The 72089-nt window shown below is 45.3% G+C and overlaps 1 protein-coding gene across 1 annotated transcript; it reads right to left on the bottom strand.

Moving 5' to 3' along the window:
* Positions 1 to 60291: 60291 nt before the first annotated feature.
* Positions 60292 to 61800, bottom strand: LOC118012329 (40S ribosomal protein SA-like). Its single transcript, XM_035007767.1, has one exon. It carries the CDS (start codon positions 61144 to 61146, stop codon positions 60292 to 60294), a length of 855 nt encoding a protein of 284 aa, XP_034863658.1. The 5' UTR covers positions 61147 to 61800.
* Positions 61801 to 72089: the final 10289 nt, after the last annotated feature.

Here is a 72089-nt window from a genome sequence, read left to right as displayed (position 1 = left end):
GAAATACAATTCACAGTGATCTGGGAAGTCCATTTGTGAGTCAGTTAAAAGGCATGTATATTTCTTCCTATGGCATCAGTTCAAATTTGCTGCAATTCTGGGGTTGCCTACATGTTTCATGTAAGACTGTATGATAAAGCTGCTGATAAATACAGCAACCTCATTGGCTCCGTACCCTGGGTCAAGCTCTATTTCAGAGTAGGTATAATTATGATGGTGTTATTTCATTAACAACTATAGGGATCGTGAATATTAAGATTCATTCTAGAATGAGCAAGGAATTTACCAGAATAAAGGGATATAATAAAAAAGCAAGACTTCTTTCAATTTTCAACAAGGAGTTTGGTGTGTCTGTAATCTGATTTTGTAACAGTTGTTTTCCTTAAAGTAATTTGGATGCTATGTTGGTTCTAATTATTATGATTTCCTGTTTAGAACCCAGATACCTTCTTGGTATGTCCCCAGTACTGTATTTCTGGAAATGACTTCAACCAATTACATTAGCTCTTATTCCCTTGGTTTCAGTGTGGTTCACTAGACAGGAACCAGGCTGTCCAAGTGTGAGACACAGATAATACGAGGCAGTGGGTAGAAAGAGTTTAAAATTATGCCAAGGTGCTGTGTGGTCTGAAGGCAAGTCTAAGTGGAGGGTTGTGATGAAGCTGAGGGGTGGGGAGGGGGCCATGTGTTGGATGTCTGAAATGTCTTGCCCAGCTGGCCTTTCAGGGCTGATGTTGGGACGGACTCTATTCATCTGAAGCCAAGTCTACTTCTGGTGTTTGACTAGTGAGGGTGACTGTTATCACATCGATGATGAAATTTATCTTCAAAAAATTTCCCTTAAATGCAGTAGATGTAGCAGCACTAGGACAAATCTGAGAAGAGTCCTTACAGTCTCCTTAATGTCATACTGTTGTGAATTGTTATGCCTTATTTACAAAGCCCTTTCCATATTGTCTGGCAGGTATCATCATTGCCATTTTACAGATGTTTAAACTGAGGCACGGAGAGGTTTGCACATGTATTAAACGTGGCTTACAGAGTAAGCAGCAGAGAGCGGACTTGGATCCCAGTTCCCAGGCTCCATTTCATCCTGTTCCTGCTGTCTCCCCTGTGATAGCACATTCCATGGAGCGGTGATGGCAGAGGTTCACGGGAAAATGACATGGGTCTTCAGCGCCCGCAGGGTCCCCTCTGCACTCTGTGAATCTGGCCGAGAAGCAACACACTCCAAGGCTCTCGCTAAGGGGTGTGAGCCCTCTCCCCATACGCATACTGGCTGTCAGGGGACTGAGGTAATTCACAGGAGAGGGGTGCATTGACCTGCTCAAAGATCCAGGAACATCTTCCAGCTACACAGGGTGAGCTGGGAGTTAAGGCATTTAGCATGGAGAAAACACATTCTTCTCCAGAGTCAGTTTCAACCATTATCCGTATGTCTTAAGTTTTGAAAAAGGAGCGAAAAAGAGGCAAACCTACTTTGGGCCAAATGAGGGTGTTTGTGTGTGCATGTGTCTCTCCTTCTTCCTCCTCTGAAACTGAAGACAGGAGACACTCTTCCATGGTGTCTTGGCCTCCGGATACACAGAAGAAAGGCACTGTGGGGATCTTGCAAAAAACATTCAGCCGAGGAACGTGCCAAGCAATGGAAAACAAGGTACTCAGAAAGCAGAGACATTCTAAACCCCGTTTGGTAAAAGCAACACGGTAGCTACTCCCCCAGCCCCACTCAGTTGCAGGACGCAAGAGGCGGGAGACAGCTCACTGAGAAAGAAGTGGTTATTTACGGCACAGATAATAGCCCTGCAGGTTTAATTTCCCCCAGTCCTATAAGAGTGTGTAACTTGAAACCAGTTTAATGAAATAATTCCCGGATTTCAATGGCTGAGGACTCGGGGCCAGAAAGCCCGGAACCACCACGGTTACTAAGGATGTGGTGCACAGGGGGCTGGGAACCCACCAGCTTTGGTAACCATGGGCCAAAGCAGGCCTTCTTCAAGGATCCCTCCAATAGTTTTCTTCCAGGCCTGGGAGCGGGGAGGCCTTTGAGAAGGCCAGGGAGCGCTGCCAGGGGTCCCAGCTTCGGATTGTGTGACTGTGTCCGCACCGGAACCCCATCTCCTGTGCCGTGGACTGCTCAGTGTAACTGTTTGGCAGGGTCTCCCTGGGCCGGGGCTGCTGGGGAGGCAGGGAATCCTTTGGGCTCTGAAGGCCAACAGTTTTGGATTAGGCAAAGCTAAGACAGGTCTCCGGATATAGTCAAGTGCACGACGCTTATTTGCGGGCAAGGAATTCTCACCTTGATGTGAACAGAGCTGTGCCTCTCTCCTGCTCTCCAGAGGGTCACGAAGGGTCATTGACACAACACGCTGTTCGTGGTGGGGGAGGCCCAGGAGTTTGGAGTCAGAGCAAGCGAATTTCAAATCCTGCCGCCCCTCCCCACCCCCTGGCTCCATGTATTCTGTGACCTCAGCAAATTACTTAACTTTTTTTGACCTAGCATTTCTTCAGCAAGAAAATGAAGGTAATAATAACTGACTTTGTGGAATTGCTGAGGAGATTAAATGAAAGAAGATACGCCATGTGCCCATTTGCTGTGTGGCCAAAAGTAGGCCCCTGATCATTTTGGCCATGGGGAAAGATCCCCTGCTCGGGTGGCTGATGTCTGCTGAGAGACACCATGATATGTTAATCTTTGTTAAAGGAAATTGGGAGCAGAGGGTCGATCTCAAATTTTTCATCAATTCAGTCTATCTGACACATATTTACAGTGTCTTATAGGCCAGGCATGGAGGGCCCAGAAATCAGTAAGGCAGAGCTCTGCCCACAGTAGAAGTATAGAAGTACTTTCTGGTATGGTGGGTTTTATTATGTCCCATGGTAGGAAATATCACAGTGCAGTACACACTCACACCCACAGTATTTATATGAAAACTGAAACAAAAGTTTCTTGAAACTATACTTGCCCTTGCATGCAAAGCACTCTAATATTTTTATGCTATTTTATCTCATTAAAAATGCTGATGGTGACTCACTACATTGATTTTATGCCTGCTTATGGATCACAACCTCCCGTCTGAAAAATACTGACTCTGACCCTCTGTATGACCAGGGCTGGCAGGAGCCCTCGTGAAAACTGTATGGGAGTGTAGGAAGGCGGGCCACTCAGAGGGGGCAGGAGTGGGTCTGGATCTTGATTATTCTAAGCCAGTCCTGAATTCCATCCCCTTTGATTATTGGTTTGGGGATGGACATGTGACACAATTCTAGCCATGAGATAAGAAGGGACATCTTCAGAGGAGCTCCTGGGGATGGTTTTCCCTGATCCAAAAAGGGGGCATGAGGAAGAGGCATTCCTTTTTCTGCCCCTGGGCACTGTTGTCCACATGTGTTGCCTGGGGACCTGGGGTGGGACCATAATTAAATACAGTAACAGAATATGCAGGCCCCAGACCTGGTCATTATAGAGTGTGATGGAAAGGGAGAGCTGGAGTTCCTGATGAATTCCGAGCCACTGAATTAACGAACTTTGGAATTGTCCTGCTTTGGACCGGTTATATGAAGCAAGGTATTTTTTCTTATTGTTTAAACTTCTTTTAGTTGGGGTCTCGGTTATTTATATCTCGAACGATAGATTGGTTTACCTGTCTCTTGCTTCTGAAGCATGTGCTATGAATTTTTAACTTTGACTCACCTGGGAACCAGTAAAATTAAACGAAGGTCACTAAACCATTCCTTCGATATTGTGGCTAGTCAGGTTCATGCCATATAAATAGACACTTTCAAATTATTTTTTGTAAACTGTGAAATGACTGAATTGATCTTAAAATTTTGGTTGACCAATGCAACACATAATTCATTGTGGTGTGGTGTGATTTTGGGCAAGTTACTTAACCTCTCTGTGTCTCACTTTCTTCATCTCCTTAAAAGCCAGATTATTAGAGTAGAGTTGATTCTCGGGTCTAAGATTTTATGCTGCTATGTAGAGTAGCGCCCGAGTCAAACTGTACAGAGAAAGGAATTTGCCTTTAAGTGGCTGTCATGACTATCAGTGGGGCCTTCATATTTGAATAGGAAGTCGCATTTTAGAAGTTGGGGGATGGTAGTGGTCATGTCTTGAGATTTGATAGGATGGAGCTAGTAATTAGAGGACCTACATTCGGTGGCCATAAAAATCTCAGAGGCTACATCATTCCTGTGTTTAAAGTTGTCTTGGCTTCTTTACTCTCTACGAGCATCTGTTTCCCCTGCCGTTTAATGGAGATAATAATACCTTATCTGTTGACTTCTCGAGGTGATACAAGAATCGGAATGTAAGTATGAGCACTTGGTCAGCCATTAGTGTGCTATGCGTAAGATCTTGCTGTTTTGGTGATATTAAACCATAAGTGTACATCTAGCTTGTGAGATTCTGTGCTGTGTGTGTAACAGACTCGCAGACGCTATTTGGATCTGATTCTGTGCTGGGGAAATAACAGTGCTCCTCAGCTGTGCCCTCTGGCTCTCTATGCTCTGTGCCCTCCTAGAACTAACTGTTTATGGCTGAATAGCAGGCACAGTCCACTGATTTTATTCCACAACTGACCTCACTTGCTAATAAATGACTTGCATTATTTCTATAGCAAGGGAACTGAGCAAATGGCTTGAGAGGTGGAGAGGTGAGCTTGGGGTTGAGTATAGACCTGCCCAAGGTTGACTTTCTCTTAGAAAAACCCGATCTTTCATTCCAATACAGTTGTGGCTGAGAAATCAGAACACCTGGGGATCCTCAGTAGGCAAATCAATGAATTGGGCCTAAATAAACAAACATGTTGATTTGGTGTCCCCTGCCAATGCGGTCTGGTTCTACAATAAAAGGGGACTAATTTCATTATTTCAAACTAAATGTGTGGAGTCAGGCTCTTCCTGCCTTTTCTCCCCCAATATGAAATTCTACAGGTCTTACTCATTCTTGTTGGTGATCTAATCTAAAGGACCAAGAGATTAGATGATTTCCCTCACCGGTGAGTGTCTCTTATAAAACCCGTCATCCGACCTGAGGCTCAATGCCTGGGCTCTGCTCCTAATGACCATCCCATATGGCTCTATAAATAGAGCATTATTGAATGCTTTTGACCAGGCTTGAATTGGACAACAACCATGACTCTCAACTTCCCTCCCTTCCCTCTCATCTGATTTTAAATTCTCTCCAACAGTCAGGATATGATAAGTCTACTGTGTTCAGAGTTCAGAGTTCTGAACAGAATTTTCCAACATAAGGCAGGCTGGAAATACATATTTTAGACAAAACATGGAAATCCTACCAATTGGTGGTGAATTCCCTCTGAGTTTCTCTCTTCCCTTTCAGGAAACGTGGCTCAGGTCTCCTGTCCTTGTTAACACCAGCTTCTCTGGTCTGGCTCTAAATCATCGCCTTGGCAACGCCACTTCCCACAGTCCACAAAGCCTTGGACAGCCGGTCTCTATTTTGCCTTTGTCTCCTATTCATTGGCCGGTAGGGTACTAAAGCCTGTGACCTGGCTCATCCCAGCTTTGTTTTGTCCAAACTCTTTTGTGCAAAGAGGAAAGCCAGGATTTTGAAGCATGCTCTGGGCTGGGCTGGCACAGTGCACTGCAAAATAAGTCACAGCTCCTGGATTTTAGAGCAGGTGAACATGAGCACTTCGAATGGATAGGAGAGTCTGGCCAAAACAGGCCTGGGGTGGGACAGGGTCATCCTTTTAGAATGCCTCTTTTCTGTTCCTTCCCTTCCAGGCAGCTGCTGAGACGAAGGTGTCCCGCAGCATATGTCCTGCTCACAGGCCCATGCTGACTATGCAGATCAGGCAAAGCCTATCTCTTTCCAACTGGTATGCACAGAAGGATGATTTATCATGAACTCTGCAAAAGTCAGGAGAGGAGGCTTAATTTAATAAAATGAATTATATTGTAAACACAACACAAGTTTATAATCAGCAGTTTTGTCCTCATTGAGCGAGGCTTTACAGCTGGTTGCAGAGGGGAAAAGAACTAACATTTCCTGAGAGCGCCCTAGGCACCAGACTCGTTAATTCTCACAACAACCCTATGAAACAGGTACTCTTCTTGTTTTACCCTCACCCTTTTGGGAGTTGTGCCAGGAGGTGGTGGTGGGGATTTCAAAAGCAATGTCTGAACTGCAAGACTCTTGACTGACCTGAGAGTCATCCATGGTGGGTGGTTACCAATAGGACTTCGATGGCCAATGGTACCAGCAGGACTTTCCATAAGCACTTGGAAAACACACTGTATCACCCCATCAAATTATGTTGAACTCAACTGCATGCTTGGGTTGTGGGACACGGTTGGTTCAATCACCCATGTCTTATAATAACACCATGATTTTTAAGACGTGTATCTAGTTTCAGCTGCTAAATAGCCCTTACTTCTCACAGTTCTGGAGTCTGGGAAGTCTAAGAGTAAGGTGCTGACAGATCTAATATCTGGTGAGGGCCCCTCATTGGTTTGCAGACATTTTCTTGTTGTAGCCTCACACAACCAACAGAAAAATAATCTCTCTTGTGTTTCCTTTTTTAACAGGATAAGCCCATGCATGAGGGCTTCATTCTCATGACTTAATTACCTCTCAATGCCCCACCTCCTAAAACCATCACACGGGGGCGGCGGTGGTTAGGATTTCAACATATGAATTGTGGTGGGGACACAAACATTAAAACCATGACAATTTGGTTTCAATGTCTCTGAACATATCAGATTAGACACTTGAGTACTTGAGTATGGGTACACCCATATGACCTTCCATTTTGTCTGGCTGGTAACAGCTTAGGAGTTGGAGTTCCTCTGTAGAAAAGTTCTACACCCAAGAGGCAATAGGGTATGGTGCTTACAAGCACAGATTTGGGGTCCATATTTTTGGATTCAGATGGAGGCTTATCATCCAAATTCTCCTACTTGTTTCTTGCGTGATATTAGGCAAGTTACTTAACCTCTTAATGCCTCAGTCTCCTCATCTATGAAATGGGGATAATAAATATGATAAATAATATGATAAATATGATCCTTCCCTCCCACAGAAGTTGTGAAGATTAAATGAGTTAATACACATAGCATTCAAAGCAGCACCTGCCGTTTAGCAAACCCTTTACGTGTATTTGCTGTTACTGTTGTTAAGGTGCTGTAATGGTTTTCCAGGGCTGCCATAACAAAATACCCCAGACTGGTTGGCTTAAAAATAGAAATTTATTTTCTCTCAGTTCTGGAGGCTGGAAGTTGGAGATCAAGGCTGGGTTTCTTCTGAGGGCCATGAAGGGCCAAGAAACTGTTCCAGGCCTTTCTCCTTGGCTTGTAGAAGACCATCTTCTCTGTGTTTGCACATGGTCTCCCTTCTGTGCTTGTGTCTGTGTCCACATTTCCTCTTCTTATAAGGACATCATCCATATTGGATTTGGACCCACTCTAATGGCCTTATTTTAACTTACCTCTTTAAAGACTCTATCTCTAAATAAGGTTATTTTCTGAGGAACTAGGGGTTTGCAATTCAACGTAAACATTTTTGAGAGACAGAATTCAGCCCATAACAGTGCCTAAACAAGATTCTTGGTCAAAGTCATGTTCAGAGTACATTTTTTTCTTGCAAAGTTGCCTTTCCCCCTGGTTTTGAGTAATCAGTGTAAATGTTCTGCTTTCTCATGTTATCTCCTACTTAATAGAATGCATTTTTTTTTAACCCACATAGATATCTTGGTCAAAGCTCTCTGGATGCTGGACGGGATGGATTCGATGGTATCTTCCCCCAAGGAAAAGTCCATGGAATTGTAGGTCAAGCAGTAACTCAATACCTAAATTGAGGGCAGGACCATTATAATATACCTAAGCCATTTTTGGTGGACTCAACTTTTTTATTTTATGATTGGTAATTAACCATGAGCAACCACTTTTTCAATGAGCTGTTATTAGTTAGGAAATACCATGTCAGTCGAGTCCCCAAATACTGATGGCTGGCAGGAAGAGATACATCTGGGTGTGAGCTGGGACTGTTCAGGCATGGCTGAATACTGGTGGAATTTATCTGGGGTTTGACAGTCTGTAGGCCAGTCATTTTCACACAGGCTGGGTGTGTTAGGTAAGATTCTTTGGGTGGCAAATATCAGAAACCAACTTCAGCTAACTTAAGCAAAAAAAAAAAGAAAAAAAGTGCTATTTGGGGAGGATACTAGGAAAACTCACAGAGTCCCAGAAATCACTGAATTCCCAGGTTTCAGGGAGGCTGGGGACCAAGGCAGGAGTTCTAGGCCCATGCTTTGCCATTTGCCCTTCCAGTCCATTTTCTAGCCTAACCCTGCTTTGTGCTTCCATGGACTGTATCATTGGGCTCTATGGATTACATTGATGGCCTCCTACTCCCCTGACTTTCGGTTGGGTTTGGCCAATAGTGTATCCTGGCAGGAGCTTGGAGAAAGAAAGGAGAGTGAGGTCAGGGTGTTCCTCCCCCTAAATCCTACCTTGGGGAATGCCTTGGGATGGCCAAGTCTCTTGGCCAGCAGTCACAGATCATTCCAGCACGACTCTCCTTTTATGTTCTGGTAACCCTTCTTTCCTTCCATTCCTTTGGTCTTGCTGTGGTAACAGCTCTGTTTTTACCACCCCCCATGGAGCTTGTGGTCTCCCTACACTTTGATTGGTACTGTGCTGGGCTGCATTGGAACTTGAGGCAAAAGGAATTCTCAGTAATACTGAGTCTGTCTTTACTTAAAATGTTGACATTCTGTTTATCATAGATTTTGTTTTGGTGTTAATTTTGATTTTTTAAACTACTGCATTAAAATATCATTTGTCTTACTGAGATTTTTGGTATCCCCTTAAATTTTGCCTCTGAGGCCAGTGCCTCGCTCACTTTAGCCTAGTCCCAACACTGCATTGCATTTTTGTGAATTGTCCCATTATAAAAATCCTCCTCTCTGAGCAAGCAATTTGTGTCCTGATAGGACCCTGACTCATTTAGAAACCTTCTCAAAAGCATAGATTGTAAATCATTGGCCCCCAGGCAATATTTTACCAAAGGCGTGATTTATATGACCAATACAGTTTTTATTTTTATTTTTTTTATTTTTTATTTTTTAAAGATTTTATTTATTTATTTGAGACAGAGAGAATGAGAGAGACAGAGAGCATATGAGAGGGGGGAGGGTCGGAGGGAGGAGCAGACTCCCTGCCGAGCAGGGAGCCCGATGCGGGACTCGATCCCTGGACTCCAGGATCATGACCTGAGCCGAAGGCAGTCGCCCAACCAACCGAGCCACCCAGGCGCCCCAGTTTTTATTTTTTTTATTTTTTAAAAGATTTTATTTATTTATTTGACAGAGAGAGAGACAGCGAGAGAGGGAACACAAGCAGGGGGAGTAGGAGAGGGAGAAGCAGGCTTCCCGCCGAGCAGGGAGCCCGATGCGGGGCCCGATCCCAGGACCCTGGGATCATGACCTGAGCCAAAGGCAGACGCTTAACGACTGAACCACCCAGGCGCCCCCAATACAGTTTTTAAATTTAGTTGACAAGTTAAAAAAACTAGAAGGCCTTCATATAAAAATCTAGATTTCTAGTTTCTCTTGGAAAAAAAAAATCAAGTGATATGGCAACATTAGGCCCCTCTCCTTCAGGGCAGCAATTGGCTGGAGCTGAGTGGAAGATGCTCCTTTAGATTGGGCATATCTCTCCTGTTGGACATAATCCCCACCACTCCCTAGTAACCCCCAAACACAGACCGAGTGTTAGTTGCCATTATCACAGTGGACTGTTGTTTTTATTATGCATGGCCTGCTTGCCCAACTAACCCCTGGAGGGTACTGATTTTGAGATACCTGCTGTAGCTCCGTGCTAGACTCTATCTCCAAATCCCAACCTCTGTGACTTCTGGTTCAAACATGACATTCCTGGGAGAGTGCATCAGATTGTCTCAACCTGAGGCAAGTAGCCGCCCGGCACTAAGCAACTATGATCAGAGGACCTGATCCTGTGGTTGAGCCTCTGCTGGGGGCCCATCCTGGAAATGGAGAGTGGAGATTTCCAGAGAAGAGGAATTGCTCCCAGAAAGGAAGGACCTACTACACTGCAGTGCTAGCTCTTGGATCAAAATAATCTTGTACACGTTTTGTACTTTACTTAAGCTTTAGTTATTCAGAGTGAACAACCAACACTGTGCCTTCCAGTGAATTCTGTGGATTAAATGCTTCCAAGTACAAAAATGGCAAAGATGGATGCAATCTGAATTTTATTCTTTATGTGAGCCATGTCTGTGAGAAGGAGTGGAGGGGGGGTGTGTTTAGGAGCCACAGACTGGTTCTCCAAAGTTCCATGTAGGACACAGATCTGCAGCAATCTAGTTTGAGGCTGATGGTCTCATGCATCTGAAGTCCCAGGCTAAGGATGGCAAGCGTGTGAGCCTATGGTTCTGCCTCTTGCCTGGCCCATGGCAGGCATTGCTGATACGCTGCAGGAGTCCTTGGGGCAAAGGGCCAGAATCCTTCTTCAACATGGCTGTCCAGGAAGGTAGCACTAAGCGGGTAGCATGTGAAAAAAAAAATCCCATTTGCCATTCCTGCCCAAAAAGCTCTCTGGGGGACGTATCATGGAGCCTCCTTAAGCTGCTGGGGCCAGCATTTTATTGGTACGTGTCAGAGTTTGGATGAAGACCACTGTTCTGAGCAGATTAGAGCAGGATGCTCTCAAGTCATCAAGGCAGCTCCGCCATCTGGGGTTGCACACTGCCTCACCTTCCCAACTGTGACCCGGCAGAACCACGTACTTGCCTTCAACTAAACAAGAGGCAACCCATGTCTATTTGAGGCGTCTTGGAGGAGAAGGCATTGACTGGTTTCCCTGGGTTTGTAGCAAGGTCAGAGGCCCCTGGAGTCAGGCTGGAAGGGGACTCCTCAGAGGGTCCAGAAAGCATGACTTCCTGGGGCCTGGGCTGGCCCAGCTGAGGAAGGGCCATCAGAGAAGGCTGCTTCTTTCCTCCCAGTGCCATGGCTCTCCATCCACAGCAGCACAGACACAACCATGGCACAGATGGGTACAGAGCCAAACCTGACCGCCTTATTCCCCCCGCCGCCTCTTCTTTGTTTCCTGATAGTAAGTCAGTAATCAAACGTGGATCGATTTTGTTTGAATGAAAGCCTTGGAATTAAATGCTTTGTCCCCCTAGGACATTTGTGTGTCCTGTGATCTGGGGGTCATCTCTTGATTTGATTTCACGGATCCTCTCCTGTGCCCGCCTTCCCCCCTCCCTCTGCTTTGAGAAAGGCTTTGGAGCAGGCGGATGTGAGGAGACCTGGGCTGTTTCTATCAGATTGGGTGCCCCATTCGAGTGCCCTTGCGTCTCTGGGACTCAGTCATCTCGTCTTTAAAATATGGGGCTCGGGATTGGCGACTAAGTTCCCCTCAATTCTCATAGCTGTTAGTTTAGCTCTGAGCTGTCATTCGATGCTCCGACCCTCTCAGTCACTTAACAGTAATCATACTGAACAATGATTGAGACTTCCTGTGTGCTTGGAGTAGCACTAAGAGTTTTATATACATCTTCTCATTGAGCTCTCACAAAACCATGTTGGGGTAGTTAATACTGTGATCTCATGAGTCAGTTACTATTCAGTTCAGCTGCTTATACAGAAATGTCCTAAGCAATAATGGCTTAATTAAGATAGAAGCTCATTTTCCTTCCATGTAAAAAAATAAAACATCTGGAAGTAGGCCAGGCCATTATCGATATGGTGGCTCTGTGGCATCATCAAGACGTCATTTTTTTCCTCCACCATCCTCAGCCCATGGCTTCGAGGTCACTTCAAGGTCCAAGATGGCTGCAATAGCTCCAGTCATCACATGTCTGTTTCAGGCAGCTGGAAGTAGGAAGAGAAGATAAAAGGGCCACTTTTTTTTTACGTGAAATTAAAAATTTTTTAAGGCCCACCTTTTTTTATTCCTAGAAATCCCAACAGTATTTCTGCTTACATTTCATTGGTCAGAGCTTAGCTACATGTTGACACCTAGCTGCAAAGGAGGCTAGGATATATAGTCTTACTGTTTCCCAGCCAGCAGTGTAAATATTTGAGTTCTGTTATGAGGAAGAAGATGAGCGAGGATACTGGAGTAAATTCTAAGTTTCTTCCCATCATGTGTGGCCAGGGAGCAAGCAGGGCCCAGGGTGGTTAAGGCCCTAACACATAGAGCTGTTGGTGGTTGAGGCAGGATTTGGAGCCAGTCCACCTGTATGCAGAGCTTGTGGTCTTCTGTGCTGTGCGTGCTGTGCCTTTAGGTCCCCCCTGGAATTTCCTTGCTGCTTCTTTGACCTAATCAGGGGCTTCACGCAGCCTTCAGCTCTAAGCTTTCATTCTCTGTCTGTGTTGGAAAAGCCTCTTATTGAGGCTTGATGTTCAACCACCTCCAAAATGCAGGGAAGTGCGGCAGGGCTGCGAGCTGGGGCCAGACTGCCCTTCCTCAGAGGTCTCCTGTTGCCAGGAAGGCACGGAACACCTGTGGGGTCTCTGCAGCCCTCACCCCAGTAGTCCTTGGTCCCTCCCCATTTCTGCATTCCTGATCTCCCGCTGTGCTGTTCCCAAGTACCCCACAGTGCCCTCCATTGCTGTCCTCCCCTGCTGACTCCTGAAATAAGTCAGTATCTCTCAGAGTGTTCATATTTAAGAAAATGAAGGAGAAACTTTCTTACTCTAACATTTCAGATGAGTTTTTTTTTTCTTTTCCTTTTTGGAAGTGGGAGGTCCTTCCTTAGCCAAAGCCCTTAAAACCACTGTTGACTCCTATTCAGGTTGTCTTGTCACCAAAGCCACTGCTGGGAGCTGCCATCCCTTCCTCTCTCTTCTTGTCCATTTGGTGTTGTCTAAGAGCTAGATACTCAAGCTTGGTAGGGGACCAGCAGCATCGGATCATCTAGGACTTGCTGGAAATGCAGGACCTGAGACCCCACCTTAGACTTCCTGAATCAGAATCAGATTTAACAAGGCACATCACAGGCCACCAAAGCACTAGCCTAGGTCAAAGGAGATGTAGAGTTCTTAGTGAGTCATTATGAATTGAAGAAATTCACCTAAGTAAGAGTTTACTTATTAAATACATTGCTTGCTTTAGAAGAAACTAGACTGAGAAAAAGAGAGCAAGTAAAAATCAGGTACTGACATAAATAACGGCCATTTTGGCATGGCCATGGACCTCCGTCTGCCCAGTGCATCATGCAAATGTCAACAGCTCCTTAACTGATTGATATATTAGAAGGGAGAGCCAGACAAGAGTAGATAAAAATTCTCATGCTTAGATTTTTTCTTAAGATTCCTTTGAAAAATTACCCAAATCTGTGCACTTAGATCTCCAAATGGCTTTTGCAAACCAAATAAGCTTGGCGTTTTGGGTTCCCATAATTGGCCAGTTTTGCTAAGAGACTGCCGAAAGCACCGTTGTCTAAACAACTATTTTAGTTTAAGGATAAAATCTAGGTTTAAAAGCCACTTTTAAGATTTTTTTTTTTTTTAAAGATTTTATTTATTTTTTTGACAGAGACATAGCGAGAGCAGGAACACAAGCAGGGGGAGTGGGAGAGGGAGGAGCAGGCTTCCCGCAGAGCAGGGAGCCCGATGTGGGACTCGATCCCAGGACCCTGGGATCATGACCTGAGCCGAAGGCAGACACTTAACGACTGAGCCACCCAGGCGCCCCACTTTTAAGATTGTTAAAAGCTCAAAGGAGAGAGCTGTTGTACTCTCAATCTCTTTGTTTTTTTATCCTATAGCTGTCCAGCCACCTGGAAGAATAACAGAGCTATTTATTTCTGTGAACCCAAGCTTAAATTGTGGAGAGCCTCCAAGAATTTCACATTTGGTACTTTGGAAATGCTCGCCTCCAGGTTCTTCATGAACAGAGAGGTTCATGAAGAGATTTTTACTGAAGTAGGCAGTGGTTAAAAGTGTGGGTGGTCAGGATGGGTTCCCACCAAACTTTACCAGCTCTGTAAGGTGGGTAACACAACCTACTAGCCGCCATGAGTACTGAGTTAATACAAGTGAAGGCTCAGGACAGTGGCTAACAGGTGGTGAGTACTATGTAAGCATTTCTCTGTTACGGTGTCTTCCTGCAGTACCTAGACATTTGGCTCACGCTTTTTATCTTACAAAGGCGGACATGGAGACTAGAGAGATCCAGGGTCTATCTGCTGTGGGGCCTGGGTTGGGAGCCTTCCTTGCTCTCTCTGCTCTCCTGGCGGCAGCTCTATGCTGGGTTTGCCCCCCACCCCAGCAGCTCCGTGGGGATTCTTTTCCTCCTACTCCATTTCACACATGTTTTTCGGGGCCCTGGGTGAGAGTCAATGGCAAGAACAGAATCTGAGACTGATTCAGGTCCCAAGTTTTCTTTGCACGTTGATATCTCTCCTCACCCCTACTCAAAGTTGTTTTCACTTTTTCACCCCTGATCAGGCAGGTATGGTCTAGGATGTTGCTGGAAACCAAGCCGGTCTGTGACATCTGAGACACTAGACCGGCTATGTCAGCGGAACTGTTTTAAGTGACTGCACTCAAAGCTACTCCTTCCCCAGGGTTTTGATCATTCCTCCTGCCAATTATACCACTTTGCTGAGATTAACTAATTAATCCTCACCATACACCCAAGAGACGAAATTAAAGATAATTCTTTCACACGTGTAAAGCGCTTTTATCTAAGGATTACTAACACGGATGCATCTGTCTCCCGTGACAATTGTTGCAAGTCTCGGAGATGACAAAGAAAATCGTTACCATCTCAAGAACTGGGAACAAAGAAAACTCCCCTCCAGGACCCTGAGGAGGAGATGGGGGTCTCAGAACAGGTAACCGTCGGCAAGATTGGCACTGGAAAACTACACCTATGTTCCTGGGGCCGGAATGGGAACCTCCAGGTGGGGCTGTGACTGCCGTCTGGCCACTTGCTTCCCGAGGTTCACAATTCTTCAGGGAGCTACAGAACAAGAGACCATTCCCCGGGGGGTATTCAAGCCTGTGTTTGGCTTCCTCCTCCCCCCTGGTCTCCAGAACGCTGGTTCCTCATCACCTCTATTTGCCAAATTCTATTTGTGACTGAGATGCAATGGAGCCAGGAGCCGAAGGCTGTGGGACAGAGAGAACCTGAAAAAGACATTGCAAACCGGGGACTTCAAAGGGGAGGAGGTGGGTGGGGTGGGAGAGAGAGAAGTCAGTCTGCCAAAGCTCTGGAAACAGCATTTGGGGGAAAAGAGGGGAAAAGAGCAGGCTGTCCTTCATGACCCGATGATAGGTTTGCCATGATTTCTTTGTGATTCTTCGGCAGCACAGACAGCTGGTACGGAGCTGCCGCTGAGGCTGGGGACTGCGTCGTCCTGCCTTACAGAAGGGGGCTCCATTCGGGGGGCGGGGTGTCCCACAGATACCGACCGATGCGCAAACGCTCCCTTTGGAGACACTTCTCCCATCAGGGCCAAGCAATTACATTTCTTCTAAGCCTCAGATTATGGGCACAGACAACCCTCCTGGGAATGATCGGTGGTTCCTCTTCCTCTGCACCTCCGGAGCTCAGAGCCCTGGGCCTGCGGGGTCTGCCCCCCGCCCCAAGTGTGCAGCAGCTGGCCCCAGGCCTCAGAGCCGCACAGGGGTCAGAAGGGGAGGCTCTTGCTTATCTCAAAATTCAAGAGAGAGAAAATAAGACTGTACCTTTACAGGGATTTAAAAGAAACTTGCATAGGAGCCTGACCTTATTTAAGCCTTTTGACAAGCATGTAAGGCTAGGACACCTCTTCTTTTGCCAGCCCAGCATCGCTTTCTCTGGGAAACTGACTTTTCTCCAATCATTGCATCCCGGTGGGGCTGCCAATCACAGGACTGTCCCTCTTTCCAACCCCTGCCACCCCCCACCTTCAAGGTCAGGCATATGGCTCTGGCTAGGCCACTGGACTTTCTATGTCGGAGATTTGCAACTTTGGGGAGATCCCCTGGGGGAGAAAGATGTTGAGTTGTGCGAAGAGAGAATGCCTGCAGGCTCTTATTACCAAGATCCCCAGGATGGCCCAAAGCCAGGCTGTTCTGCTCTTCCTTCCATCCTGTGAGTTGTTTTCGTCTCCTTCCAACTGAGTTGTCTTTAGTGTATGAGAGCTAGAGTCAACCAAAGAAGCCCACGTTGTAAACATCCCCTAGTTACATGCAGTAACTTGCAGTCAAGCCCAGGTCTTCTCATTCCAAGTCAGCTTCCTTTCATCACACTAAGTAAATGCAAAGATGCACAGCATCTTTAAGGAGGGAGAACTCCGCAGCAGAGCAATGCTGCCTCTGAAGCTTTTCTGGAAGCCCATGAGGCTGGACCTCTTTCCCAGTTGCATTGCATCAGGATCCATCCCCAGGAACGCACCCCAAGTTTAATCGTGCTAGTCGAGCTGGTGCATACCTGCATTCACCCACAACTGACACGGTTAGGCCAAGCCTCATTTAAATTTTGTTCTGGTTATATTGTTGTGGGATGTGGGATGTAGGCTGATTCTTTTTTTAAAAAAATCAATTAATTAACATACAGTGTATTATTAGTTTCAGAGGTAGAGTTCAGTGATTCATCAGTTGGATATAATACCCAGTGCTCATCCCATCATGTGTGGTAGGCTGATTCTTAAGTGTATTTGCCTGTGGGTCTATCTTTGCATGTTCTAGACCCTGCTGATCTGGAAAAAATCAGAAGTAGCTGATATAGTGCAGAGGGAGAGGGAGTGAGGTTGGTGGGTGTGGTTAGTCAAAATTCAGTAGCTGGTAAAATTCTGCAGGTAGGAGAAATATTTTCAGTGTGGTACATATGCTAAAACATATGATCCAGCTTTTTACTACTTCTTTTTTTTTTTTTTACATTTTTTAAATTTTATTATGTTATGTTAATCACCATACATTACATCATCAGTTTTTGATGTAGTGTTCCATGATTCATTGTTTGCGTATAATACCCAGTGCTCCATTCAGTATGTGCCCTCCTCAATACCCATCACCAGGCTAACCCATCCCTCCCACCCCGCTCCTACTTCTTACCATATAAAACTCCTGAGTCTTTACCTATGGAAACACCTAATCCCGTATTAAAGCATAAGGCCCTCTCTTCCTCTTGAGACTCTTCCTGTACTTTCTGCAATGGCATTAAGTTAAGATTGGAGGATCTCTTTTGTGAGCTGGATCTTTTCTAGATTAAAGCAAGAAATACTGAACTCCTGAATGATTAACCTACTTAGAGTATTTCTAGCCCAGGGCTGGATCCCAAAGGGAGTCAGGAGTGATCCTAAGACTTTTGAAGTTTCTTCTACATAGTAGTTGGATAACTGAGTGAATGGATGAATGGAGTGCAGAGAGAGCAATGCTAGGAGCCCAGAGTGCTAGATCTGACAGGGAACCCGGGGATCACTCAGGACAACCTTGCACTAGTTGTCCATGATGCGTAACAGATCACTCCAGTTCTTAGAGGCTTACCACAATAATCTACCCCCCCCCCCCACATAGTGTCTGTGGGTCAGGAGTTCAGAACCAACCTGGCCAGGTGCTCCTGGCTTGAGGGCTCTCAGATGGTTGCCGTCACATGTCACCTGGGCTTCGGTCATCTGGAGACTTGACTGGGACTGGATGATCTGAATTCGCAGGTGGCTTGCTCACCTGGCTGGCAAGCTGGTGCAGGCTGCTGGTGGGAAGTTTCAGGTCTTCTCCACGTATGCCTCTTCACAGAGCTGGACGAGTGTCTTCTAGCATGGCAGATGGCTTCCCCTAGAGCAAATGGCTCAAGAGAACAAGGCGGAAACCATGGTGCCTTCTATGACCTAGCATCAGAAGTCATACACCATCACTGAAGGGAGGAACTGCACAAGGGCATGAATACCAGGAGGCCAGGATCACTGGGACTATCTTGCATCCTGACTACCACAAACACCTTCTCTTAAAATATGACTGAAATTTATCATGAAATATTTTCAGGTGTATATAAAGGATAAAAACAATTAAATGGATACTTACGTACCTACCACCGAGTTCAAGAAATAAAATATTACCAATTCAGTTGACACCCCCCAGCCCGTGCAGTCATCCTGAGTGCATATCCCCCTCCCCTGTCCGACTGCCCTTAAAAAACTAGTATTCTGAATTTCATGTTTATCCTTCCATGCATTCTTTTATATTTCCACAGCAAATATATGTGTCCTTAAACAATATGTTGAGTTGTTTGGCATATTTTCAAACTTTATGTATGGCATCATCCTGTATGATTCTTTTGCAACCTGCTCTTTTGTTTTCAGAGTTGTATTATACATTAATCTGTATAGCTCTAATTCATCCATTTTAGTCACTATATAGCATTCCATCATGTTAACACATCACAATTTTTTAATCCATTCTCCAGTTGATGGACATTCAGGTTGCTTACATATAGATATTTTTTGGCTATTACACAATGTTGTTATGAGGGTTCTTACCAGCTCTTCTTGTGCCCAGGTGCAAAGGTTTTCCCAGGGTATAAATCTAAAGGTAGAATGGGTTAGCCCATATGGTATGTGCATTTCAACTTTATTCACTGGTGTCAAATTCTCTAAAACAGTTGCATTAATTTATACTACTACTAGCAATGATTGAGGTTCCTTGGCTCTTTATTCTGTACTGTCAGATTAAAAAATCTCATGCCAAACTGATGGATGTGAAATCATGTCCATTTATGGTTTTAATGTGCCTTTCCTTAACTACCCATGAGGCTTATTATTATTATTTAAAAATATATTTGATTTTCTTCTTCTCAGCACTGCTTGTTTACATCTTTTGCCAATTTTTCTATTAAGTTACTACTCTTTTTCTTATTGATTTGAAAGAGTTCCTCATAGATTCTGGATACTAACTTTTGTCAATCATACATGTTCCTAACATTTTTTTTTTCCTGTCCAGTATTTGTCTTTTTTATCTTTCTGTTGTCTTTGTTGAACAGAATTTTTAAATTGATCTAATTAAATGTATCAGTCTTCTGTTTAATATGGCAGAGACCACCAGCTGTCCATACATCTGCATCTCCTTTCTTTTCTAGTACTAGAGTTGTGGCTGGTGGTGCTATGGAGCGCTTCTAGAAGTGATATGTTCAGCATCTGCTTCACTTGCTTCTGAGAAAGCTTTTGTTTCTAGATGTCCACCCTTTCCCCTTGGAGCAGGCCAGTATGGTGACAACCAGAGAGCCGGGGAAGCCTCCCCCTGACGTCAGTGGACCCGATGTCAGGCTGGCTCTGCCACCCCCTGCATCTCTTAGTTCAGCAGCCTGGCCTAGCGAGGTTATGCAGATGTTCTGTATGTGTGCTTCCAGAAGTTTTTACGTTTTCCATTTCACATTTAGATCTTTCATCTGCTTGGCATTGACTGTTATGATGGTCACAGATAATAGAGTCTTTTTTTCAAATGGATAAACAACTGTTCTGATACCCAACATTTTTCTTTTTTTTATTCCCTACATGAATGAATCCCAGGGAAATGAAGAGACTAGATCAAGTTCACACAGCTAGTCAGTGAATTATAGGTTGTGTGAAGAGCTAACATTTACAATATTCTTCCCTAAAGCCCTATAGAGTAGGAAGTAGCATTATTATTCCCAGTTGCACGCGTGAGAAAGTCAATGCTACACCGCTGAGGTGAGCACATCATCTCCATGCCCTAGCTTCTCCTGCTGTGCCCTTTTCCTCGGTCACCATGCCTTAAGAGAGAAAAATCAGCTCCATCAAATCCAACAAATATTTATTAAGCACCTCCCACATGCAAAGCTCTATCTATGCTAAGTGCATGCCAAGATGAGTAAGACAGGGCGGCACAGCCCCTGATCTGAGGAGCTTATGGTCTGATGACAAGGCAGAACCACAGGTGTTGGTGTGTGCGTCCACTTAGGCTATCAGGAAAATCCTTATAGTATTTGAGATTCTATCAGGCAGCCTGGGGGGAAGGGCTTACCAGGAATAAGGAGCAGGCTGAACAGGAGCACATAGCTGGAAAGCACAGACGTGTTTAGGACACATCCAGACAGACCCTGAGTTTGACTGGCGCCAGTTCAGGTGTGAGGTTGTGGCAGATGACCCTGCACCAGTCCAGGCTGGATCCCCCACCCAGCTGTTTCTGTGAAGGAGCAGTAATGGCAGCCAGAGGTATGGGGGCTGTGGATTGCAGGGACTGGGCAGGGTGGGGAGCACTCTGGGGCGGGGGAGTCTTGCTTTAACTGTCTTTGAAAACGTTAATGTCAAGTCTATATCCCTATATTCTGGCAGGGTTTCTGAACGTTGTAGAACCTCATATTAAAGGCAATTTAAGGAGGTTGCAAAAAATTATATGAGCTTAGGACTTCTCTTCCAGAACCACTTTCCCCTCTTATGGGACGGGCAGAGTGTGTACCTGTAGATAGAGCCTGAGAGACATGGCTATTGGTCTCTAGCTTGATATCAACTCCTTTCAGCAGGATCTCAGCCCTCTGAATTTCTCCACCAGCTCATGCTTATATACTTCTAAATGTGACCGGTCTTCTCCAAAAAACTTAAGGGATGGAGACCCTGCCTTATGCATTGTTATGTTCTCAGAGCCTGGCCCCATGCCTGGCACAAGGCAGGTGCTCCACACACACTGGGGGACGAACGAGTGGATGGTGGAAGGGAATGGAAGACGGAATTCCCCAAAGCTGCACACGGCGGCTGTTGGAGCACAACTGTGCACAGGGCAGCCAAGACCAGGCGCCCAGAGAGCTGCCTTCTGCTGAGTTGGAGGGCGACCAGAAAGAGTTCCCGAAACGCCGCATTCAGATACGGTCTCAGCTGTTGTCGCAGAGACGGAGCTTCTACAAAATAGAGGTTTATTTTCTCTTGCGTGTAAAAGTCCAAGCCAGTATGTGCTCGGTTCTATGGAATTGTCAGACACCCAGGCTCCTTCTGCTCTGTTGTTCCACCCCATCCTGGACCGCAGCCTTATCCACTGAGCCCCCCATTAGATCCACATTCTAGGCAGAAGGAGGGGGGAAAGGAGGAAGAGAGGGCCATGCTCCTCCAATTAAGGGCACAACTTGAAAATTGCACATATCCCTCTGCTCACATGCCATGAGGCAGAACCTAGGCACATGGCCATACTTAGCCGCAGAGGAAGTTGGAAAACATGCAGTCTATTCTGACAGCCGGCACCAAGTTAATTAGCGTCTTATCCCGTAGAAAGAGATACTAGATATTGGCAAATAGCTTGCTGTCCCTGCCACATGATGTAGCACAGATGTGAGACACAATGGCAGACAGATGAATCTGGTGATCCACAAACAGAAAGGATTCATTTTGAACAAACGTGTCAATATTGATACTAAAAGCCACAGCCTGCAATTCTGTGAGGACAGCATGAAAATCGGCGTTGTCCTCAAATGCAAAGAACAGTGGCATGTTCTCATGAGTTTGGTTTGGTCATTATGAATCTTCCATATACTTTTTTTTAAAGATTTTATTTACTTATTTATTTGAGAGAGAGAGCAAGCATGAACAGGAGGAAGGCCAGAGGGAGAGGGAGAGGCAGATGCCCCGCTGAGCAGGGAGCCCGATGCGGGACTCAATCTCAGGACCCTGAGATCATGACCTGAGTGGAAGGCAGACGCTTAACGACTGAGCCACCCAGGCGTCCCTCTTCCACGTAATTCTGAGAGAGGAAGTGGCCAATCAAATATGCCTCTGCTTCCCAACCATAAGAGCAATGGTGATGTGAAGGGGAGAAATAGTGCACCAGACTTGGATAACTGTGTGCTTGGTACATACCCCCTTTTAAGTGATCAGCCCTCTCTTACCACTTGTTCTTTTTGAGGGGTCAGTATTGGCAGTTGTCCACCAAAGCTGTCCTCCCCGTCTTCCTGGGTACATCACTAGACTGTATTTTCCACCCACCTTGGATGTAGGTGTGGCGGCATGATCAGGTTCTTCCCGCAGGAATCTGAGCATCGTGTTTCATTCCCAGGCCTAGACCTGAGGACTGTGTATGCCCCTCCAACACTCTCTTCTCCTTTGCACCATTGGCAGCACTGATGTGAGGCAATCTAGCTTTGACCAAATAGACGACAGTGATGCTTAGGGGGTGTGGCAGACAATAACCTGGAAGGTCCATGACTGACCTCATAGACAAAAGAGTTGTCCACCAGCCTGGTATGCTCATCTGTGACTCTTACATGAGAGGGAAAGAAACTTCTTTGCTCTCTACTCCATGCTATTGTTAGGTCTTTTTTTTTTTTTTTTTTTTTTAAGATTTTATTTATTTATTTGGCAGAGAGAGACACAGCGAGAGAGGGAACATAAGCAGGAGAAGCCTGCTTCCCGCAGAGCAGGGAGCCCAACGCGCAGCCTGATCCCAGGACCCTGGGATCATGACCTGAGCCGAAGGCAGACGCTTAACGACTGAGCCATCCAGGCGCCCCTATTGTTAGGTCTTTTGGATATAACAACCTAGCCTTTTAGTTTAACTTATACACACTTCACGCATGATCTTCCCACCCCCGCAAGTGTGGGACCATGGATAGGAAGTTATCCATTAGGGCTGTATGCTCTAATTCATCAGCGGAGGAATGAGGTTGTTCACCTGAGATGTGGTACATCACAAACATATTTCTGTCCAGTTTTTTCAATTGCACTCTTGGAAAAAAAAAAAAGGATCTCCCCCCAAAAGAATTCACAGTAGCAATAAAAAGTAAAGTACCTTGGAATAAGCATCTTAAAAGAAGTGTACAGAATTTATATGTGGAAAGTGGTAAATATTTTGAGGTGTATAAGAGAGGCTAAATTTAGAGACATACCATATTATTAAAGATTCAGTAGTGAAGATGTACTTTCTCTGTCAATTAATTTCTAAGTACTAAGTCATTCTAATAAAAATTACTCTAAGATTGTTTATGGATTGTAATAACGATGATTTAAAGTTATAAGAAGAATAAATGAAGAACCAAGAAAATATAGAAAAATAAGAATTTGGGCAAAGGTTTTCCCTACCAAACATCAAAATGATTAAAACGCTACGATATATAAATCAATCTGACATTGTTTCAAGAATAGACTTGCAAATTAAAGGATATAAGATAGAAAATCCTGATAATTGTGTACACATGCACACACATTTAAATGAATTTTGTGCATTATAAGTGTATGCTTTCTATTAGTAGGAAAAGGTTACACTGTTCAATTAATGATCATAGGATGATAATTGGTTGGCTAAGTAGAAAAAAAGTTATATACTTATCCCCATAAAAAATAAGACTGATTTTAAATATATATATTTTTAAAATAAAGTAAGTATAGGTAAATCTTTATCTGATCTTGGGATGCCTGGGTGGCTCAGTCAGTTAAGTATCTGACTCTTGATCTCAGCCCAGGTCTTGATCGCAGGATTGTGACTTCAAGCCCCGAACTGGGCTCCATGTTAAAAAAAAAAAATTATCTGATCTTGCAGTGAGAAAGCAAAGGATGAAATCATAAGAGGAATAGTGATATATTTGACTACTTAAGAATTTAAAAATTTAAGTAAAAAAACATAAACAAACCTCAAAGATAATTGACAACTGAGAAAAAAACCCCAACAAATAAGAGCCTTTACGTATAAAGAGCTTTTCAAATCAATAAGAAAAAACTCAATGAAAAAATGGACAAGTGACCTGATCAGTTTGCAACAGCCAATAACCAATGAGAAACTCCAACTTCAGTAGTGATCAAGTAAATAATTAAAATAACAGTGTAGTATAGGTCTTTATTTATCAAATTGCCGAAGGTTTTTAAAAATTATCATATCCAGTGGGGTGAAATGGAAATTCTTACATATACAGAGTTATAATTCATCAGCCCCTTTCTGGGCAAATTTGGCAATGTGTATCAAAAACCTTTTACATATTTATATTCTTTGACCAAACAATTACATGTCTAGGAATTTACTGTATGGACATAATCAGAGATCTCCTAAAGATTTATGTGTTAAGCATCATGATACTGATAACAGAGAAAAATAATTTTTAAAAAACCCACAAAAGGGGCCCCTGGGTGGCTCAGTTGTTAAGCGTCTGCCTTCGGCTCAGGTCATGATCCCAGGGTCCTGGGATCGAGCCCCGCATCGGGCTACCTGCTCAGCAGGAAGCCTGCTTCTCCCTCTCCCACTCCCCCTGCTTGTGTTCCCTCTGTGTCTCTGTCAAATAAATAAATAAAATCTTAAAAAAAATAAAACCCACAGAAGATATTGTTTGAATATGTTATGGTTGGCCTATCTGGTGGAATTTTATGCTGTCATTACAAAATTATGTTTTTGAAAAAAATGTAATGAAGTAGGAAAATGCTCAGAATCTAACAATAAGTCAAACGAAACAAGATACACTGTGGCTTACATGCCTTCCATAATCTGATTCCCCCCATTCGTGCCCCCCACCTCCCACTTCTCCACTCTGCTCCTCACTCACTCCGCTCCAGCTACCCTGGACTCCTGAATCTTCTTCTGACAGTTGTGGCCCCAGGACTTTGCATTTGCTCTTCCTCTGCCTAAAACACTGTCCCGAGATACCTCATAGCTGCTTCTTCACTTTCTTAAGTCTCTGGTTGAATCACCTTGTCGGCCAGATCATCCCAGTCTTCCATATAAAAATAGTGACCACTCAGTCCTCCCCCCACCACCCACTGCCACCCCATACTTCCTGTCCCCCCCACCTTATTTTTTCTATTGCCTTTATTGCTGCCTGGCACATGGCACTTTTCCATGTTTACTTATTTACTGTTGTTTCCTCATGAGGAGTGCCAGCTCCATGAGGACAGGGGACTTGTCTGATTTGCTCATTGCTGCGTCCCCAGTGAATAGTAAGTAGGTCATCCATAAATATTTGCAAGATGAGTGACTATAGTAACAATATTATATGACTTTTGTAAAGAAACCTTAGGTTTTAGGTAGATACAGCTCTAAAGGATGAGGATGTGGCACACCGAATAATAACTGGTTATTCTTGTGTGTGTGGTTATTCTTGCTGGTGATTTTGATGATCTCTTTATACTTTTCTGTGTTTCTTGCCACTATTGACTGTAAACATATGTTATAATAATGTGATGTTATTATTTTAAAATTCCATGATTTGCAAAAATCACTCAATACCCGAGCCGGCCAAATGTTCCAAAGTGTAAAACAATTCTCTCTAGTTTTTTAGAACCTCTCACTTTTTCCATTTTACAAATCTGGTGCCTCTTGCCCAGGGCTGTATTTTATCAGCCACTGCCTCGTGCTATTTCCTTCCTCCGCGTTCCCCACGGCAGCGAGCACCTCGATGATATGGAATTTCTTTGGGGGCACTTTTCAGTTTACAGAAGCAACGGATTACTCTCTACATCCAGTGTCCTCGGCCCGGTGCCAGCTCAAGAATGGCCAAGCCTTCTTCTTCCTCCTCCTCCCAGCCCAGCCTCTTCCTTAAGTTCCTTCTGGGCCCAGCACAGCCAGGTGCCTGGAGCCTTGGGGGCGTGGCCTGTCACAGATCCTTGGGCCTCCGTGGGAAAGAAAAGGTTTTTGAGGGTAATTAGCTGAGAACCAGAGAAGCCTCGTTTGGTAAGGCCGGCTTGTTAATCCGATTAAGAGACCTCACTGGAGGGGGACACCTGCGTGGCTCAGTGGGTTGAGCGGCTGCCTTCGGCTCGGGTCATGATCTCAGGGTCCTGGGATCGAGTCCCATATCGGGCTCCTTGCTCAGCGGGGAGCCTGCTTCTCCCTCTGCCTGCTCTACCCCCTGCTTGTGCTCTCCCTCTCTCTCTCTGACAGGTGAATAAATGAAATCTTTTTTAAAAAAAGAGACCTCACTGGAGGGCCGACCTCCGGAGTTGCACCTGCATAGGGATGGACAGCTACAGCCATATTGACCCACAGGGGCCTGAGCTGGAAGCTTCTTTCCTTGCAAGGAGGGTTAACCTTAGTCCCAAACCTCACGGCTCCCTTTATTTGTACGCTCATGCGTCTTTCTAGTCTGGAGCACCTTGCTGCACAAGGTGAATGAAAGGTTATCCCTCAGGAACAGGCCCTTTCCTGCACTTCTCACAGCACCTCATTTATTTAAAAGTAATTCTCCAAGTACAAAGAGTGGCCACTCCTTGGAAACCAGAAGCACACCCACAATGACCAGTGGGTGCCCAGGCCTGGGCTTGAAGGAAGGCAGGCACCGAGACTCGACAGGATGATGCTCCTCCCCAGGGCACGGATGACGACAGCATTTTCGAGGTGAGGTGGAGTGCAGGCTCAGTGGGGAGGCTGCAGGCGCCTGAGGCAGTCAGGGACAACACTGGCATTGTTTGAGCAAAGGTGACTGTGTGCCCGGTGATGGGAGGGCGTGCCCCACCCCGGACTCCAGCCAGGCCAGCAGCTCCGATGGTCTGCCCAGGGGGAGGGCTTCCTCTTCCTGGCCTCTTAAATACGGGTTACAAGAGCGGTAGTTGCACCTTCTCGGAGTGTGCAGCAGTGTGCTTGGCAGTCCTTGGTATTTCTGAACCACAGCTACCCTGGAAAGAACCTGAAAAAGCATCCGCTGTCCTAGGTCAGTCCCTGCCGCCATATAAAAATCCTCAAACCCCATATGAGTGAAGTCATATGGTATTTGTCTTTCTCTGACTGACTTAGTTCACTCATATGTGGAATTTAAGAGACAAAACCGGGGACATAGGGGAAGGGAAGGAAAAATAAAATATGATGAAAACAGAGAGGGAGGCAAACCATAAGAGACTCATAACTACAGGAAACAAACAAGGTGGCTGGAGGGGAGGTGGGTGGGGGGTGGGGTAACAGGATGATGGGCATAAAGGAAGGCACGTGATGTAATGAGCACTGGGTGTTGTATGCAGCTGATGAATCACTGACCCCTACCTCTGAAACTAATAATCACTATATTGAACTTAAATTGAATTTAAATTAAAAAATTTTTTAAATTCCTCAAACCCCTACATTAGACCCGTCCTCTGCACTTTCTGAACACAGGGCAGGCCTCTGTGTACCACTCACCGTATATGAGTTATCTGTTCATACGTCAGCTTCCTCTTCTAGACAACATGTCTCCCCTCATGTTTGCAGGTCCAGTGTTTGGCACATAGGAGGCGCTCAATCAGTATTTCATGAACCTATTTTTGGAGTCTTTCTTGAAAGTTCATTGTAAAACCTTCCAAACCATGGTGGTTCCTTAGAAAAGGTTTCTGTTAGGGCAGGACTCGTGGGGATACTTCTGGGGATTGCCTGTTTCTGAGTCTTCAAATGCTGAAGGGGAGGGGGTCTCTAAGCCCTCAGGGGCACTCAGTGCCTCAGATGGAGTTTGTTGCTATTAGTTGATACAATGATGGTCACAATGGAAATGTCTTACGTGGGTCTAACACATCACAATTTAAAGCCCCTTGAATTTTTTTTTTTTTTAAAGATTTTATTTATTTGACAGAGAGAGACACAGCGAGAGAGGGAGAGCACAAGCAGGGGCAGAGGGAGAGGGAGAAGCAGACTTCCCACTGAGCAGGGAGCCCAATGCGGGGCTCGATCCCAGGACCCTGGGATCATGACCTGAGCCGAAGGCAGCCGCTTAACCGACTGAGCCACCCAGACGCCCTGCCCTTTGAATTTTCTTATCACCTATTATTATGTTCTGATCTCAGAGACGTGATCTGGGGGTGGGAGGCATATTTAAAAATCTTATAGGGGTCCCTGGGTGACTCAGTTTGTTAAGCGTCTGATTCTTGATTTTGGCTCAGGTCATGATCTCAGCGTAGTGAGATCAGGCTCTGCACTGGGCAGGGGGTCTGCTTGAGAGTCTCTCTCTCCCTCTCCCTCTGTCCCTCCCCTGGCTCATGCACTCTCTCTCAAGTTAATAAATAAAATATTTTTTTAAAAGTCTTATAAAAGTTAGATACCCTTTGCAATTTATCTGAAGGCCTAGTTTTAGAATTAGGCATGATTTTTCATTCATTCAACACACACTTATTGCATTATCTATTATGTGCCAGGCACAGTATAAGACACTCAAGATACATAGATGAAAAGTCACAATTGCTGCTCAGGTTAGAGGCATTGATAGAAAGTGATAAGGACTACAATGAAGGTGTCATTAAAGGCTCTTGGAGCTATGGACAAGAATGCTTGACTCTGCCTGGAGAGAAGTGGGGAGAGGTGTCAGACTAAGATGATGTGATGTTGAGGATGAGGATGGGGACGGTGGTGTTGATGACAGATAGCATCAGCAATATATGGTTCTTACCATGTGCCAGGCATGGGTGTTTTACACATATTAACTCACTTAATCCTCACAATCGCCCTATGAAGTAGGGGCTCTTATTATTTCCACTTTACAGATGAGAAGATGGAGGCATGCAGAGATTAGATAAATTGTTTAAGATTATACCAGTAAGGGGTAGACATTATCTACTATTTCTTGGGTTTCTGGACCAAAACCAGCAACAGTAATACTGGTAAAGAACAGGGTCTTTGGCTATCACCAAACCCCACTTTCCATGGTCTCTTAGCTGAGGTGCAGCCCACTTATTTCTTGAGCTGGTCCATGAGCTTAGCCAGTACATTGAGGGCCTTCCTATACAGATGATAAGGCTTATAAGATGGTTTGTGACCCTGGCCCCATGTGCTCAAACAGCCCAGCATGGAAAAAGAACAATGGTTAACATATGGGATTTCAATTGAGAAAGCTGTGGGCTGGACTTCTTGTCCCGTCAGTTCTTAGCTATTGCCCTCTGAGCCGTAGGTTCCCCACCTAAGAAACGGGGATCACAGCTGTATCTGTGCCTCTGCGACCTCACATGTCAGCTACTTCTTGTCACCCCCCCAAAGATGAGGCCCCCGAACCACACAGGTGCTGAAAACGAGCCAAGCTGGAAGTCTGTGGAGCTCCCCCACACGACTGGAGCCATTGTTCTGTTGCTGGGGAGGGCGCTCCAGCAGGGGAAGCAGGCGGAGAGCCTCAGTGCCTTCGGCAGACATCTGCCTCCGAGATTTCCTCTGTCTTGCTGTCTGGAGATGTAAGCTCTTCCTTCAGAGGCTGAAGGGAATGTAGTTGAAAGAAACTACTTGGTGGAAACAGTAGTTGCGACGGGCCGGAGGCCTGGCAAGAGGGCTGGAAGTGGGCTTCGCCCAGGCGTGAGTCCCTGGGGTACACCTCCGAGAAACCTTGGGGCCAACAGCACACGCTCTGTTTACTCAGGGGTTTCCTTGCTGAGCCCGCTGAGGAAGCAGCTTTGTAAGGAAAGGGGAAACAGATGGGTTAGGCAAGGTACCCAGTGGGCCTGACGGAGCCCAAGTGGCTACCTCCAAATTGCCTCCCACTTCAGTGCCAAGGGGGCAGAGTTCAGTGGCGTTCCCGCCCGCGCAGGCAGAGGGCCAGCTGGGTGACTGCGGGCCCTTCGGAGGGGTCAGCCTTCCGGACACCACCTCCTGGGTGCACGGGGTACTTTTTAGGGAGGGCCGTGAACCCTTCGAAGCCTTTCAGCCCCTCAAGTAATTTTGAGAGGAAGAAATTTACCTGTTGGTGACAGAACTATCTCTTCACTTCCTTTGTCCCACTCACCCTCAGCCTTGGTGGAAGGGGCTTTTTAAAGCATGATCATGCATCACAGTTACGCTTTGAAAGGTTATGATATTAGCAAGAGCAAGGCTGGTTTGTCTGATGAGGGTTGAACTTGGAAAAATGAATTCATGCAGCTCTTTGACAGTGAAGGGCAGGCTTCAGAGGCCTCACAGCTCTGGGGCCTTGGTGGTGCTCGCAGTGGGGGTAGAATGCAGAGGGGCGGAAGGAAGGAGAGAGGGAAACTGAGGAAGCAGGAACGTAGGCACATTTAGAGTTTGACTCTGTTGGGTCTGCAAGGTGACTCGATTGGAAGGGAAGAGATGTCATCTTCCTGACTCCCAGCTACGAGAAACATTGGATTCTTTCTGGAATTGGAGTGTTTTAGGGGAGGGTAAAACAGACCTTAATGCAATGGCCCAAGTATTTGCTGTCTGCTGGCGCCATGCTTCCTGCTGAGGAGAGATGGAAGAACATGTTGGTGCTGAAGGCCTGGTGTACTTGCTGGGGGCTTGGGGGGTGGGTATAATTCCTGCAGTAATGATTGTAAATAGCAGGATCTAAGGAGAAGTGAGAGCCTCCGCGGATGATAGTCAAAGGAGGAGCCACGGAGGAGGCAGGTCTCCTGGCCCTGATGGATGACAGCACAGAAATAGGGAATGGGAGTTGGGGTTGGGCCAAGCACACCGCATTCCAGAACTGGCTTTTCAACCTGACTGTAGCATAGTCTTTGAGGGAAAACTTCTCCCTGCCTTCAGATCCTCCTTCCTGCCAGGGATTACTGGCCTCTGACCAGTCTGTGCCAGAGTGGATCCAGGATGCAAAGCTGTACTGAAGAGCCTGGCCAATCAGGGTTTGATGGCTCAGGGAATTCTCTGGACTCTAGACTCTTTGGTATCCTGGCAAGGAAGCCCCAGTTGTACATAGGTACTGGGAAATAAGGGAAACTGAACTGAGGGAGGCACTGGCAGAAGCTCAGGAAGTTCTGGCTCATTGGAGAACTAAGCGTGGTGCCCAGCGGGAGTGCAGGTGGCATCTTGCCCAGACCTGTCGCTGGAGAGAGAGCCGAACAGAGAGCAGGGGCCGCAGAGCCCGCAGGCTGCACTGGGCTGGCCTGAAGCAGGTGGCCTTGCTCCGAGAGGTTCTGCTGGTGCCCAGATGGCTTCAGAGTGCCTGGTATCCCTTTCCAGGTCTGAGGTCCAAGTCTGCAAACTGCCTGGTCCCTCCTCCAGGGACTCCCACCCGATAGATACAGCATCACGTGATGTGGACTGTTCTCCCCAAGACCAACACCCATCCTGCCCCACCTTGTTTATCTGCCCTCTGTCCCGTGGGCATATTACACCTCCTAGAAATGTATTGCTCCTCCCCCACTCCATTTTGCAACTATTTCAAAAATGTTCTCCTTTTTGTTTTCTCCTTCAAGAATTTTATAGGACAGAAGAATCTCAGAATGGTTGGTGCAAGTAATGAGAAAAGCAGGATTGGATGGGTAGTTACAATGTCAGGGGATCTGGAAGAAGAAATGCTTCTTTTCTCCTGTCAGTGCATGCAGTAGGGAAATAGCTTTAGCCATTCCAAGAAGTTGGAGTGTTGCAGAGGATTTAATGCATCATATATAGTACCTTATATTCACAAGCAGATTTTATACATAATCCAGAATATCATTTTGAAACCAGGGTAAGGTGTCGGATGGACCTTACATGACTACAACTAGCATTTGCTATGACGTCTGCAGTGTAGAAGGTCAGAGCTTAGAGTTCTCTGGTTTATAGCATCCAAGGGGAAGGATCCAGAGAGGAAAGATTATTTATTTATTTATTTATTTATTTTTAAGATTTTATTTATTTATTTGACAGAGACACAGCGAGAGAGAGAGCGCACAAGCAGGGGGAGTGGGAGAGGGAGAAGCAGGCTTCCTGCTGAGCAGGTAGCCCGATGCGGGGCTCGATCCCAGGATCCTGGGATCATGACCTGAGCCGAAGGCAGATGCTTAACCGACTGAGCCACCCAGGTGCCCCTATTTATTTATTTTTAAAAAAGATTTTATTTGACAGAGTGAGAGAGAGAGAGGGAGAGAGAGCATGAGCAGCGGCAGACAGAGGGAGAGGGAGAAGCAGGCTCCCTGCTGAGCAGAGACCCCCCCTCTCCTGACTCAGGGCTCCATCCCAGGACCCCTAGATCATGACCTGAGCTGAAGGCAGATGCTTAACTGACTGAGCCACCCAGGAGCCCTAAGAGGAAAGATTTTTCAAAGAGTTCAACAGCAGACCTTAGAATTCAGTGCTTTATTCTGCTTTAGTAAGACCATTTTTGCCATATTTTTTTTACACTGCAGACTATTTAGAGTTTATAAGATGTGTTTTTAGAATGTCATTTAATGTGTGCTCTGATAACACACTATTTCATTTCTAGGTTTGTTTCTAGCATCTAAATGGGCTTAGCTCAAATTCTCTGTGTAAGGTCTGTGTTAAGGCCTTTGATACTTAGCATGTTTGTTTTTTATTTCCAACCAGAAAATTCTCAATAACAGAATCTTTTTTTTTTCTTTTTGTCAAAATGAAGCCCTATCATTGCAAAACTTTCACCAAAGCAGCTCTATTTTCTCCTGCCGAATTGGAACGCGCACGCGATCTGGCCTCTACTTTTTCAGATGTGAGGCAGCCACAGTAGTTCAGGCCCTTTTATTATTGTAATTACATGACTACGTTTCTTACCTCCCCTCTTATTCCCTCTCCTGTTCGTCAACCACACCATTGTCAAACTGAATTTTGAAAGTACAGGTCTAAGAAAGTTGACAACACACGGACAAGGGTGTGTGCAAGTGAGTCATGTCAGAAACGTGGGGTTTGAGTGGGTGCAGCCCTTCAAAGGGCAGTATGGCCACGTCTGTAGAGTTACGCAAATGGACACCCTGTGACTTGAAATTCTACTTCCAGGAATTTGTCCTATAGACATCCTTGCATGTGCAAAGATGTCTACGTGAACATGTCAGTTATGGCACCGTTTATAAAAATGAGACACTGGACACAAGCTAAAGGACCATCCATTGGTAGGAGCTATCAAAATGATGATGGTATTTGGATGATGGCATTTGGAAGGGCCATTTACTGGTTGCTACCCTAGAATCCATTCCTTTTTGCCCCCTCCTAATGGTTGCTTGGTATTGACCCCACTCCCACCTCCGGGGGTGAACTAGTTGGTGGGAGCCAGTCAGTCCATCCTATTTCCCTGGCCTCAGAACTGTTTCGTGTAGAATGAAATCTTGTCCCATCAGAATGAGTATGAGGTGGGAAGAGTCACAGCCATGAGAGAAGAGCCTGGAGCTTCTAGGAGACCGGAAGGTGGACGCTGCAGAAGGTGCTAACCCCAGGATTTGGGACTGGAGGAAGGAGCCTGTTGATGACAAGCTCGGTGACTCGTTTCAGCTGGTTTGAGGTAAGTTGTCTTACATTTGCTACCGGAAGGGTCCTCGGTGCTGAAGAACGCTGAACAGCCTTGAAAAGAAAATGAGGTCGATCTACTTTTGTCCATGTGGAATTATCTCTGTGATACTTTGTAAAATGAAGGTGTTAAACAATGAATATAGAAGATATTCCTTTCTATATAAGCAAAAGGCAGTGAGAATGAGTACCCGTGTGTGTGTGTGTGTGTGTGTGTCATGTGTATAAGTGGTCTCAGCTAGCCCATGCAGGGCCTTTGAACAAATTAGGAAAAGGTCCCTGCTCTGGTGTGTCTGATTCAGCCCCATCCACGGAGCAACTTGGGAAGCGAGTATGCAATGGGCTCGTCCCTTGGGCTGGGTGGCTTTGTGCAGTACCCAACCTGTACAACAAGATGCTATGGACCTTTATATATATGCTTGTACATACCTCTGGTAGAATATATGTGAAACTAGAAATAGAGGTTGCTTCTGGGAAGAGAAGACTCAGAGTTTGGTGCTAGTGGGCAGAAAGGAGTCTTGTCCTTCCATAATGCACTTGAGGGTTACCTGAATTTTGCTACCATGTATGCAAATTACTTTTGAAAACTTTCATTTAAATAAACAAGTACAAAAGCTAACGAAAATACAGGTTTGATCTTAGTTACTCCCTAGCTTAAGAAAAACCTTTAACGAATCCTCATGGAGAAATGCTGATCCTCTAGCACATCATGCAAAGGTTATAGGCCTCAGCCTGCCGCCCTGCCTGGTCTCTGGCTGCTGGCGTCCCTCCCGTGGCGTTTCAGCAAGGCGGGTGTGCTGAGACCCCTCTCACCGGGCACGCTCCTTGGCTTCTGTGCCTTTGCACAGACCGTTCTGCTCCTTCCCAGGCTCCACCCAAAGGACTCTTGTCATCCTCCAGGGCCTTCTTCCTTGCAAGCGCCCACAGGCCTTGGTGCGTTTCCCTGTCTTGCTGCCTACTGCGGTTCACTGTAATTATTGCTATAGATTTGTATTATTCACGGTACTCATAAAGCGAAATCATTTTTTTGAAGGAAGAAAGCTTACTGAGACCTGAGGGAAGTCATTCTATTGAGTTGTCAGAAAGATTCCAGCAATAAACAAAGTAATCAGTTTTGAAGGACTATTTCTTCAACATTCCTCAGAGACTGGCCAATGGCATAGTACTTGAGAGCATTTCGGCAGCTAAACAGGGTTCAAATACGTCACACATAACTTTATTTCAAAGAAAAGATGTGGAATATCCAGAGCAGTACTCTACCTATTTCAGGTATTCCTCCAAGAGCTTATGAGCTCTTGGAGACCACTGACTGGACCTAGGCTAGCCAGTGCTCGTGACAGGATGGGAAGGGGCACCTCATAGCTGTTCCATGAACAAAGGGAGGTCAGTTCAGACTCCAGCTGTCTCTTTATCAGACCATTCTGTCCCTTTCAGATTTCTGTTCTCTTGCAGCTGCGAATTCCCATCTATGCTTGGTCTCTCTGCCATAGCGATTAGCCAGGCTGTAGCAGAGGGAGGGTTTCCAGCCCAGAGCAGACTGCGCTTCCTCACTCCGAGGGGCTCAGGGCATCCTCTTCTACTTCACCAAGGATACAGCCGAGAGTCCCAGCAATCCAACCACCTGGTCTTTGTCTGCCCTGACACACAAGCCGTCGGCCACACACTGTTCATCCAGTTTATAACGTGAGACAGCTGGGAAGCAGGGGGCGGGGAGAAGAGCATTTGTAAGGATATAGTCTGTGCCATCCAGCAGTCTGCCCGCCTGGTAAGCCCGGTGACCTGGAGCCTTGTCCAAGGGCTATGACCATGGAGCCTCCGTTCCTGGGAAATACTTACCAAACCCAGGAGAAATCTGCCATCTGCCCACCAGATCAGTGAGGCAGTGTCTTTCCAGGAAAGAGACGTGATGAGGCAACAGTGTGTCCCTCGCTCACACGCAGGAGCTGACGGGCCTCGTTCAGGGAGGAGCCCACCTGCTGCCCGGCTGGCCACCGCTGGGCCATCGCAGGTGCTCGGGAAAGACCTGGCAAATGATGCATAAGGAAAATGATGAGCCGTCAAACCCAGTTCTGGTTTCAGCCTTCAAGAGCAATGGTTGGTTGAGGGTGCTAGTGTTGTGGTCTGGGGAAGGTGTGGTGTCCCAGGCATTGGACAACAGATGCGGGTCTGCCACTAGTCTATATGGTGTCTTTGTATGAATCAGAAAATAAAAGCGCCCCTTCTGGGCTGACACAGCCCCGTACTTGGGCACAAAGGCTTGCAAGTTGGAGGTGCCTCTGTCCAAAGAAAGAGTGTTCATTACTCTGGGTGGGCACGACCCCGGGCCAGGCACCTAGATCTCAGCTCCCACTTATCCTCTCAGCTGGGAACCCTTATGCAGCATGTGAATTGGACAACCACACTTGTGGCCCGGAAGGCATAACTTTGGGGGCATTTAGAAAGGTGAGGTGAGGGGTGCCTTGGTGGCTCAGTTGGTTAAGTGTCTGCCTTCGGCTCAGGTCCTGATCTCAGGGTCCTGGGATCAAGCCCCTCGTCAGGTTCCCAGCTCAGCAGGGAGTCTGCTTCTCCCTCTCCCCCTGCTTGTGCTCTCTCTGCCTCTCTCTCTCTCTGTCTCTCTCAAATGAATAAATAAAATCTTAAAAAAAAAAAAAGGCGAGGTGAGAGAAAAGTAAATTGGTAAGTGATGGTTCTACCATTATTTAGGATAGTTTTTCTCAAAGTGTGGAATTCCTTATCAGAATCACCTCAAGTACTTGACAAGAATGCATATCCCTGGGACCCACCTCAGAATAACTGAATTCAACTCTCTGAAGGGTGGGACCCAGCAATCAGGATTTTTAACCAGCCCCCCAGACGTTTCTAATGCCCCCCAAAGCCCACAAATTGCTGGCTTCACGGCTGTTCTGTCACAAGTCCTTGGATCTGCGTATTTGGGGGTCTAGAACCATTGGACTGGGCAGGGGAACAACAGACCAGGCCTCCTCGGAGCTCTGCAGTGTCCTCTCATGGGTCCCCGGGGTCTCCCTGAAGGCTGCTTCTCTGGGGTTAAGGGCTGACGTCATTGTTTTTTCTGGCACCACTGCTTTGCTGTTTCTCAAAAGCACTTTTAAAAGTATCAGCTTTTAGGATAAAAACTCTAGGAATCTTGAAACAAAGAATGGGTACGACTCATAATGCCACGCTTGTCCTTCCTTCTCAGCCTCAGGCTCATTTCCTGCCCCCTGGTCCTGTGGTAGAGACTGTTTCAGGCTGCATCCCTTTAAAGGAAGTCTTCTGGAGACACTTTGTTTCCATCTTCTATGAAGGTTAAATGATATTATCCTAAATTCCAAGGGGCTAATCAGCTTGCTTTGTTGAGCTGGTTTTTCTGTCATTTTGAGTAATGCTTGAAATATGAATGTGATTGCCCCTATCTGGCCACCCCTCTTTTATTTAGAGAGTTTCACTGGAGCAGAATTTTAGCTGAACTCACATGTACAGATACCCATTGCTCTGGGCCCCAGCTCAGTCTCCCTCCCTTGGGGGATGAAGTCATTCAGACACATTGTTCACTACTATAGAAGGAATGTTTGTGTCCCCTCAAAATTCATATGTTAAGTCCCAGCTTCCCATGTGATGATCCTTGGAATTGGGGCTTTTGGGAGGTGATTAGGTCATGAGGGTAGAGTCCTCATGAATGGGGATTAGTGCCCTTATGAAAGAGATCCCACAGAGCTCCCTTGCCCCATGCCCCTCACCCCCTGTGAGGACTCATCAAGAGGATGGCCATCTGCAAACCAGGAGACAAACTGTTAGCAGCACTGAGTCTGCCAGTGTCTTGATCTTGGACTTCCCAGCCTTCAGAAATGTGAGAAATAAATGTTTGTTTTTCAACCCCCCCAGTCTATAGTATTTTTGTTATAGGAGCCTGAACTAGGATGTTCACGTTGTTGTCCTTATGTCAAGCACAGTGCAAGACACACTAGTGTGAGAGGTCGAGCATGTGCCCTGCCTTCAAGGTGTTTGATCTCGACCCCCACTGTCCAGTACAGGAGCCACCAGCCACATGTGGCTACCGAGCACTTGAAATGTCCTAATGGGGATATGCGGGAAGTGTAAAATACATGCCGGATCTGAAAGACTTCATAGGAAAAAACAGCATGTGAAATATATCATTAACAATTGTTTTATATTGATTGCATGTTGAAATCATAATATTTTAGATATATTTAAATAAAATTCATTATTAAAATTAATTTTACCTATTTCTTTTTACCTTTTTTTTTTTTTTTAAAGATTTTATTTGTTTATTTGACAGAGAGCGTGTGCACAGGGAGCTGCAAGCAGAGGCAGAGGGAGAAGCAGGCTCCCCTCTGAGCAGGGAGCCTGATGCGGGGCTCCATCCCAGGACCCCGGGATCATGACCTAAGTCGAAGGCAGAGTTTAACCAACTGAGCCACCCAGGCACCGCTCTTTTTACTTTTTAAAATGATTCTGCTAGAAAATTAAAAATCACAGATAAAGCTCGCATTATATTGTTATTGGACGGTGTTGCTCTGGAGGGTGGGAAAGACAGGTGACTGACAATCATAAGGCCATGTGATTACTGTTGGGCCAGTAGGACAGCGCCAGCTAGGATCAGTTTGAAAGAGCCCTAACTCAGCCTTGGGAGCTAGGAAAAGTCTTCTGGGAGGAGGTGATATCTAATTGAGACCCAAAAGCTGAGTAGGAGGGAGGTGCAGATTGAGATGGTGAGCGGTGTTGGAGGTGACAGGGCGTGGTGCATTTGGGGAGCCGGAAGCAGTTCAGGGAGGCTGTAGCTGGATGGTAGGGGTGGGGGAGGAATGGCCTGGGGAAGGAGGGAGGAGTCAGTCTATGGGGAGGGGGCACTCTGCTTCTTTCTGCGCAGGAGAGCTCTGACCTCCTTTTCCTGGAAATGGAATTGGAGGTGTTAGAAATGAATGGATATTTGGTTTCCTTTCCACCTGGGGCGGGCAGTTGGGGGGGTGGGGGAGGAAATGCTCAGCAGTACTGGGGGTAAGAGAAAAGTGTTTTAAGTATTTGCCCCTTTTGCCAAGTGTGGAACTGATGAACTAGAGCAATTCTTATCAATGAGAGTGTATATATATATATATGTATATATATACATATATATATACACATATATATACACACACACATACATATATATACACACACATACATATATATATACACACATACATCTATATATATACACACATACATATATATATATACACACACATACATATATATACATATGTGAAAGTGCTTTGTAAATGTAATGCTCCTGTATAAATATTACTTTATTATGCTCAGTTGGCCCTTGATCTTTCTATAACAATGTTGAAATTATAAATTCTATGTTTGGGAAAATTACAATTTTAGCTTCAGATTTTAGCCCATTTTATTTTTAGAGGAGGTGATTTTCAGTAACAATGATCTTAATAAGGATCATAACAATAGCATTCCTTTTTAAAGCAAAAGAATCTGAAGAAAGTAACAGTTCTGATGCTGAAGGTTCACAGTGTTAAAGGAATGGTGCAGCCCAGGTGGTAAACCAAGGATATCACACCATGTTACCTTCTCATAAGGTACAGTGCATCCCGAAGTTAAAGACCCAAGATTTTTACATAAAAGAACTATCAGAGTCTCTCTGTTCTTACACAGCGTATCTTTACTCAGATGGCTATTGTCATCAGAATTCCAACAGAGCAGTAAACTAAAGGCTTGGCGTGGGAGATTCAGGAAGTTTCACTTCTGTGTGTGGTTTGGCTTTGCTCTTAACACACAGTAAAACTGTTAGCATCTGGGAGTACATTTATCTGGAAGCGGTTAGTTTGCACATTGCCTTCTTTGCTTTGGGCTTTCTCCAGGGATTGAGGAAAGGCAGAATTTGTCCACAACAAATGGCTTTCCACAGATAAATATCCTTTGGCCCCTGGAAGGCTCAGAATTGGATTATTTCCTCCTAAGAAAAGAGATTCTCCAGAGAAGGGGATGATTTGGGCTGTTTGTTCATTCATCCTTTTTTTTCCTTTTGTAATTTTTTATTATAATATTTCTGCTACTTTGGCTTATAAGTGTTTATATTGACAATATAATGAATCCTAAAATGGTTTTTTTATTGGTTAAGTTTTTTTTTTATTATGTTATGTTAATCACCATACATTACATTGTTAGTTTTTGATGTAGTGTTCCACGATCCATTGTTTGCATATAACACCCAGTGCTCCATGCAGAACGTGCCCTCTCATCCTTTTTACTTAGTGAGCACGTATTGTATGCCAGGGTCTGTACTGGTTCCTGAGGAGAGACAAATGAAAAAGGAGCCCTTTCTTGGATTAAGCTCATAACCAGGTCAGAGAGATGGAACATAAGTTTGAAGAAGTCAGCTGTGCTGTGGTTTAATGTCACAGTGAGGATGAGGACCCAGAGCTCTGAAGGCCGTGAAGGGAGGAGGGTACTCAGGTTCTGTCTGGATGCGGACAGATGGGACAGGAGAGCCTTTACCTGTGAGAGTACCCGGCTTGTTTGGGGAGTTGGGGGCTGGTGGACAAAGCACACGAAAGAGAAAGTGTCGGACAGGACTGGCTGGTACAGGAAGAACCAGGAAGAACCTGGCATATGGGCATGGACTTCTTCCAGGACCTTCGTCACCAAGTAGGGATATTAGGGCGAGTCTCAGCGAGCAGCCTGCTCTGGCAGGTGGGGTAGGGCCCAGCTCTTGCCTGGTGCCTGTGTCTCTGGGGCCGACGGAGACGCCGGACACTCTAGTGGGTGATGCTGGGCCCGTAGGACCACGACTGAGTGGCAGGAACCTTGGGGAAATGGGAAGTTTCCGTTGGCTGCCTGCCACGGTCCCTACTGCGCGCTGCCGCTCCACCCTGAGGCAGGATGCCCTGCCCTGCAGAGCAGTTGGAAGCGATAAATACATTTGTTTTTGAATTAGAACCTTTCTTGGCACTGGGGGGAAATGCATCTGTGGCCGGCCTGGCCTTGCCGTCCCCCGGCTTGTTCTCTGGCACAATCCAGAGCCATAGGTAGTGATTACAGGGCTTGCTGGAGCCCAAACCTCCAAGGACAGCGGCAGTGAGAGGAGGGGCCCTGGGACGGCTTAGAAACATCAAAGATATCCTAATCACTCCGTGCCCGGTAATCAAAGCCTAGCCCCGCCTTGCCCCTCATTTCCCTTATTATGGCAATATGCTCTGCTTATCTCAACCCTGCGAGTGGCAGGAGGTCAGATTGCCCGAAGGTACCCTGCAGATGGGGGCTGGGCACTTATCCAGGTAGGGAAGCAGCATTATTTCACTCGTCACCTGCTTAGCCACATTGAGCAATCAGGTGCATTTTTTAAATGCACCAGAGGCTTCTGTGATCTCTAAAGCTGAGGGACACTCCTGATAGCAGAATTGCCTTTGGCAGGAGCATGCTGGCCGGGAGAGATGAGCCCGCTCAAATAGGGGCAAGGGGCTCTTCTGGCCGCTCTGGGCAGCTGGCGCCTGCATTGGAAATGTCCTTGTGCAACAAACCTGTAGACAGGTATTGCTGGGCACCGGTATTTGCCACCCGCTTATCGTGGGAGCAAGAAACTACAGGGGTTTGTTCTCTCTTTTTTTCTTTTAAAGATTTTATTTATTTATTTGAGAGAGGATGAGATAGAGAGAAAGCATGAGAGGGGGGAGGGTCAGAGGGAGAAGCAGGCTTCCTGCTGAGCAGGGAGCCCGATGCGGGACTCATCCCAGGACCCTGGGATCATGACCTGAGCCGAAGGCAGTCGCTTAACCAACTGAGCCACCCAGGCGCCCCTTCTCTTTTTTTCTTTTTAAGTAATCTCTACACCCAACATGGGGCTCAAACTCACAACCCCGAGATCAAGAGTCGCCTGCTCTACCAGCTGAGCCAGGCAGGCGCCCCCACTGTGGTTTTCACTTAAGCTGTGCTATGTGCTGTTAACTAGGAAATTGTTCGGATAGCCAATTATCTTTGGGTGTTATGTTTTGGCTAACTTCTTAGGAGGGAGAAATTGAGATAGTGAAAATCATTTTGCTTTTCATTTTCCCAAGCTGGTGAGATAGGTCATCCTTTGATAAAGAACAAAACCCAAAAGTCTACCCTTTGTTTTCTAAGTCATGGTTGTTCTGTTAAAATATAACTTCAAGAGGGACTGAGACCACGGATTTGCTGAATCAACAAACAGTGTAACATTGCAGTTAAGAACATTTATGAAGACACAGCCACTAAGCCAGATCTTCCCAGAGCTTCCCAGATCTAACCCTGGGCAAGTTACTCTCTCTTCTTAAGTTTCTTTATCTGTAAAAGGGGATACAACTATTCCCCGCCTCATAAAGCCATTGTGAGGATTAAAAGGAAACCCGGGTAGATACTGGATCAACGTTCGGTAACATTGTTACAGGCTATTCTGTGCTAGGAATAGGTGAGCAGAATATGCCCCCCCCCCTTTTTTTTAAAGATTTTATTTATTTATTTGACAGAGAGAGAGAGAGAGCACAAGTAGGCAGAGAGGCAGGCAGAGGGAGAGGGAGAAGCAGACTCTCCATCGAGCAGGGAGCCCGACATGGGGCTCGATCCCAGGACCCTGGGATCATGACCTGAGCCGAAGGCAGCTGCTTAACCGACTGAGCCACCCAGGTGCCCCGAATATGGCCCCTTTTTATAGGAGTTCCAAGTCCAGTGGGAGAGGCAGAAACTGACACATATACTAAGCAAGGAAATGCAGGCAGGTACAATATACTAGTGAACTCAGTAAAAATTTTTAAAGAATAAAATTCTGACATTCACAGAATCATAAATCGAGTGTCTGTCAAAGGCTTTATTTAACTCATTAATTAATAAGGAAACCAGGAAAGATGTTACAAATGGTTCAAAGGAGAATTCAAAGAACATCCATACGTAAGTGACCAGAAAAGAATTTACAGATAGATATAAAACTGGCCAATATCCACGGGGCAGAAATCTATATCTCTGGGGACACAGTTTGCCCTTCTATGGCCAAGAATCAGTTACCTCACTTCCAGTAAATAGAAATGTAGAAATAAAAATGTAGTCTACATTTATGGAAAGAAAATGTAGTCTGCAAATTATAGAAATAAAACAGCTCAAAAACAAGGAAGGATGAAGATAACTTAATAGGATGCACTGAACAGGATACCCAGTCATGTTTTTTTGGCCCATTTCAAAAATGTTCGCAATTTTTCCTGACAGTGGGTTAGTTTTATTGGAGAATCAGGGGGGAGGGCGGGAAGTAGATGAGAGGGAGATGGGGCCTGAAATGCAGACAGGGACCCAATGTAGGGCCCCAGCCTTCACGTTGGGAAATCAGAAATGGACTCTGAAGCCCACACTGCAAAGGGTGGACTGTGGGAGATTGAGGCTGGGATATGGGGCCCAGGGAGGAAGTGAGGAGGTCTTGAACCATGCAGGGAGAATGGAGATGAAGCATGGGAGTGAACTGGATAGGAAATGAAGGGAAATCTGGGGTGATTTGGATTTCAGGAGGACAAAGGGATATGCCTGAAGAGACTTGGAGGGAAGAGCCCTTCTGTATATATACCCAAGGGTGCTATTTCCTCAGGAGGCCCTCATGGAGTCATTTGGAGATGTCAACCTTTGACTCTGACCTGACCTCTCAGCTAAAGAGAAGAAAATTTCAAACAGATAGCTTTCTTGGGCGAAAGCGCATACCCTGATTTTTCTGTCCAGATTTGCTAAATACCCTGATTCCCAAGATATAGTTTGGAAAAATCGTATATAACAACTTCTCTCCCTAACCCATTTGGGTCCCTTGATTCTGTCATGTAGACAGGTGTTCATTTCGCTGGTTTCCTTATACTATTGCCCTACCCCCATCCATTCTCCTCACCTGGCTCCCTTGTCCTTCGCCTTCTGGTTGGGTCGGTGCCTGGAACGTAGGAGGGGAAAGAGGCCAGGAATTTGTTCCCGCAGACTCCTCCCTGCTTTGGTGGGATCTGGCACTGCAGAGCCCCCCACCCCCACCCCTCATGACAACAGCCACTCCTGGTCTTCACCTCCCAGCCAGGCTGGCCAACACCTTCTCCTCTCTTCACCTCTCCAGGCCTGAGAATGTGGTATGGGTTGAGTAGTGCCCCTCCAAAATTCCTGTGTTGAAGTCCTAACCCCCAGGACCTCAGAACATAACCTTGTTTGGAATAGTAAGATGTAATGGCAGATATAATTAGTTAAGATGGGGTCATACTGGAGTAGGGTGAGCCCCTCATCCAATATGGCTGGTGTCCTTATAAAAAAGGGGAAATTTGGACACAGGCACACAGGGAGAACGTCATGTGAAGATTGGACTTGTGCTGCCACAAGCCAAGGAACTGCCAGAATCTAGGAGAGGGGCCTCAAACAGATTTTTCACCAGAGCCTTCAAAAGGAGCATGGCCCTGTTAACACCTTGATTTCAGTCTTCTGGACTCCAGAACGGTGAGACAATAAATTGCCATTGGTGAAGCCACTCAGTTTGAGGTAACTTGTGGCAGGTCTGGCAAATGAATACAGGGTGGTAATGGCTTTCTGCTGTTGCTGGTTCCTTAACCCCACCTATACCTCCAAATAATAGTCCCTTCATTAAAAAGTCTCTTCAGAACTTCCAGTTGAGAGTGGTGTCTCTCTGGCCAGGACCATCACGAGAGATTGGCTATTGTTCCACCAGGTATATTACTCCCCCTTTCCCCTTTTCCTTCCCTATTGAGAAATGGTATGTTCCTGAGCTTAGTGTGCTCTTCTGAGTTGTTTTGCATTGGAGTTGATGTGGAGGGTAAACTCGGGAGTATTATTGTGGAGAGTGGTTCGCATTTGCTGAGCTGCCACCTCCGTGGATGGCAGCCTGCCAGAGGAAAAGGTGGTAGCAGGAGACACACGCACCTCTTCCTTGTTGTTTTACCGGCAGACTCTTGAATGTTGATGCCTACCATCTGGATGACTGGCTCGGCACTCTAGGCTCTCATGCTTGGATTTCCATATTGGGATCACGTCCATGTAGGGGTCTTCACCTTAAACTCCAGGAAAAGCAATATTAGACCTAAATAGACACACTTGTTTGCTTCAAGTCTCAGTGTCACCAAAGGGCTTGTTGTGTGCTGTGGAGTGGTGCATCCTGTCTGCTCCCCCAAGTTGGAAACACAAATATCTCTTTATCCCAGCAGCACTCTCCTCTCTTCTTATGAACCTCCGAACAAAGCTTAGCCTGTGTTCTTTGGCTGGGTTTCCAGATTTCTCCTCTCACCAGCACAATGAAAAGATCTCTTCTTAGCCCGAGTAGGCTTATTTATTTTCTCCAGTTAAGACAAGACACATCACCAGTCATTATCGGGGGTGATAAAGTGACACTTAAGCAAGGTCATACAGATGGCAGACGGCCATACTGTTAATTTTCTCAGACTTAAAATACCAACATCTGTGCTTTTAACCGTGAGTGGCCCTTATGTGTTTAAAAGCTGGTTTGATTTATCTCAGTTCTGGAACTTTCTCTCCATAGAATGTTGTGCCAAACAGGTGGATCTCTGGTGGTTTGGGAATCCTGATAGCACTGCAGTTATAAAGTTTACAATAATAAATTTTTTTCATATTGTTACTTAATGTTTTCCAGTAGTTTTCAAAGTAGTTCTATTCATAAAAACTCTCCAGCCTATCAGAGTAGTTGATCCTGCCCCGATTTATCAACCATCTTTTTTTTCCTGGCCATGGTATTCCCTGATTTATAGATAGTAAACAGGTAAATATTTTTTATTTTGATATTTTTACTCTTTATTTGTGGTGGGGGATCTGACTTTTGATTTGGGGGAACATTATAAAACTGCTTTTTAAAAAGCACAGGTGAGGGCGCCTGGGTGGCTCAGTTGGTTAAGCGACTGCCTTTGGCTCAGGTCATGATCCCAGGGTCCTGGGATCAAGTCCCACATCGGGCTCCTGGCTCAGTGGGGAGCCTGCTTCTCCCTCTGACCCTCTCCTCTCTCATGCTGTTTCTCTCTCGCTTGCTCTCTAATAAATAAATAAATAAAATATTTAAAAAATAAAATAAAATAAAATAAAATAAAAAGCACAGGTGATGTATAGATTTGACAAATCTTTTTGAAGGTGGAATGACCAAAAAGTATACGAAATCTTGGTCTTTGAAAATGCAAACGATTCCTCACTCAGCAAATAGATCTGGTTCCCCAGAAAGATTTTCGTGTAATCCAAATAAAAGTAAAAGAGAAAGAAGTCAGAGGCTTTCCCTTTGCTCAGCCTTAATGGAACATGTGGGTCAGTTCTCAGGGTTGTGGCTGAGCCATTCCAGCTGAACTCAGCATCTTACAGGTGCGTTTAGAGACCCACCCACCCTCTGCTCAGGGCATCAACAGGGTTCGCTCCTCACACCCAGGAGTCTGCCTGGGAAGGACTTGCTCGGTTTGTGAAGACAGTGCCTCCTGGGGAAGCTGAGGCTATGCCTGTCTCCTGGTGACTCCTGCAATGAACTGAGCCTGACTTCAAGCATGCTGGGGGTGAAGCCAGCAGTAGGCTGCACAAGGCTCTCGTAGGACCATCCAGTGTTCACATGCTGTATTGGTTCTCTACGTCTGCTCTAACAAACTAGTACAAACATGATGGCTTAAAAACAACAGACATTTATTCTCTTACAGTTCTGGAAGGCCCAGGATCTTCGGAGGACCCAAATCCAGGGGTTGGCAGGGTTAGTCTCTTCTGGGAGTTCTAAGGGAAGAACTACCCCAGCCCCCTCCCATAGCTTCTGGTGTTTGCCCGCCATCCTGGTGTTCCTTGGCTTGTGGGTACATCACTCCAGTCTCTGCCTCTTCCTTCACATGGCCTTCTCTGTATGTCTGTCCAAATGTCCCTTTTCTTAAATGGATAGCAGTCATTGGATTAGGACCCACCCTAATCCAGTGTGAATGTATCTTAACTTGATTCCATCTGCAAAGATCCTGTTTCTCAATAAGGTCACATTTACAAGTACCAAGGGTTAGGACTTCAACTTATCTTTTTGGTGGACATGGGTGTACCCAGTGTGAATGGTAACTAGGAGCCATAGCATTTTAGAATTGAAAAGTGATGCTCAAGCATTCCAGACATGACCGAGGTAAAATCCTGGCTTTCCACCCTGACTGTGTTAGGGGCCAACTGCGCGCTGTCCCTGTTTCCCTGTCAGCAGGATGAGAAGATAGTAGCGGGGCCTGCCCTGGGAGCCTGTGAGGGGATTAGGTGAGAATATCTGTGTGAAACCCAGTGGCCGGCACAGAGCAAAGCCCCAATCAATGTTACATAACTTTATGTGACTTCTACATATGTCCAGTCAGCCTCTCATCAACGAGGAAGCGTTATGTGGGATCCCTGACAATAAAAAATGACACGTTCCTGCTGATCTGGGAAATGTAAGTAAGCTTCGGGGATCAAGAATAAGTGCTTATGTGTGGTTATACTTTGATTTGAAAGAATAACTCTTTTGATGGTTATACAACACTGTGGTTTCTTGTATAAACTGTCAAATGATATCTTCTATTTGAACAAGTCTTCTCAGTTTTCAAAGTGTTTACATGTCATTCTTGCACAAACCCTGGGAAAGTGGCAGGTTGGGTATTGGTAATCCCATTTTATAGATAAGGAAACTAAGATGAGGGTTAAGAGATTTGCTTTTAGATCAGCGAGTGTAGCAGAGATGGCCGGCTGCCCACCTGATCTATATTCTGTCCTTTTCCTTGCTAACAAGACCGCTGTCTTGTTCAGATTGTGATATGTCCAGCTAAAAAAGGACACTCCCAGACTCTTTTCCTACCAGGGCTGGCCAGTGGAGGACAGGGGAGCTTCCAAGGCAGCTTTTTAGAGAAGGCCAATTCATCTGGCAACAAACCCACCACCACCACCCACAGTGTGTGTGCGCGTGCGTGCACGCGCATGTGTGCTCATTTCATCTAAACCCAGGGCTGGTTGGTTAACATTCGAAGTCCCTAATTAAGAATCCACACTCCAGGGCACGGGGGGTACATTTGGGAGGTCCTGATCAGACAACCACTTGCATCTTGACTAGAGGGCCTGTTAATTAGCATAAGGATTCTCAAGAACGAAAGGTGGATTGGCCAGAAATGTTTTAAAGGCACTTGGACCCTCGCATTAATGTGACATTCGAGCCAGCTCTCTGGTTTGACCTCCCTTGGACAGGTGCTAGGATAGGGGCTCTTTGAGTTTGGTTCCCGGATGCGTACCAGAGGATTCAGCCATGAGGGCAGCTAGAAGCTGAACTAATTCTATTGGAGTGCTGTCACTTCTGCCTTCCTCGAGTGAACTCTCCATGCGAAGTGTTGTCAGTTGCTACTTCTCGGAGCTGATATGAACGAGTAGTGTCCTGTTTTTGTGCCTGCTTATTTGTTTGTTTGTTTGTTTGTTTGTTTTTAAGATTTTATTTATTTGAGAGAGAGAGAGAATGAGAGACAGAGAGCATGAGAGGGAGGAGGGTCAGAGGGAGAAGCAGACTCCCTGCCGAGCAGGGAGCCCGATGCGGGACTCGATCCCGGGACTCCAGGATCATGACCTGAGCTGAAGGCAGTCGCTTAACCAACTGAGCCACCCAGGCGCCCATGTGCCTGCTTATTTGTAAATGTTTGCATGTATGGCAGAATTCTGAATGAGACCTGCCCTCATTTTGATGCACCTCACAAGGAGGTAGTTGAGGGGAACGGTAGCTCTCAAGTACCTCTAACCGGTGCGGGTCACCATTATCTATAGACAAAGAACCTGACGAAGGTGGACGGCCAAATTGACTGAGGTCAGTTGTCAACACCCTGGCAGCCATGTTTGAATGGGTGACCATGGTTACTTGGAACAGAGGGAGACACTGGCCCAAGCAGTGCCAGTCGGGTCCTTTCTCTTGGAACTTTGTAACGGAGACCGGAAAATACTGTTGTCAGGCTCTACTTATTGCTAAAATCGAGGTATTGATAAAAATCAAGGTAGATAAAGGCAGGCATGGTGGGGAGGCCGTGTGGATGGACAGGGAAGGAAGGAGGTTGGCCAAGAGAGAAGGAAGGGGCCACACATGCGCAGAGACAGGGATAGGAGTCCCCATGGCCCCTCGGAGCGAGGATGGCAGAAGGCAAGACAGTAGGAGGCTTCCTTGTTCCCATCGGCTTGCTAGTTCTGGGTCTCAGTTCCTGGGGAATGTCTGACTGATCTTGCCCCCAGGTTCTCTGTATCTTTATAGTAAATTACTCCTTATTATTGCTTAAGTGAGTTTAAAGTGCTCTCTGTTACTTTAACCAAAAGAAACTTGATGCAATTCAATATCATGCTGGAATGTATATAAATACCTTCTTAAAAGGTTTGTATATCTGTGGGCTCTATTAATATCCATTCGTCCCAACTCCATTAACATACATCATACATCTTGAATACACACACACACACATGTGCGCACGCGCACACACACACAGTCTGCACTCATTTCACTCATTTGCTCAGTTCAATGACTGGATTGAAACTCCCCCCCCCAGCCCCCATGCCTCGATGTCTTAGCAACACATTTCTTTCTCAGACTCCATAGTATACTTGACTAGGTTTTAAGCAGATTGAATAGATCAATGAATAGAAAAATATTGCTAAACTTTTCTTTGAGGTGAAGCCTCCTTCTCATCAGTAAATTCAGCTCCAGGGTGAGTGTGCAGCAGACCTCCCAGCATAGCTCTTGGGCTGACTCCCGTCCGTTCCCACACAAAGCACAAGAAAAGGAGTCACATGTTAAGATTGGCTCCATTCAGGGGCGCCTGGGTGGCTCAGTCGTTGGGTGTCTGCCTTCGGCTCAGGTCATGGTCCTGGGGTGCTGGGATCGAGTCCCACATCGGGCTCCCTGCTCGGCGGGAAGCCTGCTTCTCCCTCTCCCACTCCCCCTGCTTGTGTTCCTGCTCTCGCTATCTCTCTCTCTGTCAAATAAATAAATAAAAATTAAAAAAAAAAAAAAAGATTGGCTCCATTCATTAGTCATTTCTTCATTGCACAGGCATTTCTTGAGCCCACCAGGTGCTCTGCTCTGCTCCAGATGCTGTGAATCCAGAGGTGAGTGAGAGTCAGTGCCCCTGTGAATCATACCTGGGGTGATTGCTTGAATCTGAAGCGCTACTTTTCATTTCTCAATTATATTTTCTGGTTTTCCAGCTTTCCCTTGCCATTCTCCTACCACTGCTACAGAGTTTAAATCTCCAGGTTCTCACTTTTTCATTCTTTCTTTCTTGAAGTTTAATTTTTTTCATCTTTCTGGAATTGGGGAATGATAACTCTCCCTTAGGATTCTTTCCCCAATATGTCACCCATCAGGACCTTGACCAGACCATACACACTCATCTTGGGAACTTTATCCTGGTTGTTCTGTCTGCTGAGAGAGCTCTTGGCCAGATATCTCCCTGGCTCATTCCATCACCCTCTTCAAGTCTTCGTGCAAACGTTACCTTCCCCTGATCACCTGCCTCAGCACTCCTGATCCCCCATACCTTAAATTTTTCTTTTTCTGTAACATTTCCCACCTTCTAAAATGCTGTATACTATAGTTTTTGTTTTGTTTTGTTTTTTATATTCAGTTAGTCACTGTATAATATATCATTAGTTTTTGATGTAGTGTTCAGCAATTCATTAGTTGCATATAACACCCAGTGCTCATCACAACACGTGCCCTCCTCAATACCCATCACCCGGTTACCCCATCCTCCCACCCCTCCCTTCTGTAACCCTCAGTTTGTTTCCTGGAGTCCATAGTCTCTCATGGTTCATCTCCCTCTCTGATTTCTCCCCCTTCAGTTTTCCCTCCCTTCCCCTATGGTCCTCCATGCTATTTCTTATGTTCCACATATGAGTGAAACCATATGATAATTATCTTTCTCTGCTTGACTTATTTCACTTAGCATAATCCCCTCTAGTTCCATCCATGTCGATGAAAATGGTGGGTATTCATCCTTTCTGATGGCTGAGTAATATTCCATTGCATATATGAACCGCATCTTCTTTATCCATTCGTCTGTTGAAGGACATCTGAGCTTCTTCCACAGTTTGGCTATTGTGGACATTGCTGCTATGAATATTGGGTACATGTGCCCCTTCTTTTCACTACATCTGTATCTTTGGGGTAAATACCTAGTAGTGCAATTGCTGGGTCATAGGGTAGCTCTATTTTTAATGTCTTGAGGAACCTCCATGATCTTTTCCAGAGTCGCTGTACCAGCTTGAATTCCCACCAACAGTGTAAGAGGGTTCCCCTTTCTCGACATCCTTGCCAACATTTGTTGTTTCCTGTTTTGTTAATTTTTGCCATTCTAAGGTGGTATCTCATTGTGGTTTTGATTTGTACTTCCCTGATGGCTAGTGATGTTGAACATTTTTTCATGTGTCTGCTAGCCATTTGTATGTCTTCTTTGGAGAAGTGTCTGCCCATATTTTGACTGGATTATTTGTTTTCTGAGTGTTAAGTTTGAGAAGTTCTTTATAGATCTTGGATACCAGCCCTTTATCTGTATTGTCATTTGCCAATGTCTTTTCCCATTCTGTGGGTTACCTCTTAGTTTTGTTGACTGTTTCCTTTGCTGTGCAGAAGCTTTTTATCTTGATGAAGTCCCAATAGTTCATTTTTCCCTTTGTTTTCCTTGCCTTTGGAGACGTGTCTTGAAAGAAGTTGATGAAGAGGTTCCTGCCTATGTTCTTCTGTAGGATTTTGATGGATTCCTGTCTCACATTGAGATCTTTCATCCATTTTGAGCTTATCTTTGTGTATGGTGTAAGAGAATGGTCCAGTTTCATTCTTCTGTATGTAGCTGTCCAATTTTCCCAGTACCACTTATTGAAGAGACTTATACTATACTTATTTTTAATGCTTATTGCTAGAATGTAAGCTCTCTAAGGGTAGAGGTCTTGTTTTCTCATGCTATATCCCCAGAACAGTGCCTGGCATACAGTAGGCCCACAGTGAACATTTGACGAGTGTATGGGTGGTGATGTGGGGGCAAGTCTTTTGGGTGCAACACAAAGGCAAACACCTGGAATCTACTTGCAGTCAGGTGTTTGGATCTGTACTCACTCAGGTGACCTTAACAAAGGCAGTGCTAAGATCAGAAAGCACAGAGGTTAGTTGGAGCTAGTTTTATCAAGTTGAACAAAGTCAATCTCTGCAGGTGCACAAAGCAGTTGACATCCATGGGCAGAAAATATGCATATCTGTGACATGCTTTATGAGAACATGGATTGATGAAAATATTGACGGGGAGTAGTTTGGATTGTGTATTATATTAGTGTATGTATGTAATCATGTAATATTTAAGGTTGTGGCTTTCCGCTTGATGTAACTAGTTACTAGGTTTATGTCAAGCATTATTGCTGTTAAAAGAGCAGCATTTAAAAAGAAAAGAGGAATGCCTGGGTGGCTCAGCCAGTTGAACATCTGACTCCTGATTTCAGCTCAGGTCATGATCTCAGGGTCGTGAGATCAACCCCTGGGTCGGGAGCCCAGCGTGGAGCCTGCCTAAGATTCTCTCTCTCCCTCTGCTCCTCTACCACCTCCCCCTCTAAAAAAAAATTTAAAAATTAAAAGAAAAGAGAAAGTTGGGCTACTTCTGTTTTGGGCACAGAAGATCAGATTGTGATGTGGGCATGAGATATTTACTGAACATTGGTTCTGTGCAGCATGGTAGCGTGGAAGGTGCTAGATCTGAGTTGGAGGTCCAGGTCAAGTTTTGACTTGGCGTCTTCCTTGGGGTTTTTGGGTAAATCATTTCATCTCTTTGGGCTGCCTAAACCCTCTGTAAAAGGTGACTGAATGAGATAAACATGAAGACCTCTTACAGCTCCTAAGGGCTGTGATGGGGGATGTATTGGTCATTGTGCTGTATTCTGTGGCCAACAGAAGAATGGAGCCAGTACCAAGCCCTCAAGGAGGTCAATGTTCAGCAGGTGAAATAGCCATCAAATCTTACTTAGTTGACAAAGAGGCAAAGTGCTATGGGAAAACATTTGTTTCTTCAATGATTATTGACTTAAAAATGTATCATGAAGTATGAGACCATTTTAAGCTAAAAACGGAGACACTGATCATCCAAGGAAAGAAAGATCATCTAAAATAAAGGTAAGGTAGAGAGACACGAAGAGAACTAGAATTTCTCTTTCGATGGACTGAATGTTTGTGTCTCCCCCACCCAAAGTCATATGTTGAAATCCTAACCCCTAATGTGATGGTAATGGAAGTGGGGCCTTAGTTCATGAGGGTGGGGCCCTCATGAACTGGATCGGTGCCCTTATAAGAGAGGCTCCAAAGAGCTCTCTTGCCCCTTTCACCTTGTGAGGTCTACAACAAGAAGTGTGCAACCTGGGGAGAGCCCTCACCAGAACCCAACCATGCTGACGCCCCAGTTTTAGATTTGTGGCCTCCAGAACTGGGAGAAATCAATTGCTGTTGTTTATGAGTCACCTAATCCATGGTACTTTATTATAGCAGCCCAAGTGGACTAAGACACCACCTCCCAATTATGGGCCTTGGTTTTCCTTCCTTTTATATTCCTAAAGATAATCATGTAGAACGCTTTTTTGTTTTTTCCCCAAATCACCACATTTAACTTTTCAAGCTAAAAAAAAATGCTCTTTTGGGGCGCCTGGGTGGCTCAGTTGGTTAAGTGACTGCCTTCGGCTCAGGTCATGATCCTGGAGTCCCGGGATCGAGTCCCGCATCGGGCTCCTTGCTCGGCAGGGAGTCTGCTTCTCCCTCTGACCCTCCCCCCTCTCATGCTCTCTCTATCTCATTCTCTCTCTCAAATAAATAAATAAAATCTTTAAAAAAAATGCTCTTTTAATGGAAAATCTGGATTTCACATAGAAGTTGAAACATAATAAGGAGAAGAACTAGGTCACAGGGCACTGGGCAAGTATTGCCTCCCCTCCACCCCCACCAGGGTCAAGGCCACTTTTTGTAGAACTTATCAGAAAAATGGGAGTGCTGTGTACCTACCCCACTTGGTTATTATTATGAATATTATCTTAAACACAATGGGCAATTTAATTTAATTCTATGTTAATGATAGTTTAACAATTAACCAAAAAAAATTTTTTTAATACGCAGAAGCCCTCCTCTATCCCTAATTTTTACAGGAGGAAATGAAGCCCAGGGAGGTCAATCGGTTAATCCAAGGGCACACCTCCAGTACCTGGCAGTCCAAGGTCAGAGTCTTCAGCTCAATAAACCCTGGGAGCTCCACTGTGCTCTGTGGGCTACAGGGCAGCAGATTTCTGCAGAGCAAGTGTGAGATCCAAATAGTGAGAAAGAACTTCTGGTTAAGCATGGCAGATTGAAGACATTCTCTTCCAAAATCCCAGCTAAAAATTCCAGTAGAAGAATAAAAAAGGTATAAATGCACAAAAAACAATGCCCTGGAAGGGAAACTATGCAGATTTTGAAATGACTACATAGTTTTGGCAGATGGAAAGCAGATGGAGAGGTGGTGAGTGTTTTAGCCAGCAAGGGGGCATCCCCAAAAAACCTGCAGAAACCACAGAAAGGCCAGGGTTCTGTGGCACCAGATAGGCAGGTATGCAACTGACTATAGAGGATTGTTGGGAAGTTTGGGTCTAGAGCCCCAAGTGTCCTGCCCTACTCATGCAACCAGGCAATGCCTCCCCGCTCCCTTCCTCTGCCACCTGCTTGCATCACCTGGAAGTTTTTTTTTTTTCCAGAAGTATGGAGCCAAAAAGACTCTGAGCATAGCCACATTATGTACAGCACAGGACAGGAGTGAGGTTTGGGGCTGGTACCAGTGGAAAGCGAAAATCAGTGAAGTCATCATGGAATGGTGGTAATTCTGCCACCCAGGCCCTGCCTCTGCTGGCAACCAGCATCCCCTTTTCTAGCAGGACAGCAGGTGTTCTGCCCCGGGGGAACTGAGTGACTGCAGAGGAGAAAAACCCTGCAGAGAATGTCATTTGGGGTCCCACCCTGAAAAGGCTGGCTCACTGCCTGGTCTCTGTCAATGAAATTCACCAGCTGAGAAGGCCTGCCCACACGCCTCAAAACAAACCCACAAATCAGATTGTGTGATTTTAGTCTTCTATATGAATGAACATCCAGGGGTTGTCTGATTCTGGGGGGGAGCCTTCAACATGAAATAGACCAAAATCATTCAAGCAGGAAAAAAGATTTAGGAGGAAGCAGAAACAAAGCAGGGGAACAGAGTAAAACTTCTCAAACACACACCAAACATGTATTTAATATTCTTAGGGAGATAAGAGGCAGTGCTGCCCCCATTAATCAGAAGCAGGATGCTTTAATTCAGGAATGATCAAAGAAGAAGAAAGGAGAGTTTTTAGAAATTAAAAATAGAAGAGCTAAAAAAAAGAAGATTTGGCAGATGATAAAGTGGGAAAATCTCCCAGAAAGATGAACAAAAAACCAGAGATGGCCTATAGGAAAGAAATGATAAGAAAATTAAAGGACTGGTCCAGGAAGGCCAACAACATTCACCTAGTAGGAATTACAGGAAAAGGGAATAAAGGAAATGAAGTTGAAAGGCTTGGGAAATCGTACCAGAAAATTTCCTTGTGGATTTGAAAAGATCCACACCAGGAGACACCACTTTGATATTCCAGAAACTGTGAATAAAGAGAAGACCCTCAACGTGTCCCTAGATGGGTGAAATAGCCTCTGTTCAAAGGACCAGGAATTGGAATGGCCCGGGACTTCTCAATAGCAACACTAGATGCTAGGAGACAGAGAGACTGACATTGTAGTTCGCTGCTGTCCTCAGTGGTGAGCAATATGTGACAAATAAACATGGATAGTCAATTTCACCAAAAGTCATAACTCATCAATACTGAGAGAATAGGGGAAGAGGGTGTCAAAGTCTTCTAACATAGTAGGAAGCCAAGAAATGATGTCCCAAATGGATCAATTGATAGCTGTATAAGCTTATTATTTAGAAATCTGGAGGAAAATACAAGAAAGAGCTAAAAGGGGACTATCAAGGGGGCAGGAGACTGTTTTTTACATTATAGGATGTGTGTTATTGCACTTTCTCATTTACTTGCATGTACAGATGATAAAATCCATGGGAGAACCTTGAAAAAAGATCCAATTCCCTTCTTCCCATTCCCTGATCTTGGTGGCTTTGCCTTCTCGGAGGAGGTGGCCTGACCCTGGCTATGTCATAACCCCTTCAACGTCAGGCGATCTGGGTTCCCCATGCTTGGGTTTCAGGGGCTTGCCTTGTGGCACAGTGTTTTCACGTCATGTGGAAGAGAAAGATGTCTCCAATATAGCTTTGTGCCTGAGCTCGCATGGGCAGATGAAATACATGAACATTGTTCTTTGTTTTCATGGTGAGACTTATGCAAAGCTCTTTTCCCTCTTGGTGTTTATCTGTTGGTTCGGTTGTAAGGATTCGATGGACTCAGTGGCGAGTAATGGCTGAATCCCATTGTTCCCCCTCCTGGTGACCCCACCCTGAGCCTGAAACCCAGTAGCATCTTCATGCTGTCCAATGGGGTAAAGCCCACCTCCCCTTTGATGTCCTGTGAGTTATAAGGATTTTTTGGCTTTGAGGTGAGCATGAATTTGGCTTTGCAAAAATCAATGCTGGACAATGATGTCACAAAGAACTGAAGCCTAGAAGTTACGCGCAATGGAAATAAATCCTTGAAGAAGCTGGGGTGAGAGGAGGAAGCTAGATTAGGCAACAAACTACAGAGCCCCCCAGTTTAGATTTTTAATGGTTAGACCCCTTGGAAGTGCTATAGCTCAGGGAAGAGGAAGAATTAAAATATGTGCTGTGGAGCCTTATCCCTTTGGGGTTTGTGTTATCACACGGGGTGGGGGGTCTTCCTCCTACGAATCATAAATTCCTGGAGCGCTTTACCAAAGGGGCTGCTTCCCTGGAACTTTTATTTGGTGAAGAGGCTGTACCCAGCAGTGGGAGGCACCCAAGGGATGAGGGGAGATGCTGCCAGGAGTGGGGGCCGAAGATCAGTGCCCCTCAGGCGCCAGCAGGGAGGCTGCGGACCTCCCTGCAAGGGCAGTGGGAGGGGCCCCTGCCAGGACGTGATGCCTCCTGTCCTGTGGGGCTTCCTTCTTCTCCCTTCAGGGCTTCAGGTCCATTTTCACTTCACCAGGCCAGGGAGCCCACAGGACGGAATGTCCAGGCTGCACCGCCTGCCCACTCAGCATTTCATGTTCCATCCGCAACCCCCTCTCCCTGCTTCCTCTCTCGGCTCTCCTTTTCTCAGACAATCTGATACAGCTTTCAGCTAAGTGTTGAATTCTTTGGATTAAATTGATATGTGGGTGCTCCTGTGAGTTTGTCCGGACCGCGGGAGGTGAGGAATTTATAGTTCCCAAATTTGTCTTATTTACAATCCTCCTGGTGACTTAGGAAAAGAGCACCAGGCCTGTCCTTAGATGAGATCCTCTCCAAGTTTAATCCAGTGCATGCCAGTCTCGCTCAGCCTCAAACTAGGTTGTGTGGGAGCAGAAGTCCTGGTGAAAGCCGCATTTATCTGATTAGGAACGCTCATTAACATTTGAAAAGCCAACCCGTGCCTCTGCTCTGCTTCTACTTGTCTGATGTCAAGAAGCTTGTCCAGGCCCCGATTTTCTCTTCTAGAAGATTCCTCTCGTGACTCTGTTTCTGCACCTGTCAGTGAAATCAATCATCCTCCTGTCTTATACAACTGACTGTCTAGAAGATGCTAGTGTTTTTGTAGTGTTTGCCACAAACAAACCCCAGTGCTCTTAGCAGCTGCCCAGCCAGAGCTGTGAAGTAAGTTTCAACATGTCTACCCTAAATTGCTGCCCACCCTCCCTGTCTGGGGCTTTCGAGTCTTCCCAGTAGTAGCCCCAGCCCTCTGATGTCAAGGAGGGCCTTTCCTAGCCTCTCCTCTATAGTAAGTTTGCTTCCTTAAGACAGAAGGGAAGGATGTACCACTTTCTTACCTGAGGGGAAAAGAAACATTCAGTTTGTGGCGTGGGTAAATGGTGTGGTATTTAAAAGAAATCATACACAGTTTTATGTTACATTTCTATAGTATTGCCCACAGAGTGCAAAAATTTCTTTGTTCTCTCTGCAAAGAAATCAAGAACAAGAGAAATTCATTTCCGTTCAGTTCATAGACAGTTTTCTTTTTTTAATTTATATTCAATTTAGTTAACGTATAGTGTATTATTGGTTTCAGGGGTAGCATTTAGTGATTCATCAGTTGCATGACACCCAGTGCTCATTCCATCACGTGTCCTCCTTAATGTCCATCACCCAGTTACCCCATCCCCCCACCAACCTCCCCTCCAGCAACCCCCAGTTTGTTTCCTGTGGTTAAGAGTCTTATGGTTTGTCTTCCTCTCTGTTTTCATCTTTTATTTTTCCTTCCCTTCCCCTATGTTCATCTGTTTTGTTTCTTAAATTCCACATGTGAGTGAAATCATATATTTGTCTTTCTCTGATTTATTTCGCTTAGTATAATGCCCTATAGTTCCATCTACGTTGTTGCAAATGGTGAGATTTCATTCTTTCTGACGGCTAAGTAGTATTCCATCATATATATATGTGATAGATGTGATATATATATTATCCATTCATCTCATAGACAGTTTTCTTAAACATAACTGGCATCAGGATAACCTGGGGAACTGGTAAAATGTGTAGGTGGGACCATGTTTTGAGAAACCTTTACCTTCCAACTTATGACTTTAGTGTCACATAATTGGACAGGATCAGCTCATAAGTTCCAACCCCTCATTTGACAGAGGGAAGACTGGTTCTGAACCTGAAGAGACCCTCCCAGGCTCCTACAACTTCCATAGCTCATGTGGCTCCTGGGAGGCAGAAGCAGGCGGTGGTCTTGGTCCTGGGCTCCCTGAGAACCCCGCCCTGCCTGGTAGCCCCAACTATCCTGTGGCCTCATTTATTTTTCTCTGCTAGCCTCCCCAGTTCCTGCTTCTTCCCTTGTCTCTGTTCTCACTCAAACCAGAATCCTTGACTTTGGTCCTTCCTTCTCTCTGATTTTATCTTACCCCTGGCCCTGCCCTCCTTACCATCCTTCTTCACATTCCCCTACTGCAGCGACGGAGAGGACCTCTTTCCTCGACCTGACGAACTGCTACTCAGCCTTCAAGACCCAACTCAACTTTTATTTTCTGCCAGTCTTTCTGAGGCCCCCTTCAAACTCAGGTAATTTCTCCTACCACTTAAAATTTTGTATCATAATGGTATTTCTGTCGACCACACTCCTCCCACTGTATTTAATGAATCTTTGTTGCTTGTCTCCCTCGTCCACTAGAGCATGAGTTCTTTGAAGGCAGGCACCCTGACTCTGTCTCTCTACCTGTGTATCCCCTCTGCCTTGCTGTTCTAGTTAACTTTTGTTGTGGGGAAAAAATACCCCAGAACATAGTGGCCTAAAACAACAAAAATGATTTAAATACTTCATGCGATGTGGGCAGGGTTTAGCGGGGACAGCTCGTCTCTGTTCCATGCATTGTCAACTAGGGTGGCTCCAGCTGACATTTCCAGTATGGCTCACCCATATGGCTGGCCACTGGTGCAAACTGTCAGTTCCTCTCCACAAGGGCTTCCTCACACAGTGGTGTCTGGGTTCCCAAAACAAACATCCCAGGAGAACCAGATGGAAGAAGCTGTATTGCCTTTGATAACCTGGCCTTGGAGGTCAAATAATGTCTACTGTGGTCGGGAAGGGAACGCTCATCCCACCCCTTCATGGGAGGAGTGCCAGGGTGACACTGAGAGAAGAGCTTGTGGGTGGGAAATGTTGGAAAATGCGCCCGTCACATTAGCACAGGGCCTAGGACTTGATAAAGGATTGGTAGATGAATGAAGAACTGTATGAACGAATAAATGGCTAAATAAAGCCATGGTGCCAAAGCTTGGTAGCACCAGAAGGAGCAATAGCTCCTGAGGGGTTCTACTAGGTATTAGGTCTCTTAGACTCTTTGGGGTAAATATAATTTTCTCAATTGTTTTGGATGTGTGGAGTTTTTATATAATTGGGAAAGAAAATGGGTTCAGAGAATCTCAGGATACATTTCTTTCTGAATTTCAATTTCTCATGCTGAGACAGGGTGTCAAAGGCATAGAGTTGGAAGGGAGATTAATTTTTAACTCTTATACCCTTTAGTACACTTTGGATTTTGAGCCATGAAAATCATGTACAAGTATATATTCCTTTAAGTGTTAAGTTCTAAAATGAACTTTAAATTTAAAATTAAATTTATTGTAATGGCCATCATCATCAACTTACTCTCAAATGATTCAGAAAAAATATAATATGTATATAAATGGGGGGGGAAGGGGACAACAGCAAATGGGCAAAATGTTGACAACAGATACATCTGGGTAAAGGATGTATGAATTTTTTTTTGAAGATTTTATTTATTTATTTAACAGAGAGAGACACGTGAGAGAGGGAACACAAGCAGGGGGAGTGGGAGAGGGAGAAGTAGGCTTCCCGCCGAGCAGGGAGCCCGATGCGGGTCTCGATCCCAGGACGCTGGGATCATGACCTGAGTCAAATGTAGATGCTGAACGACTGAGCCACCCAGGTGCCCCTGTATGAATGTTCTTAATGTTAATATTCTTCTGTGCTCACAACTTTCCTACAGATTTGACATTTTCCAAATAAGAAGTTTTTGAAAATCCTGATGGGATGAACATGGACCCAAACTGCTGGGCGACCAGTATAACAGCTTCTTTTTGGGGAGGAAGAGTCTTCTCAGCTGTTTTTGTGGTTGCTTTCCTAGTGCAAATTGAAGTTTTTATTCACAGACCCTCTTTTAATAATTTTCTGGAATAAATCCTTTAGTGAGTTTAACAGTAACAAAAATGAGAAAATCATAGTTAATCCCAATAAGGAATCTTTTCAAAATTGGTGGCATCAAGACTAGCAGGTGACACAATGGATAGACAGTCTGATAAGCTTCGTGTGTGTGTGTGTTATTATTATGTTATGTTAATCACCATACATTACATCATTAGTTTGTGAAGCTTCATGTGTGTTGAACACTGCCTCCCTAATATTTAAATGGAAAGTTTCATAAGAGAGCAAGGGGAAGGAAGGGAACTCACATTGACTTAGTACTTTCCGAGACCATCACTGTGCAAGGGGTTCTAAATGTGTTAGTTCATCAACTATCCTCAAAACCCCTTTTTTTTTCGACTTTTACAAACTGTTTATTTTCCATCAACCTTTCCCATTTCTATTTCCATTTTGTTTGCCTTTGTGGAAGAGCAGCTTAAGACCACTCAGTGGTTGTTCCTACCCATTCAGTGGCCTGAGCAGTGGGAGCTGCAGACCAGTCTTCAGGGGCCGGCTGGGCGCTCCAGTCTTCAGTAGGGAACTGCTGAATAGGCACTGAGGGCCCCTGCACGCCTTCAGACCGGTCTGCGACTTCAGGCTGAGTAGCAGCGACCTCAGGAGCTGGAGCCGTCCACGCACCCTGAAAGTCCTCCTTGGTCACAGCCTTTTCAGCAGCGGCCTGCTCTTCCTTGTCGATCTCTTCAGGATCTCTGTAGAAGTAGAGATCAGGCACGACCTCCCACGGGTGCTCACGGGAAATGGTGCCACGGATGCGCAGAACTTCCCTGGCCAGCCGCCACCACATCAGACCCCCCGAGTGAGCTCCCTTGTTGTTGCAAGGGATGGCGATGTCCACATAGCGCGGAGGAGAGTCGGCCTTAGACAGGTTAACATAAGACGCCCCTGTAAGAGGCTGGTGGTCAGCCCTGGGCTCAGTAACCACCAGCAGTCTCGGCTCCCGGAAGGCTGCCTGGATCTGGTTAGTGAAGGTTCCAGGAGTGAAGTGGCCGGCAATGGCAGTGGCCCCAGCAGCGGCAGCAAACTTCAGTATTCCCAGACGATGTGACACTGACATCACTGGGTTTTCAACGGCAATGATGGCACGAGCTGCCAGCAGAAGCTTCTCCCAGGTTCTCTTCAGATTTGTGATGTGGATACCATCGCTTTTCCTTTTGTAGATGTACTGTTCCATTTGAAAGTCAAGGTTGGCGCCACCTAACTGGGTTCCTGCTGCAAGGAATTTGAGGACATCCGCCTCCTTCATTTGCAGGACATCAAGGGCTCTGGACATTGTGAAAGTTTCCCTTTAAGTTAGGACGGGAACGCAAAACAACGCCGTATGGACCCTTCCCTGGGTAGCGCGGAAAGGCCCTCAAAACCCTTTTAAGCAGATTTTACTATCCCTCCCCCATAACTAGGGAAACAGGCGGTAGTTGTGACCGTTCTGATGTCCTTGGCTTCAAGTAAGAGAACTTCAACTTGACTGGCTCAGACAGCAAGGACATTTATTCTCTCACACGCGAAGAGGCTGGGAGCAAGAAGAAAGGACTGATCATATGCCAGGGATTCTGCCAGCCCTGACAAGACGAAGATGAGAAAACCTAGCTCCGGCTTATGGGAATTCACAAGCGTCATAATGCTGTGGATTTGCCTGGTGTTTACCATCAGCTGGGACTCGGTCTGTATGGTGATAGGCACATGTGATTATTATTAATGAGCTATGGCTTACCGATAGCTACTAAATAAGTCACCGCTTTTTAAGAGAAATATTTGCATTTCAAACCAATGATGTATTTTCTCACCAAGATTGATATTATTTCTGTGTATCTACATATGATTTTGTTGGCTTATATTTTGTGTAATCTCAGATGATTTTGCTTCTTGGCCTTATTTGCAAATAAGGCAGTTTTCTGGCCTGAAGAATCACTCTTATGTTAGGTCAAAAACAGTTGGATGGGTGCCCGGGCGGCGCAGTTGGTTAAGTGTCCAACTCTAGATTTCAACTCAGGTCATGGTCCCAGGGTCGTGAGATCGGGCTCCGTGCTCAGTGGGGAGTCTGCTTGGGATTCTCTCTCTCTCCCTCTCCCTCTGCCCCTCTGCCACTCACACACATGCTGTCTCTCTAAAATAAATAAATAAATAAATATTTTAAAAAAACCCACCAGTTTGAGTAATTTTAATATTTTCATTATTAAAAATACAAAAAATAAGAATTCCATCAATTTTCTGGTAGATAATGCTTATCTTTGCATGAAAACTAGTATTGGTCCTATGAAAAATAGATGTATTTAGAACCAGCACCACAACACTTCATTGGCATTCTTCAAAAAGTTCACATCTGACGTCTCATTTAAGTCTTTGCTCTTTTTCTCATGGTCTTCTGCGAGCCTTTCCTTATCAAATTCTGGCTTTAGTCTCCTGCTACTCCAATTTTCTCACACTTGCATTGTGGAAAGCACATGGGACTTGCAACCAGGAGACCTCAATACCAGTTTCAAATTGCTCTAATTGGGCCGGCCCTTGGGCCTCAGTTTTACACCAGGTGTTTGACCTGGGTGAGAGGTGCAAAGTAGATGGTATCTCAAGACCTGACTGTGACGGGTAACATTGCCTGATCACTATATGATTGACTGGCCATGTCCGCCACGGGCTCGGAGAATGGTAGCACTCCTATCATGTGTTCCTTTCATAGGCTGGATGATGTGTGTGTTTTATTTGTTTTCTTTTTAAAAAGAGCAGCTTTATTGAGGTCTAATTACTGAGGTATAACTGACTTATAACAAACTGCACATATTTAAAGTACAATTTGATAAGTTTTGTCATCTGTATTGTGTTAGTCAGGGTTTTCCAGAGAAACAGAACCCATAATGTATAACATATAAATGCTGAACCAGGCATGCATTCCAAGGATAAACCCTATTTGGTCATAATGTATTACCCTTCTTATATATTGTCAGTTCAATTTGCTAAAATTTTGTTAAGAATTCTTGCCTTTTTGCATGAAAAATGTAGGTCTGTAGTTTTCATTTCTTGTAATATCTTTGTCAAGATTTTGGTGTCAGACTAATGCTGGCATCATAGAATATTGGAAAGTATTTCCTTTTCTTTAGCTTTCTGGGAGAGTTTGTATAGAATTGATATTATTGCTTCTCTAAACATTTGGTAAACTTACCAAGTGAAGGCATTTGTGTCAGGGGTTGTCATTTGGGGAAGGGTTTTAGCCGCAAATCCAATTTCTTTAACAGGGCTATTCAGATGATCTCTTCCTTCCTAGGGAAACTTAGTGAGGGGACTAAGGCAGTGTTGAGTCTAGGGTTAATTTCCCCCACTACTGAGTTGAGACCATTCTGAGTAGTCTACCCTATTCTCTGGTCCCAGGCAGTTTCCTCTCAAGCAGACCTAAACAATGTTCAACTGAATTCTTAAGGAGGACCCTCTGCAGAACTCCAGAGTCCTCTCTCTGTGCAGCTCTCCACCCCTCCCGCACCCCCACCCCCACACACATCCACTGTGGATTCCAGTCACCTTGGCCTCTCCAGTTTTCTCTACTTGAGGAGACAGCCAGACTCCATTCAGGTTCCCCTCCTCCTTGTGCAGTGGCCTGGAAATTCTCTCAGTGCAATAAGCTGGAGCAATTTTAGGGCTCACCTGATCTGTTTCTCATCTTTCAGGGATCATTGCCCTTCACTGCCTGATGTCCAATGTCTTGAGAGCTGTTTCATATATTTTGTCGGTTTTTCAGTTGTTTCAGATAGGAGAATAAATCTGGTTTTTGTTCTTCCAGCTTGGTCCAGAGTGGCAGTCTCCAGGCTTGATAACTTTTACAGGTTTATTTAACATCATGATTCCAGTTCTCCAGCATCACCTTCTTGGGGTGATTTGGAACAGTTTGGTTGCTTAAATTTGTGTTGTGTTTGATAGTTTCTTCGTTCTAGCATGTTGTCTCTTATAGACAGGTCTTGGCATTCTGCTTGGGCAGATAAGTACACTTTTAAAGGAATACCAGAAAGTTCCCGACCTCACTGATCCTTAAACTTTCACCATTAGCCAGCCATTTCTTTGGGTAAGGGAATCCTCTTCTAAATTTCTCTTCCATAATCCAGATACCTCCAGGGAAAATAATATGTTAAGTCCTTAACATCTTAATGTTAATGAATTCATTACTTTTTTCTCTTATTAATTCATTATTTTTTTTCTTTTTATAATTATGAGAACCCCAGTGTCAATAAGTAAGGTGTAAAAGGATGGGGAAAAGGATACAGAAATGGTGTTACCTGTAGGTCAGCTTTATTTGCAGACTGAATGCCTATAAGATTAAAATGTTCTTAATACTCTAAGAGACAACTTCATGTGGAAAGAGTGTCACTTGGTTTTCTAACCCAAGGATCAAGTCACTTAACTACTTTCTAGAATTCTGCTGTTACTGAAGTGCTCTACCTTAGACAAATAACATACTCTTCTGGCCACAGAGGGGTTCCTTATGAAATAGGGTGGATAACTGCCTTGTGCCATGACAGAGGACACAGGGAACTAGGTGGAAGTGCTTTGAATTCTTCAGAGGCAAGAGGCAGATACAAAACATGTGTAAGATGCCTTGTCAACTTTGTTCATGGTTGGATCAAGGCTGCAGACTAAAATCGATTTTTACCCCTCTGTTAACAGATGAAGAGTCATCTTGGGCACAGGAATAAGATCTCATTTAGTTATCTTGGTATTTTGGCCAGCATTTGGTTTTTGAAGGGAGTGGTGCCTTCTGCATTCCTGTGGACTTCTTTCTAAAAATAAAGTTAAAATTAGTTCTAAAAGTCTTCACGTTGTTTTGTTTTCTAAACAAGTAAAATGGAGGTCAATGGCTACAGAGACCTTGCTACACAAAAAGAAATCCATAGATTTGTGCCCCCCAAAATGGTCACTAAACTGTGAAATGGATCTCATGGGATGGGAGTGGGGGCGGGGGGCTAAAAATTCTGTATAGAGATGGGGAGGGAAGGTGGTCCATGAACCCTTGGTTTTTAAGTATCCCCCTTGGGCAATTATCCTACCTACTACTGGGACGTGATAAGCTGAAGTCAGGGAGACAGAAATGGACTCCTGCTTCCAAATATTAATGATCTTAATCATTAAGTTGACATTTTCAAAGTTCTTTGTATTTTTTTTTTCACAGAAGTCTCATAAGAAAAGATCTGGAGGTCCTAGGAAACAAAATTACACCCTACTGCCAGATGTAAGTGAGTCAGACCCACATTGGGTCTTACAACATTAGTGTACCTCACATTTATCTGGGGGACTTATTAACAAACCAGATTTCCAGGCTCTAAGAGATTCTTGTCAGAAAGCCTGGGATGCAGCCCTTCGCCTTTGTTTTCCACAAGCACCCCATGTTTCTTTCTTCATTTTCATTTTTACTTTATTTATTTAAGTAATCTCTACGCTCAATGCGGGTCTTGAACTCACAACCCTGAGATCAAGAGTCACATGCTCCTCCGACCCAGCCAGCCAGGCGCCCCAAGCACCCCATGTTTCTGATTTGGACCTCAGTTTGGAAACATTGACCTAAATATATTAAGCTACTCAGTGATTTTTACTGAACAGTTCAAGTGTTTCCCAGGAAAGGAGCCTTTCAGGACATGCGAGAACTGTGGTAATTGAGGCACAAAAGAATAATTAAAGAGAGCCAACTGGCAGGAAATGCAGGAGGGTGATTCTTTTGTTTGTTTGTTTATTTATTTATTTATTTATTTATTTATTTATTTATTTGAGAGGGAGCATGAGCATGAATGGGGGGAAGGGCAGAGGGAGAGGGAGAAGCAGACTCCCTGCTGAGTACGGAGCCCCACGTGGGGCTCCACGTGGGACTCGACCCCAGGACCCAGAGATCATGACTTGAGCCTAAGTCAGATGCGTGACAGAATGAGCCACCCAGGCGCCCCCAGGAGGGTGATTCTTGAAGACTGCTGGAGCGGTGGCTCCTAGACACTGCAGTCCCCTCTTCTGCCCTGTGTCCAAGCCTCGGACCTGGGTTGCCCCAGGTCCTACGTGACAGAATGTCAAGGCGGTGCAGGTTTGCAGAGAGTCGGGGAGGGAGTGCCTGGGTGGTAGCCGTAGGATTTGGAACTTGACCGAGCTGAGCAACTGAACAAAGGCAGGACCTGTGACCGAACACGCCAGCAGCCAAGCTGGTACAGCTGTCCCACAGAGAGAGGTGGCAGTAGGGCCAGCCAGAAAGTCGTGGGAGAAGCCTGCGTGTAGATAACGAGCCAAGGGGGTGCCGAGCTTGGCAACCTCTCCAGTGGACACTGTGAGGGGTGTTGGCAACACCTTGCAGGCTAGGGCTGGAAGCCAGGCCACGCTGGCCTGGCCTATCAGATTGGGAGACAAAGAAGAATCTAAGGTTAGGGGATCTTTGGACGAGGATCATTTTTTCTGTGACCACAGCAAGCCTTGGTTTCATTGGTTTCATCTGGAAATTGAGGGAGTTATATTGGAAGTGGGTTCCATGAGGTTCCCGCCAGCCTCCCTGTTTTGTGAGTGAATGATGTTACCTATAAAGCCCTTAGAAACTGGAAGCTGTTTGCCATGCGGCTATCTGTAAGATACCAGGCACGGTCCTTGGTTGCTGTGGTATTTAGTGGGTCCGCCAACTACTTAAGATGTTGGTGTTGGGAGGCGATGAGGGGAACTCTGGGACCATGCAGTAGAACGTGGGGTACTGTGCCTGGACCTGTGTATCTGTGAGGGTGAGAGAGTGTGAGTGTGTGTGTTTCTAACCTAATTTTACTCATGGGGGCGCTGCCAAGAGGAAAAGGAAAAGATTATTTTGCCATGAGAACAGCTTGGGTTATACAAAGAAATTTCTTCTAATGCAATTGGTGGATTCTGTTTCCAGGAACGGGGGCCCTACCCAGCCTTTGTAACTACCGCTCATTGTTCCCGCCACACCCACCCCCCCCTCCACCCCCCACCCCTGCTCAGCACACTCCTCCCCAGACAGGCATTCAAATGGCTCTGAAATAGACTTCTTCCCCTTTGTCCCCTCAGCAGTTTTTATTCCTGTGGATCTTCAGTTTCCTTTCTACATGGCTCTTCTTTAAAACTTCTGAACCACTCTGGAAACCCTCATGGTCTTCTCTTACTTCTCTTTCAGGCTTTATTTGTTTTATAAATCACCAGAGGTGTGGGGCGGGTAAACTCTTTCTGAGAAGAATCCACTGGTCTCCTTGCCTTCTCTATCGACCATTTCCCCAGGCTGACGTCTCCTTTGCTTGCTACTATACCAGGAAAAGCCTTTAAAAAAAAAATACCTGCAGAAAAAGACAGGACACTCTAAGCGGGACATAGCGGAGGTGGCTGTGGGCAGGCTGGGGAGATGAGGCGGGGGTGGAGGGGCTATGTACATGTGCGGTAAGGGCCAGAGGGCAGAGAAGAACAGAGCCTCTGTCGGGACGAAGGAAATGGACAGTCTTTGCCAGCCTTTTCCAACCAAGTTTCCATTGCTGTGGTCTTGTACTTTCATTTGAGGAGTTATCACTTCCAGCAGTTTAAACATGTTCATTTCACAGTGTCCCCAGAGCCAAAAATGCCTTTTGGATTATTAGCTATTTGGGATTCTCCTTATCTTTTTTATATGAGGAGGGGCATATTAGCGCTCAAATCCTCGTCATGGCTGATGTGAATGTAAGTAGTGACAATCAGAGCCAGCTCAAGGAGAAATGGGAAGTTTCTCATAGGAAACAAAGATGTTTCAGGAAGATGAGAATGTCGCTGGGACCCCGTGGGGGCCTGGAACCAGCAAGGGCAAAGTTGTTAGCAATCGGGGCAGCCATCTTCTCTGTCTCTGGGGATGGGGACACACAGGGACTGGGGACTGCTGTTTTCTCTTCCCTTTGTCCTCCTTCTTCAGAGGAATAGCCACCTCCATTGAGTATAGAGGTACTCTTGATCACAATTCCAAATTCCCAGGAGAGAGAATTTGGCTCAGCTTGGTCAGATATCCTCTCCTGTTCCCAACAGCTGTGGCTGAGTTAGAAGGTGAGCAATGGTGAGTAAACATGGTTGTGGTGCAGTATCGGAGGGAGGAGGCAGTTCTCAGAGAAATAAGATTATTGTGGGCTGGACAGAGATATGCCAGATATGTTTTCTGTAGCTGTTCTTATTTTCTGTGTAACCTATGCATCCCTTTTTCCTTTCTCTCCTAATATTTATATTAATCATTTGTGCAACTGGGTTCACTTCCATGTTGAAAGTTCTTGGAGACCAGGTCTACCCAGTTCTATAAACAAGCAGGTTGCCTCATACAACGTCTTGTACCTTATGAGGGTTACAGTAGAAAACATATGTGGAATGTTTAACACCTCAAACTTGCTTCACCAAGATTGGACTTGCTTTGGTCTAAGACTTAGAATCTATAGAATTTTAAGAGACTGGAGATTAACAGAATGAGACTTATGTCCCTATTCCAAAGGTAAAATAGTACTAAGAGGATTATTTTATTGATTTAATAAAATTAAAGAGGGTTTCTTTGATATTCACCTAATGAAAAGGGGGCAGCTCTTAGTAGAAAGGACTTTTCAAGATTTCTTCCAGTGGCCAGCTTTGTGGACCTCACATAAGAATTTACACATGGAGGAATTAAGTCATGGAGAAATTAAGGGACATGTTTTTGGATTGGTTGTTGGTAGAACTGAGACCCAGGTGAGTTCCTCTTCTCAGGTCCCCTGCTTCAGCTTTTGGTCTGTCCCTACTGAGCTGTAGTACAGATGTGTTCATGCCATGTGGTGTTCCTGGTAGACACACTGCCCTCATAGGCTAGATAAGAACCTTCGGGGTTGCTTACCAATGCAAAGTGAATGACTTTTCCAATTCTGTGCAACCAGCAAGCAACTGGAGCTGTGTTTTAAAAAGGAGGCCAAATCATTACAACTTCTCTTACTGGGTGTTTTGTGTGTGGTATTAGCAATATTGTATCACTGAAGTTTACTGAAATGATTTGACCTTTAAATATTTCTCCCCTAAAACCACTTAAAAGAGCAAGATCCTGGAGGAATGAGCTAAGCTCCACATATCTGAGAATAAACTGGCAAAGTTGCTAATGGCTATTTTTCTGTCATTTGACTGGTCATCTTGCAAGTTGCTTGTGTCTTTAAAAAAGTGGGTTTGAAATCTAGCGTTTGAATTGTAGGCTTGGCATATTGACCCTATTGAAGAGAGTGAGTACTTATCCCAAGGAAGGTAGATTTAAATTCATTTAGACTCAGATCTGATCACATCCCTTGAAACATAACTATATATGGTGAAGGCTGACATCAAGCTCTTCACTGATAGGGCAGGTGTCTGTTCTGTCCCCCAGCACCACTCCTGTGTCTGTGACCCCCGAGCACACTGGCCTTGGGAAATGACACTCCTCACTCCTTCCATTACCCAGCTGGCCTACATGACGCTCGCGGTGTTTGCTGAGCAGTCATAATGAAGATTCCTACCCCTGTCTGTCCTGTGGCACACTGGAAAGCTGCAAATAGGCTTCAAATCAGGAAGAGATGGCAGAGGAGCATCATGGGAATGTTGTCATCAGCTCTTGGTGTCTTACGTTCTCTCTATCCTTGGCCCCTCTGGTCCAACCTTGGGTCCTTCACATCAGTTCTCATGTTTGACCCCATTGATAAAAGCCAGGAGCGTTGCTGTCTTCATTCAGGCCATTTTAAAGCACGTGAAGAGTGATTCAGACTGTTCTCGTTGGCAGGAGATAGTGAGGGAAATAGTGTAACAAGTGTGTGGGGTGCGGACCTTGGGGGTGTCCAGAGCTGGAATGTGGCCCAGCCTGTGGGCTCTGGCAGCAGAATGGGAAGATGAAACGGAGAGGGTACAGTGCTCTGCCCTGCCTGGTCTCCATCTCTTTTACACCCTATCAATAATCTGCATCTTCAGGAGGTGGGGAAGGGCCTGAAATGTCATAGACTCCAATACCACCCCCCCAGCTGTGTCATATCTATTTCATCCCCGTGAGGGAATATTTCCAAGGGTGGGACTCCCAAGGCATACCATTCTGTGTCTGGAGCTGATGCCAGAAAGTTCCATTAGCCTGGAAATAACATACATGTCTAAGAGTAGGGGGGTGGTTGAATGTGAAATAGCAATACAGGATATTATGCAGCTACTGAAGATTATATTTTCAAAAAATTTCAAAATGTTATGGAAAGATACTCAAAATAATAAGTGTGAAAAACAGGAAATAAAACTATTTACAATGCACATATGTGAGAAGTTATATGTGATCATACATGTTTATATGAACACACATATATTTGCATTAAAAAGACTAAGACAGTCAATTGGTAGTTGATTTACAGTGATTTTTTTTTTTTGTGGTAGATACTGTTGAGATCTATTAAAATGCTATTTTCTTCTCCTTTTCCAGCCTCACACTATACAGGCTAGAAAAGCTAGATATTCCTTTTCCAGTCTCTCTTTTGGGTAGAGAAGACCATATGACCCAGTATGGCCAATGAGATATATGAAGACCTCTGAGAAACTATTTGCTTTTTGACAAAAGGCTAGCACCAAAAAGGAAAAGGTCCTCTTTGGTTACCCTTTCATCATCACCCCACCTCCTTGCTTTGAATGCTGATTTGTGTTAGAGCTTCAGCAGCCATCTTGTGACCATGAGGCCGCAGGGGAGGGTGAAACCAACACTCTGGGGTTGGTGAAGAAGATTGGAAAAAGCCTGATATCTTAACCATGACTACTTCTAGGCTTTTGTTTAAAAATGGAAAACATTTTTTGTTTGTTTGTTTAAGCTATTATTAATTAGGTTTTCTATTACTTCCAGTTATATAAATCCTAATGGATACATTTGCTTTCTTTATTGTATATTATTCCAGCTGCTTCTCGAAGCAGCCACCCACCGTCTTGATTTCACTCCTCAGGGCTATCCATTTTAAGCCCAATCCCTCTTTCACATGTCAGAATTTTAGATACTTGTCAAGAATTCTGACTTCTCCCCTGATGCTTCTTTTCTCCAGCAAAACAGCACTGGTCCTGTCTTCCGTGGATTGGAGTTCCCTGATCACACCAGTCATTCATTCTCTTCAGTTGACATCCTTCTCAATGTACAGTGGGCAGGCCTGAAGCTGATATTGCAAGGGTCTAACCAGGAAGAATGGACCTGACCACCTCCTCCTTCCTTCACATCCCACTTTTCTACTGGATTAGCTTCAGATCCCATCTGCTTTGGGGTACCCCCCATCTGAGTCAAACCCCCTGACCCTTTTCCATGTGCTTGGTACAGATAGTTTGTCTGATTATTATTTTTTTAATCTCAAGTGCAGGACATTCCCTTCGTCCTTATTAAGTTTGCTCTTATTAAATTCAGGCTGGCATTCTAGCTGGTTGGGACTTTTGTGGATTCTAATTATGTATTTGCTATTCCTTTTGGCTTCCTGTCCTCTACAAATCTGATAAGCATGCCTCCTGTGTCTTCATTTCAACTCCTTGATAACAAGTATAACCCAGATGTCAGTTGACGTCACCCTGTCCTTTGAGATCTGAATAAAATTAGCTCAAGCCCCCTATCACACATCCTGTGGGAAGTCAGACACCCTCCCAGAGATCTTCGGGAAACTCCCAGGGCTTTCATGGCCACTTGTGGTTCCACATTCCTCCTCCTACTGGGCTCTGCGGCTGCTCTCTCTTCTCAGGTTCGTGCGGATCAGGCCCTTCCCCTGATGGCTTTAAAGAAACAGACACTTAGGGGTGTGGCAGATTCTCCTCAAGACTGGCAGAGATGGTATGTGTGTAGGCGTGGAGTCATGGCTGCAGAACAGGTCCTCAGATGGAGTTTATAGGTCTCCTTGTTCTGTCCTTGAAAGTCCCCCAGTAACACCACTGGTGGGACTTTCTGTCTGGCCTCCTTTCCCCATGTGCTCCTCTAAACTACCAGAGAGCAAGGCCTTAGGGTTTCCCAGGAGCAGCCCTTGTTCTGGAGGGGAGAGGGGAGTGGGAGACTTAAGGCAGACCCTGGACAAATATATGAGGAGTCAAAGTGCATCTAAGATGTCCCTCCCCTTCCTTTTTAATGTATATTTTAATAATAGATTCCATTGAATCCCAGTTAACCAAAATATATTTTACCATCTATTATGAATTGGATTGAATTGAGTTCCCTCCAAATTCATGTTGAAGCCTGAACCCTATACCTCAGAACCTCAGAATGTGACTATAATTGGGGATAGGGCCTTTGAA

This window comes from Mirounga leonina, unplaced genomic scaffold (genome assembly GCF_011800145.1).
Source record: "Mirounga leonina isolate KUSES-001 unplaced genomic scaffold, KU_Mleo_1.0 Mir_151, whole genome shotgun sequence".
NCBI classification, from domain to species: domain Eukaryota; kingdom Metazoa; phylum Chordata; class Mammalia; order Carnivora; family Phocidae; genus Mirounga; species Mirounga leonina.
The sequence above is the reverse complement of the archived record's forward strand: the minus strand, read 5'-3'. Positions and strand labels throughout refer to the sequence as shown.

What these genes read in the sequence shown, in the direction of transcription:
- LOC118012329 (XM_035007767.1), bottom strand. Translation starts at nt 61,146, where the DNA reads ATGTCCAGAGCCCTTGATGTCCTGCAAATGAAGGAGGCGGATGTCCTC.